We start from the raw sequence: 72,089 nt of genomic DNA, 5'->3' as shown, positions 1-72,089 counted from the left end.
CAGTTATTTCACTAAGATTGACCTTAGATCAGGCTATCATCAGCTCAGAGTCAAAGAAAGTGATATCTCAAAAATATCTTTTCGAACTCAGAATGGTAACGTTGAATTTTTAGTCATGTCCTTTAATCTTACCAATGCCCCAGCAAGCTTCATGAACTTGATGAACCATGTGTTCAAGAAGTACATAGACATATTCGTCATAGTCTTCGTAGCGAACACGATCATGTAGACCATCTCAGAATAATATTAAAGACTCATAGAAACTATCAATTATTTGCCAAATTTGTAAGTGAAAATTTTAGCTAAGGTCAATAGCATTTCTTGGCCATAGAATTTTTGGTGATGGCATTAGAGTTTATCCCCAAAAGATCAAAGCAATGAGAAACTTGCCCAGGCCCATATCTCAATTAGATATTAGTAGTTTCTTGGGTTTGGCTGGCTATTACCGACGATTTGTTAAGGGATTTGTGTCTATTACATATCCTATGTCCAGAATGACTCAAAAGAAAGTCAAGTTTCAGTGGTCAGATTCTTATAAGAAAATTTTTCAGGAGTTCAAGATTGGACTCACCACAGCTCAAGTTTTTACCCTACTAGATAGTTTTGATGGTTTTGTTATGTACAATTACTCTTCTACAGTCTAATTGGATTGTGTTTTGATGAAAAGAGGTAAGGTCATAGCCTATTCCTCTAGACAGCTTAAGCCCCATGAGAAGAAATATTCTACTCATGATCTTGAGTTAGCAGTAGTAGTTTTGGCCTTAAAGATTTGGAGGCATTACTTATATGGTGTGCACATTGATGTGGTCACTAATCATAAGAGCCTGCAGTATGTGTTCTCTCAAAAAAGACCTTAACCCCCATCAGAGAAGGTGGTGGGATTTGTTGAAAGACTATGACATGAGTGTTCTGTATTATTCGGGCAAGGCAAATATAGTGGGTGACGCTTTCAGTAGAATGTCTATGGGGTAATGTTGGTCATGTTGAGAATAGTAAGAAGAAGTTAGCCCAGGAAGTTCATCAACTAGCCCGACTAGGTGTTTGCTTAGTCAATCAGTAGAAGGTAGTGTGTGGGTGCAGAATAGCTCAGAATCATCCCTAGTTTCTGAAGTGATGGAAAAGTAGGATAAGGATCCCATTATAGTCCAGTTGAAGGAATCGGTGAGAAATCAGAAGGTAGAGGTTTTCTCCCATAGGGGAGATGGTGTTTTGCATTGTCAGGGTTGTCTGTGTGTTCTAGGTATAGATGGATTGAGGCAGAAAATTCTTACAGAGGCTCATGGTGTGCGTTATTCTATTCATCCAGGGGTCAAAAAAATGTACCTCGATTTGCAGGAGATCTATTGGAGGAGTGGGATAAAAAAGACATTGCAGAGTTTGTGTCTAAGTGCTCAATATATCAGCAGGCTAAGACTAAGCATCAGAAGACTAGTGGGTCCATACAGGAGTTCAGTATTCCAACTTTGAAATGGGAAGAAGTGAACATGGACTTTGTGATGGGCTTGCCTCGTACTCGTCGTCAGCATAATTCAATTTGGGTCATTGTTGATAGAATGACTAAATAAGCTCATTTCCTTCCAGTTCGTAACTCCTATTCAGTCAAAGATAATGCCAAACTCTATAACTGGGAGTTAGTCAGATTGCACAGTGTTTCGTTATCCATTATCTCAAATAGAGGTACCTAGTTCACCTCTTATTTTTGGAAAGCATTGCAAAAGGGTCTTAGTACCCGAGTTCATCGTAGTACAACCTTTTATACTAAGATAGATGGTCAAGTAGAAAGGACCATTCAGACCGTAGAAGATATCCTGTGAGAATGTGTGATAGACTTTAAAGGGAGTTGGGATGACCACTTGCCTTTGATTGAGTTCGTATATAACAATAATTATCACTCCAATATTAAGATAACTTTGTTTGAGGCACTTTATGGGAGGAGGTGTAGATATCCCATTAGTTTGTTTGAAGTGGGTGAGTTCGCATTAGTAGGGCCTGACTTGGTGTTTAATACCTTAGAAAAGGTCCAGTTGATTAGTGAAAGGCTTATGACAGCTCAGAGCCGATAGAAATCATAATTTGATGTGCGTAGAAAGGAACTCGAGTTCGAGATTGGTGACTATGTGTACTTGAATATCTCTCCTATGAAAGGGGTGAAGCATTTTTGCAATAAAGGGAAACGTAGTCCCCAATATGTCAATCCTTACCGAATTCTCATCATTTCAGAAAGGTAGCTTACGAGCTTGAGTTACCTTCAGATTTATCTTTAGTTTATCCAGTGTTTCATGTCTCCTTGATAAAGAATGAATAGGTGAACCATTAGTCGTAGTCCCTATTGAGAGCATAGATATTAAGAAAAATCTCTCTCATGAAGAAATCCTAGTCAAAATCCTTGACTATCAGATTTATAGACAAAGGAACAAAGAAGTTCTATTATGCAAATTTCTTTGGCGGAATCAGTCTGTTGAGGGAGCTACTTAGGAAGCATAAGCAGACATACAAACGAAGTATCCTCATCTATTTTCCACTAATCCAGACTCAACTCAAGGTAATAGTTTCTTTAAGCTTAATCAGTTTCATGTTCAAATTTCAGTTTCAAATGTGGTATCAGTTCCCATTGCATATTCAGTTATACATTCATGAATCATGTTCAGCTATATCCATGCATTATATATGCATGTTCAGTATGATAATTCAGAATACCAATAATAGTAGTCATATAGTCATGTTCCAGATGTTTATGCCTAGTAAGTAAGCCAGTGTTTCAATATTCTCAGTCTCAGCAGTTTTATTCGAGGATGAATGTTCCCAAGTGGGAGATAATGTAAGAACCCGCAAAATCCTAACCTTAATTCAGTCCTTTAGGATTGTCAAGGGGTCCCACATTTAGAATATTATAGCTAAGTACTCAGACTTAGTGTCATTATAGTGTACGAAGGCTGGAAATCTTATTTCGTGACCTTTACATCCATTAAATGTTGATGTTTAGGTTGATTCTTGATCAAGAATGTCCGTAGCTGTTTCCAGACAAGTTTTCAAATTTTTTGAACTTCGTTTGAATCTCTGTTGGGATCTCAGAACAGTGGATCAACGTGATCTTGGTACACCACGTCGACTATGGCATTGATTACTATTTTCCCCAGCTACCAGCGTCCAATTCCAATGAACCGATGCAAATATGGTGTGATGCGTTGGCTATTTCATTGATGGTATCGATGCACCGTGTCGACCTGTGCATCAATAGCCCAGTTTTTAGTAATTAAAAGACCACATTTTTTGGGGTATTTGGGTCTTTTTCCCATGTCCTTCAGCCCCCAAAATATAAAATTAAGCCCTTTGGAGAGCAAATATACTCATTCATTCTCCAATTAGCTCAAGATCAAAACCGTAGGTGCTTAAATTTAAAATCAATAACTCAAGATTCAACCATAAACTATCAGGAATTCTTCAACACAGGTATTTGAAATGTTCATCCAAGGGTTCATTTTACCGTTGGAGTCCAAGAATCTCTTTTAAACTTTAAGTAATTTATATTATGATTACCATGGTTGGAATTAAAGTGTATCCATGGTTGGTATTTGGATTAAGCTCCTAATTCTTGATTATATATAAGTAACTGATATTAAGTTGATCATTATGTGTGTAGATTCATGTGAATCCATGACAAACCCTTCACTTGTGAAAGTAGAGATGAACTATGATGCTCACTTGTTGTCCAATACTATGTGCATATTCTATGCTCACCAAGTGCCTGATAAATTGTCCATGTGAACTATTAAGAGAATGAAATCATGTTAACTTATGTGCAAGTTATACATGCAAGTATTCGTCAAAATGCCCCAATGTATGAATGATGATCAAGTTGATAGTTTACATATTTCATGTTATGACATGTCTCTTAATTTATGCTATCGAGTCCTGGGGTACTTGTACCCAACAATTGAGATGATTACCTAGAGCCATGGTCAGTCTTAGAATAGTATCAGTCACAACACGATCAGTAGTACTCTCATTCAGTTACAGAACTCAGGAAACACTAAGTAGAATCTATATTAGTCCAATCTAATTTAGTATCCAGTTCAGACCTCAGTAAACTCAGTCAGCTAACAAAATTTAATAGTATTCTGTCAGTTAACAGAACTCGGTTCAGTTCAGCTAAACAGTAATTTTAGTAACCATTCAGTCCAACCTAGTACATATTAGAAATCAATTCAGTGTTTATTCATTTGGGAGTAGAATTCAGCACCGAGTTAACCCACGGGTGGTGGCATTCCTGTCAATAGAGGGTTTGACCCTTAGCTGCAACCCTTGAGTTACAGAACTACGTAGCCAGCGTAGGTTGAGGTATATTCCTTCCAGACATTATGAGGGTTGATAATCCTCGTCCGAGTTATCCAGCGTAGCTAGCATGCCATGCTCTTACCGCGGTGGCTAAGTGGCATGGCATGCCACTATCGCAGACCCTCACTTCCTCGGGTTCCTAAATGGCCCCTAACCCCTTCCAAAAATTTTAAAAATTTCCCACAACACCCTTTTAACATCCTTTATCAAGATTCAAGTAAAAAATTAACATTTCCCATACAAAAGCATCAATAATAAATTTGTGGCAAATTTTTAAGTTTTTATATTATCCCCTTTTTGGATCATTTGTTCTCAGATTAGAAGTTAGGCCATTTTTAGAAGGATAAAAGAAAGAATACAGTAGAATCTAAGGACAAATTTAAAATGCAAACAGACAAAAATAGAACTCATATCTTAAGAACTACGATCCAATTTTGGATTCAACAACGAGTATTTAGTTTTTATATCTTCTTTGAATTTCCATGTAGCCTTTTCTACATTTTGATTTCTCTAAAGAACCTTCACTAAGGCTATATCCTTAGTTCTCAATCTATAGACTTTCCTATCTTATATCTCAACCAAAACTTCCTTAAAGGATAAAAAATCCTTGACGCCAACATCCTCAATAGTAACTATCAAAAAAGGGTCACCTACACACTTCTTAAGCATGGATATATGAAAAACGGGATAAATCAAAGGAAAACTCGCTGGTAAGTCTATTTCGTATACCATATTCCAAATTTTTCTTGAAATATGATACATACCTATATAGCGGGGATCGATCTTACCTTTCTTTCCAAATCACATGATTTCTTTAATAGGAGAAAACTTTAGGAATACCCTATCGCCAACATCAAATTCCAACTCCCTCTACCTCACATCCAGATAGGAATTTTGGCCACTTTGAGCCTCCTTGAGTCTTTCTCGAATCACCTTAACCTTTTCCATTATTTGGTGAACCAAGTCAGGTCCAAATAATGTAGTCTCACCTACCTCAAACCATCTAATAGGAGACCTTCACCTTCTACCTTAAAGGTCCTCAAAGAGGCCCATTTGAATGCTTGAATGATAACTATTGTTAAAAGTAAACTAAATGAATGGTAGATGGTAAAACCAACTTTATTTAAAATCAATTACGGAGGCCCTTAACATATCCTCCAAATTTTGAATAGTATGCTTCGCTTGTCCATCTGTTTTAGGGTGGAAAGCAGTGTTATGGTTTATATTGGTACCCAAACCTTTCTAAAAAAACACTAATAATGGGTAGAGAACTGCATACCTCGGTCTAAAATAATAGACACTAGCGCCATGTGAAACTTAACTATTTCCTGAATGAATAATTTTTCATTATCCTCTCCTAAGTAATTAATTATCACATGCAAGAAGTGAGCAGACTTGGTCATTCGATCTACGATAACCCAAATAGAATCGAATTAGTTTTGCGACCGTGAAAGTCCTATTACAAAATCTACAGTGATTATCTCTGACATACACATGAGTAATTTTATCTCTTGCGAAATACCACTTGTCCTTATATGCTCCACCTTGACCTGTTGATAGACCATACACTTGGCAATAAAATTTTTCACATCCTTTTTCATATTATTCCATCAATAAATATCCATCAAGTAATAAAACAATTTATTTGAACCTGGTGAACTGTATATCTGGACTTGTGAACTTCAGCCAGGATCCTTTAACGTAACCCATCTATGTCAAGAACAGACAACCAACCTTGATATCTTAAGATATCATCTCCCCACCTCATCTTTAATATGTATAATTGTGGGATCCGTAAACTACTTCTCTATGACCTAAGTCGTAGGAGACTATTTAACCACCTCATGAATGATTGCCCCTCCATCCTTGAAGTCTAAAAGAAAAATTCCCAAACTAGATATATGGTAAATATCTTTCACCAATCATCTTTTCTCCTCATCGATGTGGTACAAACTCCCCATGGATAACTTGATAAGAGAATTAGCAACAATATTAACATTACGTGAATGATAGTGGAAACTCATGTCATAATCCTTAAGCAATTCAAGCCACCACCTCTACCTAAGATTCAATTCTTTCTACATAAACATATACTTCAAACTCTTATTATTTTAATAGATGTCCATGTGTACCCCATATAAATAGTGACGCCAAATCTTGAAAGCAAAAAACCATACAGCCACTGACTCTAGATCGTGAATTGGGTAATTCCTCTCACGAACCTTAAGCTTCCTGGAAGCATTGTCTATAACCTAACCATTCTACATCCAAAAAAAAAAAAACAAGTCCGATACGGGATGCATCACAATACACAATAAACTCCTCAGTACCCTCGAGTAGGGTCAAAACATGAGCAGAAGTCAAGTTATCCTACAATTTCTCAAAACTACCTTTGCAAGCATTGGACCACAAAAACATTACCTTTTTCTAGGTTAACTTAGTGGAGCAACAAAAGATGAGAAGTTATCCCCTCCTACAGTACTTGGCCAAACCCAAGAATCTCCTAATGTCAATTAGAGTCGTGGATCTGGGCCACCTCTTAACTGCCTCAATCATTTTAGGATCCATCTTGATCCCATCACTAGAAACCACATGCCCAAGAAAAGTCACTGCACTTAGCCAAAATTTATACTTAGAAAATTTTACATACAATTTCTAGTCCTTTAAGTTCTACAACAGGATTCAGAGGAGATTGCCATGATTTCCCTAACTTTTGGAGTGCACCAAGATGTCATCAATGTTGACTATACCAAATAAATGCAAAAACTACCTGAACACTCTATTCATAAGATCCATGAAAGTAGTTAGAGTATTAGTCATCCAAAATGACATAACCAAAATCTCATAATGGCCATACTGGGTCCAGAAGGCGTACTTGGGAATATCAACCTCCCTATTCTACTGGTGGTATCCCGTACAAACATCAATTTTTGAGAAACACTTAGCACTCTGGAGTTGATTAAAAAGGTCATCAATCCTAGGAAGAGGGTACTTATTTTTCACTATAACCTTATTCAACTGACGATAGTCTAAAAATATCGAAAGAGATCCATCATTCTTTTGCATAAAAATAATAGGATCACTCCACCGAGAAACACTAGGTTAGATGAAACCCTTATCAAGAAGGTTCTTTATTTCTTTTCGTTTTGTTGGAGCCATTTTATACAGAGGAATGGAGATAGAACGGGTATTCGATGGGAGATCAATCCCAGAATCTATTTCCCTAACAAGAGGAATTCCAAGAAGATCATTGGGAAAAACTTCAGAAAATTCATTAACCACAGGGACAACTTGCAAAGAAGGACTTTCAGAGTAATAATCCTTAATCCAAATTAGATGATATAGACACCCCTTGAAAATTATTTTTTAAGCTCTAAGTTACAGAATAAACTTTCCACTTGGCACTAGGGAACTTCCCTCTGATACAATTATAGGTTCACTAGGACACTTCATAGTGACCTTTGGATTTTATAATCAAAAAGTGCAAAAAATGAATGAAGCCAATCCATCCCTACGATTATATCAAAATCCACCATATCAAGTTCTATAAAATCCACTAATGTCTTTCTATGAAAGATGGACACCAAACCACCCTGATAGACTTTCATAGCCACAATAGACTAACCCACCAAATTAGAGACAGAAAAAGAGTTGGAAATATTTTCAAGACCAAAACAAAAGTGTACAACCACATAAAAGGTCATATAAGATAAGGTGGAACTGAGATCAAGCAAATAATAAACATTATAACAGAAAAGTTGTAACATATGAATGAAACATCTGGGGATGCCTCAAATTCCTAATGAGTAGCAAGAGCATATACGCAATTCAATCAATTACTAATCCTTGATGTGGCGCCATTAGGTGAAAGAGCTAAAAAAGTGACGACCAAAATCATATTAGCGCCTATGGAAACCCTAGATAAAGGACAACACACTACATATGACCCGACTGATCAAAGAACTAATATCTCTCCTTCTTACAATAATCATGGTGAAGCTTTCCATAACCACAACAAGGTGGGTAGGGTGGGAACGACTGAGCTCTACTATCTTGAGAATGAGCACCTTGAGCTCGAGGACCGATGTTGGACTAAAAAATCCAGTCACCTGAGGGTTTGGGATAAGGAGCACTAGCTGAAAAATAAGAATTTCCCCAATTTTTCTTCTTAATCCATTGCCTACTATGCTTTCACTATTCTGTTGATTTGTCCCCTACTTTGCATACTTACACTTCTTGCTATAAATTTTCCTTATTTTTACCTGCTTCTTCTTCTCATCTTCTATTTGTTGCATATATAACACAAACCTTGATTTATCCATGTCATTATTAAACATAGAGGCCAAACATTCTAACACCAAATCATAGGGAAGACCCAAAGTAAACTTCTTCATCCTGGACCTCAAATTAGACACCAACTCTAGAGTATAAAAAGATAGCTGGGTGAACTTTAATGCATACTCCTTAACACTTATCTTACACTACTTCATACTAACAAACCCTTTACCCTTAGTTTCTCTCAACTCTTGAGAAAAGAAATAATTAAGAAAATTACTCGAGAACTCTTTCCACATAGCCTCCTCAATAATATCACACCTTAACTCCTTCCACTCCTCATACCACTGGTAAGCTACTTCCTTTAATTGGTAAGATAAAAAATCTACACCCTCTAAATCAGTAGCATGCATAACTCTAAAGATTTTATCCATCTCATCAATAAATTCCTAAGGATCCTCCTCAAACTTAGATCCTGTAAAGGTTGGGGGATTTAACCTCATGAATTGACTAACCCGAGTAACCTTCGATGAATTAGAAATAGAACTCACATGATTAATCCAACAAGATTATGATTCCATAAGCTAAGCAAACATAAGAATGGACTGACAAAATTCAACATTTGAAATATCTCCCTAAGGGGATTGAGTAGAAGTAGCACCAGCTCGCGTGGTTTGAGGAGGACTAGTGGGAATCGCGGGATAACAGGTGGAGTGATGCTGTCAGGAATAGGGGCCATAGATAGAGTCTAAATTTCATGAGTAGGGTGAGTTTATCCTAAATTTGCCCCATTTGGGACAAAGGCTCCGACTGAGTTCCTACAACCATCAGATCTTTAGGGATGCATGATCTGAAATGTGGCTAAATCAAGAGTTAGAGAAAACTTAAAAAACCTAGACCTTCTAGCACGAAATAGAATACAAAAAAGAAAAATATTCGAAAATTCCTCATAGCCTCCCCCTTATAATTTTGGAGCACAACACACCTATAAAAGGGTCTCTACTTAACATGGCTTTTTGGATACCCCGTGACCCTGAATCATGCCCTCATACCAATCTTGTCACGACCTGAGCCAGGCCCTGTCCCTGATGAGTATTCTAAGAAAACCAAGGCCGAAGATGACCCCTAACCTCACCTCAATAGCACATCAATAAAAATAAAAAGGTAAACTCAACAATATCAATAAGATGAAAAGATAAATCAAGAAGAAAGTCTGAAAGACAAAACAAACAACCATGACATACCAATATTGTCTAGAAAAGCCTCTAATCCAATAATATAAACTAAGTTGGGACATGCCCCTGACTATGACAAAAGAAGTCCATAAGTACGGGAAACATAAAAGAATCAAATAAAATGACTAGGCCTTTTGAAGGTTGGAGGCTCACCACTTCACAGTTGATCAACAGGGATACCAGTCCACCTAACGCGGGACAGGATCACTAAAAAAGCCCTCAGATCCTAAATTATTAAATGATGTAGCATCCAAAAATGGCCAGTACAACGAGTACTGGGATGCAACCTAAGAAAAGGGATGAAACATATCTTATTTCCCAAATAAGTCAGAAATTTAATACACAATAATTATACATATATAAAAATATAGAGGTATGGAAAAGATGCATGAACATAATTGTTTAATGATTTAGTCTAGAACTGTGTAATTTGCATTGACCTAAAGGCATCCACTGGCTATATAGTTCTGGATCCCTCTGTTGAAAGGGACCCAGTCCATGTTAGCCACATGTCCGAAGAAATAGGCTAAATCCACTAATATTCAATTAGTATTCCAATCTATACTATGAAAATCTGACATAATTGTTATAGACCTCCAATGTCAACAAACGTGGATTTTAGTTCTAGTCCTCCTGGGACATACTTTCTAGGTTAAATATATAATTCTCTTTAAGACAAAACTATGACAATTAGCACATAAACCAATCATTAACCATGTATTCTTTTATTTAGTCTCTTCCAACATGGTATCCTCGTAGCAATATGCCTGCAAGCTATTCCATTTATGCCAAACCAATCGATTTAACCAAATTGACTCCAATTACCGATTTTAAAGTCTACACCATAGCCACCAAGGGTATCCAAAACCTTTTTATCCTTTTATCCATTAGTGCAATGCATTATTTTCAAATGGTGAGTTTAACTCTATAGAATGCATATCCAAAGATCAAATCACGAAGTGGGTTAGGGTTTATATATTTATCAAATCAATATGAAACCAAGTATCAAATTCCACCATTATAATAAACCACAATTTCCAATCATAATTCACCATTTAAACCATGAAGAAAAGCCATAAAAATAAGGGTAAAACTATCCAATTATAAAACAACAAAACCCTCAACTTTAGTTTAATCGAACATTTAAGAAAACTTAAATATTAAGTAGATTGATGCAATTATATGATAATTAAAATATAGAGTGTCCAACATTCCTGTAAATTAGAAAATATCAAGGTGGAACTAAAGTTCAGAGCCTGAAGAATGAAAATCCATGAGAACACCTTGAATTTCTTGATTTGGAAGTTGGAGAGGAGAGCACAATGTATAATTCAATGAATTAGGTATTTTCTAGGGTTCGGGGGGATGTTTAAGATATTTATAAAGTGAAAAGGATAAAAAAGCCCCCACCCAAAGCTTAAAAATAACAAATTGCACTAAAATTACATAGTAGTGTGGCATGCCACTATCGCAGAGCATAGCCAGCATGCCATGCTCTTCGCGGAGACTGAGTGGCATGGCACGCGACTACCGTAGACTCTCACTACCTTGGGGTCCCAAAATGGCCCCGAACCCCTTCCAAAAATTCTAAAACCTTTCTAAAAACACCCTTTTAATAGCCCTTATCAAGACTCAAGTCAAAAATTAGCATTTCATATGTGGAGGGGTCAAAAATAAATTAGTTACAAGTTTTTGATGTATTACATTATCCCCCCATTGGATCATTCATTCCCGAATTAGAAGTTACGATATTTTTAGAAGATAATAGAAAGAACACAGTAGAATCTAAAGACAAATTTGAAATGTGACAAGATGGAAATGAAACTCAAACCTTAACCACTTTCTTCCAACGTTAGAAACAAAAATAGGTATTTGGTTTTTATATCTTTTTCAGATTACCATGTAACCTCTTCTATCTTATGATTTCTCCAAAGAACCTTCACCGAGGCTATATCCTTAGTTCTCAATCTACAAACTTGCCTATCTTATATCTCAATCAAAACTTCTTAAAGGACAATGAATCCATAACACCAACATCCTCAACAGGCACTATCAATGAAGGGTCACCCATACACTTCTTAATTATGGACATATGGAAAATGGGATAATCAAGGCCAAAGTCATGGGTAAGTATAGCGTAAGCAACATTTCTAATTTTCCTTGAAATCTTATACGGACCAATGTAGCGGGGACTGAGCTTCCGTGTTATTCCAAATCTCATGATTTCTTTCATAGGTGAAACCTATAGGAATACCCAATCGCCAACTTAAAATTCCAAACTCCCTCTACCTCACATCTATATAAGACTTTTGGTGACTTTGACTGGTCTTAATTTTTTCTCGGATCACCTTTACCTTTTTTATTACTTGGTGAACCAAGTTAGGGATAAAAAATCTAGTCTTACCCGCCTCAAACCATCCAATAGGAGACCAACACTTTCTACTATAAAGAGCCTCAAAGGGGGCCATTTGGATGCTGGAATGATAACTATTGTTATAAGCAAACTGAATGATCAGTATATGGTAAACCCAACTTTCTTTAAAATTAATTATGCAGACCCTTAGCATATCTTTCAAAGTCTGAATGGTATGTTTTACTTGTCCGTCCGTTTGAAGATGGAGAGTTGTGTTAAGGTTCACATGGGTATAAAAATAATTCTGAAAAGAATACCAGAAATGGGAAGAGAACTGTGTACCTCGATTTGAAATAATAGATAGTGGTGGCCCATGCAACTTAAATATTTCTTAAATGAACAATTTTGCATATTACCCTCCTATGTAATTAGTCCTTACAGGCCAAAAGTGAGAAGACTTGGTCATTCTATCTATGATGATCAAAATATAATATAACTAGCTTAGGATAGTAGAAGACCTATTACGAAATCTATGTTAATCATCTCCCACTTCCACATGAGTAATTCTATCTCTTGAGAAGTATTACTGGCCTTAGATGCTCTACTTTGACCTACTGACAGACCATACACTTGGAAAAAAAATTTCCACATTCATTTTCATATTATTCCACCAATAATTTCCTTCAAGTCAGGATACAATTTTAATGAACCCGTATAAACTGTGTATTTGGACTTATGAGCATTAGACAGGATCCTTTCTCACGACCTATCTACTTCAGGAAAATACAACCTACCTTGATATCCTAAGATGATGTCTTCTCCAATCTCAAAAGCCATCATCTTTTGTTGAACCATATTATCTTTAATCTTCATGAGTATGGGATCTAGAAACTACTTATTTATGACCTTATTCTTAAGGATGATTTAACCACTTCTTAAAAGACTACCACTTATCCTGGAAGTCCAAAAGGCAAACCCCAAATCAGCCAGCCGGCAAATATCCTTCACTAATCCTCTTTTCTCTCATTGATATGGTAAAAAACCCTCATGGAAAACCTACTAAGAGAATCAGCAACAACATTAACATTACTTAAATGGTAGTGAAAACTTATGTCGTAAACCTTTGGCAATTTGAGCCACCATCTCTGACTAAAATTCAATTCTTTCTACATAAACATATACTTCAAACTCTTATGATTTAAATAGATGTCCACATGCACCCCATATAAATAGTGAATCCAAATCTTAAAAGAAAAAACCACAGCCGCTAACTATAGATCATGAGTTGGGTATTTCCTTTCATGAACCTTACGCTTCCTGGAAGGATAGGCTATAACATTACCATGCTGCATAAAAACACAACCTATTTCCACATGGGATGCATCACAATACACAACAAACTCCTTAGTACCCTCAAGTAGGGTTAAAATTGTAGATGAAGTTAAGTTATCCTTCAATTTCTCAAAACTACCTTTGCAAGCATTAGACCATAAAACATGGCTTTTTTCTGGGTTAACTTCAGTAACAATAGATGTGAAATTCTCCACAAACCTCCTACAGTGCCCGACCAAACGCAAGAAGCTCATAATGTCTCTTGGAGTCATGGGTCTAAGTAATCTCTTAACCGGCTCAATCTTTTATGGATCTATCTTGATCTCTTAACTAGAAACCATATGCCTGAGAAAAGTCATTGTACTTAGACAAAATTCACATTTCAATTATTTTGCATATAATTTATGGGCTTTTGAGGTCAGTAACACAATTCAGAGGTGATTGACATGATTTCCCTCACTTTTGGAGTGCACCGAGATTTCATCAATGTAGACTATAACAAATAAATTCAAAAAATGCTTGAACACTCGATTCATAAGATCCATGTAAGCTGTTGGAGCATTATACAACCAAAATGACATAACAAAAAACTCGTAATAGCCTTACGAAGTTCAGAAAGCAGTCTTGGAAATATCAACCTTCCTAATTTTCAACTAGTGATAGCTGGAACAGATATTAATTTTTGATAAACACTTAGCACCCTGGAGTTGATCAAAGAGGTCATCAATCTAAGGGAAAGGGTACTTATTTTTAGTGTAACCTTATTTAACTGGCGATAGTCTGAACACATTTGAAAAGATCCATATTTCTTTCGCATGAAAAACATTGAGCACTCCACGAAGATTTACCACAATGGATGAAACCCTTAACAAAAAGTGCTTTAGTTGTTTCTTTAGTACTTTTAGTTATGTTTGATCCATTCTATAAGGAGGAATGGAGATAGGATGGGTATCCGATAGGAGATCAATCCCAAATTTTATTTCCCTATAAGAAGGAATTCCAAGAAGATCATTAGGGAAAATTTCAGGAAATTCATTAACCACAGGGCCAGATTTCAAAGAAGGACTTTTAGAGTCAGAATCCTTGACACAAACTAGATGATATAGACACCCCTTAGACATCAATTTCTAAGCTGTAAGGTACGAAAAAAAACTTCCCCCTTGGCACTAGGTAACTTTCCTCTATTTAATTACTAGTTTATTAGGAAACTTAAAAGTGACCTATCAGATTCTACAATCCAAAGAAGCATAAAATTATTGAAATCAATCCATCCCCAAGATTATATCAAAATACATAATATCAAATCCACCAATGCCTCTCAATGAAAGATGGACGCCACACAACCCCTATAGACTTTTCCAACAACAATAGACTTACCCACCAAAGTAGAGACAGAAAAGGAGTTAGAAATATTTCCAGGACCAAAATCAAAGTGTACAGCCACATAAGAGATCACATAAGATATGGTGAAACCGGGTTCAAGAAAATTATAAACATCACGAGAGAAGAGCTATAACAATATCTAGGGATACCTCAAATTCCTGAAGAGTAGCAAACGCATAGAGACAATTCTAGCCATTAAAAGTCCCTGGCATGGCAATTTTAGGTACAAGAGCCAATAAAGTGGCGATCGAGATCTTATTAGCCCCGGTGGCAACCCTAGCTGTAGGACAATCTCACTGCATATTACCCAGCTAACCATAATTAAAAAATCAATTTTTCCCCTCTTAATAATAACCATGGTTAAGCTTCCCATAACCACAAAAAGGTGAAAAGGGTGGGGTCGAGTGAGATCCACTAGACTGAGATTGAGCACCTTGAGCCGGATGACTAATGTCGAACTGAAAAAGTTGATAAACTGAGGGTTTGGGATAAGGAGAACTAGTCGATGAATATGAATTTCCCCAGTTCTTCTTCTTTGTCCATTTCCTACTATGCTTTCCAAATATTCTAACACCAAACCATGGGACAGATCAAAAGTAAACTTCTTTATACTGGACCTCATATCACATACCAACTCCAAAACTGTAATACCCCAAAAATTCAAATCATTGTTAGAACCATATTTCAAGATCATGTGAAGTACATTAGAAATGTTTTTTCATTTTATGTGTGAGTTTGATGTATATTAAGGCCTCAAATAACTCTCGGCTATTAGACGGATTAAAATATTCCTTACCGATTGAGTTTTCTGGAAGGATAATGCTCTAGTCAACTTTAAGCGTCTATATATTTTTCTATACTCAGAATTTTCTAGCTCAAGACCTACCAAATGATAGGAAATTGGAATTATCTTTCCAACGATACAAATTTTGCCTTAATCCGATACTTAGGTTAAAAGTTATGGCACTTTTAGTTAAAAATAGTAGCCCAACGCAATAAGGCCGCATCAGGGTGATAGCAAAAATCTCGTTTGTCCTTTTCTAGTCGACCACCGCGATAATGCCGCAACGCACTAAGGGAAAAGTCGTGTTTAGTGAGGCACCGTGATGGCATCGCGTCATGGTAAGGTTCTCATTCGGGATTATCCTTTTTCTAGTGGCGCAATGTGATAGTACCACATCACACTGTTAGACAAAATAGGGATTTTCTTTTTCCACTGGCCCGATACGATAAGCACCACATCGCGCTGGAGCTAAAAATTGTGATTTGTCAGTTTCATGATTTGAAATTCCATGGACTACTTGGTCTTTTCCCATGGCCTTAAATCCATCCAAAACATGTAATTACAAGCCTAAAGGGGCATTATGTTCCCCATTACTCATAATTACTCACCAAGAAATTAATTATCTTTCAAGAACCAACCCTAACCTTCAAGATTAAATATCAATTCTCAAGAAAAAAACCCTAAGAACCCTCATGAATTCATCAAATCAGGTATGTTAAGTGTTCATTCATAGGTCCCTTTCACCCATGGAGTCCAAGGGTTCAATTTTAAATTCAAAGTTGTGATCTTTACAAGTAAATTATGATTTTTAATTTTGATTTTAACCATGAATTCCCATGAATTAAAATTCTACACCATGTTTACATGAAATTGTTGTTGTTATTAAATCCCACACGTTTGAATAAAGTTATTTGCTGATTTAAATCATAATTAGTGATGTTGGTGTTGAATTCATGCTATTTCTGAAAGCTTTAAAATATTCCCTTGCTTAGCATAAACTATTAATATCAAGTGTTTGATGAAATGCCTACAAGAATGAATTTTGAATAAATGCGTTCATGTTATGTCCCCAAAGTTTTAGTACTATTTTGCAATTATTGTCATCGAATCCTGGGGGTTGTGAATACCCAATAACATAGTTGTTTACTTAGTCTCAATATATTTAGAATAGTTTTAGACTTGTTATGAGCAGTATCAGTTCAGTCAGTTATCATGATTATTTAAACTAAGAACAATTTAGTATTCTGAGCCAATTTAGTTAGGAGTAGGATTTAGCATCAAACGAGTGCAGGGATGGCGGCTTCCTCATCAAATAGGCAGAGTCATTAGTAGCAGTCCCTGTACTCCAGAATTACGTAGCCAGCGTAGAGAAGTCATCTGTTAGTGCAAGCTTAACTACTTCCCAGGGGTCACCCATCGGTTTAGGCTTGACACCCTTAGTCCTTCGGGACAGTACTTCAGTGGATCCACACAACCAGTGTTAGTACCTATGGAATGGTACTGACACCCTTCAAACTGGAATCACAGGTTTTACCCCAAATTGCTCATTGGGGTATGTCGGTTAGATGATAGCTCCCACAGTCTCAGTTCAGTAGTCAGAATACTTTAGTTAAGGATTGTATTGACCATAGCATACAGATATCAGTTATTTACTTATCTCAGTATTTACATATTTTATGCATTCTATTCAGTACTTCATGCTATTCATTCAATGATTTATTATTCCAGTACATAAAACCAAGCATATCAGCCTACCTCATTTAGCATACCAGTACATTCAAGCTATTGATTGTATACTCATTTCTTGAGCTATTATGTATCATATCATAGGTTCGAATGCTCAGTTCCCAGATCACGCATAAACATTCAAGATTATCAGTCGTAGTAGTGGTGCATCCTCATATTTCAAGGACATAGTCTATTAAACTCAGTTATTTCATTAGATCAGTATTTTCCATTCAGACGAAATTAGTTGGGGATTTATCCCATTAACTCTATAGTCAGTCAGTAGTGGCTTTTTAGACTAGTACAGACAGTTAGTCAATTTTGTTATAATTTTATTAGTTTTAGAAAGTTGTTTCCAATATTTGTTTCCTGATTCAAGATCCAGTATTGTTTTCAGTTGCTAAAACCTTATGTCTTAGCAGTTGTTCTTCCTCATTTATTATTATATTATTCAGTGCTCACAGCAGGTACCAGCTCATGGTTTAGCTTGTGGTATCTTGAGATCTTAAGCACCATATGGCGTCCAGGGTATACTCTCAGTGCGTTACAAGAGAATAATGGGATAGTTGGGTGAACTTCAACATGTACTCCTTAACACTCATCTTACCCTGCTTTAGAATAACAAAATCTTTAGCCTTAGCTTTCCTTAACTTCTAAGGAAAGAACTGATCAAAGAAATCACCCTAGAACTCTTCCCACACAGTAAACTAAACATTATCACACCTTAACTGCATCCACACCTTATATCACGGCAAGATACTTTCATTAACTGGTAAGATTCTAACTCCAAACCCTCTAAATTAGTAGTATGAATACTCAAAAGATTTTATCTATCTCATCAATAAATTTCTAAGGATACTTCTCAACCTTACAGCCTGTAAAGGTTAAGGGATTGAATGTCATAAATTAACTAACTCGGGTAACCTCAGATGAACTGGAAACAAAACCCACATGATCAGTTTGATGAGACTCCAATTGCACAAGCAAAGCAAATATATGGATGGAGTAACAGAATTCAACATTTGAAATATCTCCTTGAGAGGACTGAGTAGTGGTAGCACCAGCTTGAATGGTTCGAGGAAGACTAGTGAATTCGGTAAAACAACATGTAGAGCAGTGTAGCTAGGATTTAGGGGCCCTAGAACGAGTCTACATTCAATGAATGGGGTGAATTTCTTCTTCATTTGCCCTAATATGCACGGAGATTCCAACTGAGTTCCTACAACCATCAGATCTTTGGGGGGGCATGATCTAAAATGTGGGTAAATTAGGAGTTAGTGCAAACTCAAAGAAACTAGACCCTCTAGTATGAAATATAACTTTAGAAAGAAATATTTGAAAATGTCTCATAGCACCACCCTTATAAGTGTGGCATGCAACACACCCAATAAAGGGGATCTACTTGACATGGTTTGTGGATACCGAGCGACTCTGAACCGTACTTAGATACCAAGCTTCTGCACCACCCGAACCAAGGCCTAACCATGATGGGCATCCCATTCAAATCAAGGCGGAAGATGACCCCTAAGATCACTAAATAGGACATCAATAAAAAAAATGAACTTAACCACGTCAATAAGACAAAAAGATAAGTCAAGAAGGAAGTATGAAAGTCAACACAAATAACCATGAAATCCCACTACTGTCCACAAAAGCCTCTAATCCAAGAATATAAACTAAGTTGAGACATGCCCCCAGCTATGACAAAAGAATTCCATAATTACTGAAAATATAAAAGAATCTAAGAAAATGATCAGGTCTATGAATGATGGAGGCTCACCACTTCACAGCTTATCAATAGGGTTACCTTTCCACCTAAGGCTGCATAGGATCACTAGAAAAGCCCTCAGACCCTACATTATAAAATGATGTAGCATTCAGGAATGGTCAGTGCCACGAGTACTAGTATGAAACCCAAGAAAAGAGATAAAATATATGCATTTGCAAAAACCAGTCCAAAATTTAAGGAACAACAATTATACGTATATTTAAAATATCAGGGTAAAGACAAGAGACATGAACATGATTGTTTGAAGATTTTGTCCTGATCTATGTAGGTCGTACTGGCCTAAGGCACCCACGGGCTATATGGATCTGGCTCCCCCGCTAGAAGGGCCCCATCCCATGTTAGCTGGATATATCGAAGAAATAGGATAAAACCACCAATAGTCAATTAGCCTTCAAAATTATACTATGAAAATCTGACAAAGTGGTTACATACCCCAATATCGTAAAATGTAGTATTCAGTATTGGTCCCCCTAGGACTACACTTTCTCGGTGACTAAACAATTCCCTTTAAGACCAAATTAAAACAATTGCATACAAAACAACCATTAACTATAAAGTCTTTTCTTTAGGCATTTCCCACATGATATTGTCATACTAATATTCTTGCAAGCTATTCCATTAATGCCAACCCAATCTGTTTAACCAAATTGACTCCAATTATCAATTTAAAAATCCATACCATAGCCACCAAAAGTATTCAAAACCTTTTTATTCATTTATCCTTTAATGAAATGCAATGTTTTCCAAAGGTAAGTTTAACTCTATAAAATCCATGTTCAAAAATTGAATCAAGAAGTGGGTTGGGGTTCATATCATTATGTTTCCAAAATCAACAATCAATGTGAAACTAAGTACTAAATTCAACCATTATATTAAACCACAATTTTCATAAAAAAATTCACCATTTAAACCATAAAGAAAAACCATAAGGGTACAACTATGCAATTCTAAAACAATCAAAAACCCTCAACCCTAGTTTAATCAAATATTCAAGAACCCTTAAATATCAAGTGTCTTGATGCAATTATGTAATAATTAAGATATAGAGTGTAACGCCCTGAATCTAGTACCCGAATGTTACACGGTGCTCATGACCCTGAAGGACCACAAGCTAACCCATGACTGATATCTATACCTGAACACTACATAATATACTGTATAATGTGGAAATAAAGGATGAAAGTCATAAGGTTAAAAACTGTAACATAACTGATAAAAAATAACATTTGGATGGGGTATGAAATACCCAAAACAATTGAAATAAACTGTCTGAACATGGTAGTCTGAAAAGCCTCAACTGTCTGAATAAGGAGTTGATGGGAAATGTTCCTAACTAACTCTATCAACTGAAATCTTACTAAATTAATGAAATAACTAATAATATCATCCTCGAACGATGAGGACTTACTGCTAAATTTGGTGGCCACTGATGCTCTGGAACTCCTGCTTCTGAAACTATGGTATAAAACACTATAGCGTAAATATGTCAGTACGATTGAATGTACTGGAATGCATACGAGGTAGGCTAAATACAAAGGTTATATATGCATGAACTAAACTAACTGACTATATAACACGAACATGAGAATGCATGTATGAATACATAATAACTGTAATTGAGTTTGTGTAACATGATTGCTGAGCCTGAGTACTGATAGCATGAGATACTGATAACTATATAACTGAACTAACTAATACTAAGCGACTATATCTGACAGTCTAGGTTCTGATAGAACTCGTTGATTCCCGTATTGTTCTGAGTTGACTGTATCTGACAATCCTGAATACTGTAGAACTATCTGAGTTCTATTAAAACTGAGACTAAGACTGTCTGAAGTAGTCATCTAACCAATATGCCCCAAATAACTTATTATAGCTGATTTGGGGTCCAATCTATAACCCCAATTAGAAGGGTGTAAATACTGCGCCACTAGTAAAGACAAGATATGGATGACCCTCATCTAACAGTGACCTCTAAAGAGAATGGTGGGACCCTCATCTGATAGTGTTTATCTACCTCATCAACCCTGATCTGATAGTGTTGATGTCTCAACCTATGTTGGCTACATAGTTATGGAACGCAAGGATGATTTCTTAGAATCACACCCTCATCTAATAGTATGTGTTCCCATCCTTGGGTTCACTCAGTGCTAATTCCTACTCCCATCTGAATAGACACTATACATGATTAACTAAACTGGACTACACTGAATTCATGGAGTTCCGTTAACTGACGGAATACTATTAGGATTACTGAATTACTGAGCTTTCTTGAGTCATATGACTGACTGAGTTCTATGGATCATGGCTTGACTGAGTATATTGTGAAACATGTGGCTGACTCTATGCACACAACTATATTTTTTGGGTACAAGTATCCCTAGGACTCAATAGAAGGAAACTGACAAAGCACGACTTTCTTAAATGCAGGACCAACATCAACAATACATAATCCATTGGCTAAGGCATTTCATCAAGCACTTGACATACATAACTTGTACATGAATGGGAATTTCATATTATCATACTAGTATAGCAATTTTCCTTCACATAGGCATTTAATCAAACATATGGGGAGCATGTTTTGGATATATAAGTATCAACACATCTAATAATCATGGATACATAAATCAACTTGTAAATTGAATGGTTTATCATGAATATCGTGTAAATCATCACATCTTATAATCAATTCTTGTAATAAATAGTTTATAACATGGAATAAAACCATCCAATAACATGAACATCAATTTTCAATTCAATCAAATCATGAACATTCATAAATATACAAATCTTGGATTTTGAAAAGAGATTCTTGAGCTTCATGAGTGAAAGAGACCCATAAATCAACACATGATATACCTTAGAATGTAACACCATAATGATCCTTGCCCTTGAAATTTTAAGATTAGGGTTTCTTGGTTTTGAGAGCATATGAAGAAATTGGGGAAAATAAAGTGAATAATGATAGCCTTAGGTCATGTAGGGTTAAATTTCGTGTTTAAGGCTGAACTAAAATCATGGGGAAAGATCCATTTAACCCGGGACGTATCTTTTAAATTTTTTGAAAAAATTTCAACCTGGACGCCTAGCGCGACGCGGTGCTATCGTGCTATGTCACTAGAATTTGACAACTGGGAAATTGGACGACAGCACAATGTGGGGTCATCACGGAGCATCACTGGATTTTGACAATTGGGATTCAGGAGCTCTCCGCGATGCGGTGAAATTGCGAAGTCTTACTGGAAATTGAAAAATGTCATTTTAGCTTATGGCGCGAAGCGCCACTGAATGAGATGACGGTGTTTTATTACTGAAACTTTAAATCGCCATAACTTCTTACCCGGTTATCTGATTTAGGTGAATTTGGTATCGATGGAGAGCTTATTCAACTTTTCATACAAAAAAAAGTGAAAATCTTAAAAATTCCACATATATAAAAGTGAATTAATCTTTAAAGTATGTATTTGACATCTTCGGTATGGATTTAAGTTAGGTAGAAGTACGGGGTATTACATGGAGTGTCCAATATGCATTAAAATTTGAAGAAATCGAGGTACAATTGAACTTTAGATCTCGGAGAATGAAAATCCTTGAGAAAACCTCGAGTTACTTGATTTGGAAGTTGTAGAAGAGAGAGCAATGAATAATTTGATGAATTGGGGATTTTCTGGGGTTGGGGGGACGTTTAAGATGTTTTTAAAGTGAAAAAGTTCAAAAACCCTCCACCCCAAGCTTAAAAATAATGAATTGCACGAAAATTATATAGCAGCGTGGAAACGTCGATATTGCGGAGTGTAGCCAATGCGCCACTATCGCGAACCCTCACTACCTTGGGATCCCGAAATGGCCCTGAACCCCTTTCAAAAATTCTAAAACTTTCTCAAAACATCCGTTGAATATCCCTTATCAAGATTCAAAAAAAAATTTAATGTTTCACACGCGAAAGGATAAAAAGTAAATTAGTCACAAATTTTTTGCACCTTACAACATATCATATAGCTTAATCTATTTCAAAAATGCCTACCCATGGGTGCTTGGATAGCTGAAAGAGTCTAACAATCAGCGGAAAAACAATGCACCATAAACTGAAAGAAAAAGGAAAAAAAAACATATATTTGATTTTTAGAATCATAGATAGATACATCATAACATCAAGAAGAGAACTACATCAAATTCACAACTATGGAAGAGAATCACCGACAATATCAAAGAATAATTTATCAGTAGAGAGCTATTAAAAACCAATCAAGAAATTTGCTACATTATAATCTTATATAAATAAAGTAGAGAATAAGAAAATTCAGAGCCACAAAATAATAAAGTGCTCAAGAGAAAAGCAAACTGGTAGAAAATCGTGTTGAAAGGAGTAGCTTTTTTTTTTTTTGGGTGGGGCAGCGGGGTTGGAGACTTGGAGACTTGGAGTTGATAATTGGTGTTTTATGCATAATTTACAATATAGAAGTAGGATATTTACCGATTATGTTTATAAGGGTATTAGGACTTTTAGTAGAAATAGGGCATTAGGTTTATAACCAATATTTAAAGTTATTTGATTTGAACTCTAAATTTCTGAAAAAGGCAAAAGGACGATTTTATTTAAAACGGAAATTTTTAATAAACAACAAAATGTCCAAACAACATTTATAAGATACTTCACACTTTTAATAATATATTAGTTTAGTGTACACATGTGTATAACATCAATTATATAACACGATTAAAAAATAATTTGTTTAACAGTAGCTATGTATGTTGCACTAAATGCAATACCTCAATTTGTTTATATAACAAAACTAAATATGGTTATATTAATGCAATGATTGAATTCAATATCTTTTAAACATGCAAATATGAGAAATTCAGCTGAAATAATAATATGATATTTGTAATATCTAAGATACAAATTTGATAGGAAAACTGCATTGAGGGCCCTTCAAATTTTGGCATGATTTAGTCGAACAGTTAAACATGATAAAGTGTTATTTTGGTTTTTGTTTTTGTTTCCTTTAGGTGATTTCAATAGTGTCCACGTCATAATGGTGCTCATGCAAGTAATACCGGGACCTTTGATGGGCCCCTTTACAAAGAAGACCATCTCCATGACGCGGGGCATTCTAGTGACATCCATATCCCACTAAATACGGGGAATGGTGTCTTCCATGTCATAAGTGTGATGTTACACATGCTTCAAATGAAAGGTCTCTTTAGGGGTTATGCTTATGAGGACCCAAATTTCACTTGAAAAATTTTGTGGGAGTGTGTGCCCCTTTCGACATTTCTCACATCTCACAAGAATCCATATGGTTACGCCCCTTTCTATTCTCTCTAATGGGTGAGGAGGTATTTTGTTTAAGCTCTCTTCCCACCGTGTTAATCACATCATGTGTTGAGCTCATCGAGGCTTTCTTATATTGTTACTTCCCACCGTCAAAGATGTTGGAAATGCAGGACAAAATCATTAATTTTTGTCAACTCAATAGGGAGCCTCTATATGAAGTTTGGGAGAGGTTTAATGAAAAGATTGTGAAATGTCCAAAATATGAGGTACCGACAATATGATCTTACAAATATTCTATAGGGCATTGGACTAACTCAATAAGACCGTGGTAGACAATGCGGCCGGTGGATCACTTGTGAGGTTGTCATACAGAGTGGCTTCAACTTTTCTTGAGTAAATCACAAAGAAAAATAGGGGGTGGCACACCTGGGACAATGTGGTATCTCCAAGTTCCCCTACCACCTCTTATGCTAATAAGGAGAAAAGAAAGAAAGAAGATGAGAGGGATGAAAACATGACAAAAATAATGGCATAATTAGAACTCCTTACAAAGCATGTGATGGGTGCACCCCATAAAATGGTAAATACCATGGCACCCATTGGATATGATGAAGAAGAAGCGAAGAAGATCGATAAAAAAAGTATATATTTTTCAAACTACTAGGGGGAAAGGTTCAGGCCCAACCTATTAAAGGTAATGTAGAAACCAAGGTTGTACAAATTGTAATTGAGAAAGGGAATGACGTGATAGAGATAGAGATTATGATTGAAGGGATAAGGAAATGGAGTTTGATAGATATGTACTCCCCTATGACTAAATAAGAAGATGAGAGTGGAAGGGACAGACAAGATGGTACGAGAATTAAAAGGGTACTTCTTTTGAATTAACCAAATAGCTTTATCAAACTCCACATCAATCAAGCAATTGGAGACTTAAATTTACCAAATCTCAACTTTACTTAATGATAGGACCAAGGGTGGCCTCACTAGTTATATAGTGGGAAATATGAAAAATGATGCTCAAGTATTAGAAATTGTCACCTGGAGTGGTACAGAACTTGGTGCACATGAGATTGAGGGAAAATAAAAGTCTTATTATGATCTAGTGAATACAAAGAAGAAACATGTGAGTGAGTCAGATAATAAGGCTCCAAACTCTCAAGAAGGGGATGATGAAGATCCCATAATGAATGAAGAGATAGTTGATGAGGAGGGAACTCCTAAGGTAGTTGAGGGTGCTGAAATGCAATATGAACTATTTTCCCAAATAAAACTACCTTCTCCTTTCCCTTAAAGACTTAAGAAAAAAAAGGAAAATGTTAAATTTAAGAAGTTTCTCGCCAAGTTTAGCAATCTTTCAATTAATATCCCATTGCTAGAAGCCATAAACGAAATTCTGGGATATGCTAAGCTAATGAATACATTGATGTCCAAGAAATATATTGTTGATGGTTAAACCATTATAGTTACCTATAAGTGTTGTACTATCATTACTAGTGCTATAGTAGAAGAGAAGGAGGATCCCGGAGACTTTACAATCTTTTCACCATAAGGACACACAAATTTAAGAAAGCTTTGTGTGACCTTGGTGCAAGTATCAATATCATGCCATATGAAATATATTGAAGACATGATTTAGGAACTCCTACTCCAATAACAATGAGCTATTGATGGCAGACCGATCTATCAAAAATTAGTTTGAGTTTTGTTTGATGTTTTGGTGAAGTTGGATCGCTTCATTCTTTTGGCGGACTTATTTGTGCTTGATTGTGAAATCCACCACAAGATACCTATGATCCTTAGGAGATATTTCCTTGTAACTAAAAATGCAATTACTGATAAGGCGCAAGGAGAAATGAAACTTTGGCTCTAAAATAATGAAGTGTTCTTTCAAGTATGTAAGACCAAGAAATAACCTATGGAACTATAAGTAGTGTCCTTCATTGATGTAGTGGACATGGAGGTACATGATGGGTCCCTGTAGGATCCAAATTGAAAGTTGAAGAACACTGTGTCGTGATGATAAATTAGGTGCTAGGTGGACGGCAACCCACCAATGCCATGAAAGTGGCCCGTATCTTTTGAATTTTGATTTTTGGAATAGGTTTCATTTTGGTTTGTGATTAATCTATGAGATTGCGGTACTATGAGGAATTTTGAATGAGGTTGAGAAAGGGGAAGTGTAGTGCATTTGAGTATTATACTGAATAGGGGAAAATAGAGAACTGAAAAAGGTCTTAGTTAACGCAATTGCGGTATGCATGCAATCGCGACATGACTGGTTAAATGGATAGTTGCCCCTCATTTCCCCCCATACTCCTTTTAAATTTTCTCTCAAATTGCACCCGATTGTGATTGTGTGTTGGGCATCCAAAGGTGTTTAAGTATCCACTCTACATCTGTAATCCAATATATGCTTCAAATTATCTCTTTGATGCTCTTATGTAGGCCTTACGACTCATGTTGTAGGGATAGAATAAACCTATATTTTGCATGCTAGATCTTTGGTTTAAATGTTCTTGTTGGTGTGCTTAGTTATTGTAATTGGTGTGTATACTAATGGAGAAGTCTTGAGTACCCTAATTTTGTTCAAATTTTGTAGAAATGGTGTGCGCATAGCAAGTGCTTAATTAATTGCCCAAACGAATTCATATTAGATTTTCCATGTTCTAAGGGCATTATTGCCTACCTAGAGACAATGTTCGCTTTTAATGCTAATTTTTGATGTGGAACACAAATTGGCATTAAAATTGTAATTTATAGTGATGATAAGCCCTACTCAAGCATATGCTCCACGCTGCCTAGAAAGGAATTTATTATAGAGACTATTATCGCCCATAGAGTAACATGATCCAAACGGTGGTATATTCATTAGAATTTGGCCAATAGAAAGGATTCACAGAAAAGGAAAATCACAGAAGGAGAGGCTAAAAAATTTTGGTGGCGTATGCATCCAAAGAAATATTCAATTGTCATGCATTTGGGAAAAAAATCCAGCCTAAATTTCTGTGTGGGCGCTATTAATTATTTCATAATACCATAGGCAAGCCTTGTTATAACTCCTTGATGAAACATATGTTCCTATAGCCACGAGTGTTGAAAATCTGGATGTAATGATAGAGAATGTTTTGGGAAGTCACCTCATATCATTTAGTGATGAAGAGTTGCCTTTTGAAGGTGTATTACACAGCAAGGCCTTTCATATTACTATTAACTATCATGACTATCCGATTAATCGGGTATTGATTGATGACAAATTTGGTTTGAACATTTGTCCTCTTTCTATATTGACTCAATTGGAATATGACTTAGGAAAGGTTCGCCAAAGCATGTTAATATTCAAGCTTTTGATAAAGGCCAAAAAGATACTGTAGGTGAAGTTGACCTGTACATCCATATAGGACCAGCTAAATTCAAGATGAAATTTCATGTTATGGATATCAATCCCAATTTCAATCTACTTCTTAGGAGGCCATGGATTCTTGGTGTAAAATAAGTTTCATTTCCTCTTCATCAATTGTTAAAGTTTATCTTGGAAGACCAAGAGATGGTCATCCAAGGAGAAGGAAGCCATTTGAGTCACCCAAATGGTTACGTATTGTGATTGAAGATGTTCTAAGGGTTAGCAATTTTATATGGTAGAAATTGTTAATGCCATAGAGAAAGATCCAACTCCCCAAATTCCAATTCCCTATATTTATAAGATGGTGGTAACTTTGATGTTAATAAGTGGGTTCGAGCCTAGCTGAGGCATGGGAAAGAATTTGGAAGGAATTAGTGAGATGATTATGATCCTTAAAAAACATTTAGGTATGGGTTAGGGTACATGCCAAAAATGGAAGTTTATAATGAAGAAAAGATAGAGATGGGTTTTCCTAAACCAATGCCACTCCAGCACTAGTCGTTTCCTGTATGCTGGGTGCTGACAGATCATGGTTTGGGGATGGGATAGGAAATTTATTTGAAGGATACAGTGAAATACTATAATATTTCCTAGACATTGGTGGGGTGGTAAGGTCATGCCTGAGGATACTTTGGAAAATTGGAACTCCACTTCCCTCATGACTCGTTACCCGTTGTGGTAGATGAAAGGGCAATTACTAGTGGTTTTAAAAATCGGTGATTATCCAAAGTTTTTATGTATCAATTTTCTTTTTATATTTTACTGTTATAAAAAAGTCATGGACCATACTTGTGCGAGTCGTAATCCATTGTTTGTAAATATTTCTCAAATTTCAATGAAAAGGCCTTCATTTATCTAAGAATTTATTTTGAAGTATGATTATACTTCTTTTACTATTTATAGTTATCTTGTTATTATCTAACTTGGTTTGCTTGTATATTTCTGTAACAATAATTTAAAACCTATCAATGGCATGTCATTTAAAGTGTTAAGTAAACTAGACAAGGTGAATAAGGATTTATGGGAAGACTATGATAAAAAGCAATTAACAGGAGACATGGAATAATTTGAAAATTAGGAGAAACCCAAATTGGAGAAAACTGAAGTAGTCAACCTAGGAGACCATGATGAAGTCAAGAGACTAGAGTTATTGTTTACTTAATAGAGGCACAAAAAAAAGAACTCATCCACTTTCTATGGCAATACATTGATATATTTGCTTGGTCCTACAACTATATACCGGGTTTAAGACTAACATCGTGTTGCATAAGTTACCAATCAATCTAGAGTTTGATCCTATAAAGAAAAATATGTTGAAATTCAAGAAAGACTTAAGTTTGAAGGTTAAGGAAGAAGTAACAAAGAAAATTCAATCAAAGTTTATAGAGGTCACAAAATATCCAACATGGCTAGCCAATATTGTTCTGATGCCAAAAAAGGACGACAAGATTAGAATCTACGCATACTTTAAAGATTTGAATAAATCCAGTCCCAAGGATAATTTCCCGCTACCCAACATCCACATCCTTATTGAACTATGCAAAGCATAAGATGTGGTCCTTCATAGATTGTTTTGCTAGGAATCATCAAATATTAATGGATAAATAAGAGACATAAAAATGGCTTTCATTACTCTCTGGGTGTTTATCATTATAGGGTAATTTCGTTTGGTCTCAAGAATGTTGGTTAGACATACATGAGGGATATGACGATGGTCTTCCATAATATGATTCATAAAGAAGTTAAGGTGTAAGTGTATGATGTAATCATTAAATCTCGTAAGAGTTCAGATCATCTGACACATCTGGAAAAGTTATTCAATTGATTGAGCAAGTACAACTTTAAGTTGAACCCCGATAAGTATGATTTTGGTATGCTATTCAAAAGATTACTAGGGTTCATTGTCAGTAGAAAGGGAATCAAGCTTGAACCATACAAAGTCAAGACTATTTAAAATTTATCATCGTTAAGGACCAAGAAAGAAGTTGTGTTTCCTGGGTTGTTTTAATTACATTAGTTGGTTCATTTCCCAGTCGGAACTCATATGCGAGCTAATTATCAAGATTGAAGAAAGATGTATTGAATGAGTAGATGGAACAACACCAGAAGGCTTTCATTTCAATCAAGGATTATCTATTCGCTTCACCTTTTTTGGTTCCCATGAGGGAAGAAAGTTAGTTACTAATTTACTTTCCAGTCCCAAAAAATGCTTTTGGATGTGTCCGTAGGCAATATGATGAAACCAACAAAAGAATGAAGGATATCTACTAATTGAGTAAAAAGTTTACTTCATACGAGGCATAACACTCTAGTTGAAAGGACGTGTTCCTCTTTAACTTAGGTTGCACAAAAGTTGAGGCATTATTTATCCTCATATACAACATATATTATTTCCAGAATGGATTTATTGATGTATATATTTCAAAAAACCATGTCTTGGGAAAGTTAGCTATGTACCAAATATTTTTGAGTGAGTTCGACATCGTGTATGTGACTACAAAAACAATTAAGGGGCAAGCCGTGGTGGATCATTTAGCTGAGAATCTAGTTGATAATGAATGTGAGCCAATTAAAGCCTACTTTCAAGATAAAAAGGTTTAATTCATTCTATAAGATATTGCAGATGCATACCCTGGATGGCGATTGTTTTTTGATGGAGCGGTCAACTTCAAGGGCTCAGGAATTAGAGTAGTTTTGGTGTCAGAAATAGGCCAACATTATCCAATAATCGCAAAATTATGCTTCTCATGCACCAATAATATGGCTGAATACGAAGCTTGTATCCTAGGTCTCAAGTTAACACATGATACAATGGTTCGAGAATTATTAGTCACTGGAGACTCAAATTTACTAATTCAACAAGTACAGGTAGAATGGGCCGTGAAGAACTCCAAGACCCATTACATAGAATTGGTATAGGATTTGTGTGGAAGATTTAAGGAAGTTTATTTTAGACATATCCCGAGGATACAAAATAAGATTGTTGATGCTTTGGCTACTATATCCCCCAGGATTCAACATCCAGATCAGAGTTACATCGATTTCTTTGAAATAAGCTTGAAAGAACAACCTGCACATTGTGCATATATCAAAGAAGAAACGGATGGAAAGGAATGGTACTTTGACATAAAGAGGTATTTAGAATATTAAGCATATCTTGAGGAGGCCTATGACAATGAGAAAAAGACAATTCAACGTGTTGTAAAGAATTATTTTCTAGGTGGGGAAATTCCTTTTAGTAGAAGCCCATACTTAGAATTTCTAAGATGTGTTGATGAAACAGGAGCTATGATGCTGATAGAACAAGTACATATGAGTCTGTGAGCCCTATATGAATAGGTTTGACCTTTCAAAAAGATTCAGAGAATTGGTTACTTCTGGATGACTATGGAAAATAATTGTAGCAAGTACATGCAGAAGTATCCAAAATGTCAAATACACAGAGATTTGATTCGGATGTCCCAACATGATCTTTATGCAATGAGTTCACCTTGGTCTTTCATAGATTAGGGTATGGATGTTATCGGACCAATAGAACCACCAATATCAAATGGACATACATATATTTTGGTTGCTATTTATTACTTCACCATGTGGGCAGAAAATGGTTTATATAGTGCCGTGACCAAGAAGTTAGTCGCAGACTTTGTCAAGAACAACTTGATTTTTAGATTTAGAGTGCAGAAATCAATTCTTATCGATAATGGGTATAACTTGAACAATCATTTGATGAATGTGATTTGTGAACAGTTCAAGATAGCTCATCGTAACATAATACATACCGCCCACAAATGAATGGATTCGAGGAAGCAACCAACAAAAATATCAAGAAGAATGGTTGAAAATGACCGATCATGGAATGAGATATTTTCTTACGCCCTGCTAGTGTACTGCATAATTGTTTGAACCTCAACTAGGGAGACTCCTTATCTACTGGTTTATGGAATTAAATCCATGATACCTACCAAGATTGAAATACCTTACTTAAGTCTTATTCAAGAAGTTTTATTAAGCAACGAAGAACAGGTTTATGCTTGCTGTGAACAACTCATGTTAATTAATGAAAATAGAATGGTTGCTGTATGCCATGGCTAGTTGTACCAACAGAAAGTGATCCGCGCCTTCAACAAGAAAGTAAGAGTTCAAACATTTGAAGTTGTACAATTGGTTCTCAAATGCAAAATCCCTCATCAAGGATAGTACAAAGCCAAGTTTATGCCGAATTGTCTAGGGCCATATATAATTCAAAAAGTACTATCCGGAGGAGCTCTAATCCTATCTACGATGGATGGTCAAGAGAGGACCAAACCAATCAATTTTGATGTGGTAAAAAGATACTATGTTTGAAGGATGTTTTTCTCTTTTGTTTCCTTTAATTGTGTGTAATCACATTTTTATGAAGGTAATTGTTTTTATGATTAGTGACTGCCTAGAATCCTTTCCCTTTTATGTACGAAGTATATTTGACCAGAATTCCCAAGAAAGGGATATGTAGGTGGCCTATGTCAGCTTGGGTCAAACCCTTAGGATAATGTCACGACCAAACCAGGCCTGGCCTTAATGGGTATATAAAGTACATCGAGGACCAGAGATCACTCCCTTTACCACGAGAAACAAAACACAATAGAGCTAGAAATGGATCAATTCTGAACATATAACAGGATAAGATGAGTTCCGAACATATAACAAGATAGGCAACTCAAAAGGAATTTAAGAATTTCAACAACATCTGAATCCACAGTAATCCATAAAGAATCTAAAAAAGCCAAAAATAATATAAGATGGGGCTTGCCCCAAATGATAGCCATAAGAACCCAATAGACGTAGTATAAGACATAAATAAAATAAGAGTTCAAAGTGATAGCCCTTCTGGAGAATGAAAGCTCACTACTTTACAAATGACTGGTGACAACCCAAAAATCTTATCATTGCACAAGAAAAGTAGAAGTGTCTCCAGTACCTGCATCGCATGGGGAAATAACATTCGAAGATGGTTAGCGGGGTGAGTGCTAGAACTTAACATAGGGAAGAGATAAAATAATGCCTTGTAAAAAGTACAGAAAAACCCATATGTATACATTGTACATATATACATATATACCATTATGGGATAGGGAAAAATTTATAGCTTGAACGTAAAACATTAGCCTTGATTGTGTAGCTTTAACTGTCTTAAAAAGGCAGCCACAGGCTATATGGGCTCAACTCCCCCTGCTAAAAGGGCCTTAGTGTGTGTTAGCCACATGAACCAGTATATAATCATATGTGAATATGCTCCAAGGGTGACTTGAATGCTTGGTCATAAAGTAAAGGTGACTTAAAAACCCAATAATTTAGACCCCCGCGCCGCCAAATGCGATTTCAAGTATTGGTCCATCGGAACCTCTACTCTCATGGCCTTGCTACACAACCCTCTTAAAGACCAATTAAAACATTTACACATTCCCCTTCATTAAACCATGATACATATCTAGCATACACTATCGATATCGTCATACCAGCTACACTTGCAAGGTATTATAATCATGCCATTTCGATTCCCTAAAATTGGGGGAAAATGAAACCCTTTGTTCATAAAATGAAATTTGGTTATTTAGACTTTTATTATATGCAATAGTTCTAAAGGTATTTTTCAATGCATATATTCTCATGTTCAAAAGCAAGTTTCATAAGATAGGGTTGAGATATTCACCAATTCAATTATCAAATCTACATAATTGGGGAAATCCATGATCCCTGAGTTTCTTCACCATCCCAATGTACACCACATGTTTAAAACCATCATTAAAGCATGAAAAGTTACATATAAACCATGGGAACATCATTTAAGAAAACAATCATTCAAAACTCTTAAGCCACATTCTAAAGCCAACATTCAAAACAACTTGAATGATAATTTAAAACACATTCTTTAACAAACTAAGCTTTGGGGAAGAGTAACAATCCTGAGATATCAAGAATTACGGAGAGAAATAAACCCTTTGATGCTCTAATTTCCAAATTCATAGAAACCCTAGGTGTTCTTGACTTAGGGATTTGAGAGAGCTTGGGATAGTGTATTTGATGGTAAGTATTGAGAATAGGGTCCACAAAATGTTTTATGGATGTAGGTATTAAGTGGGGAAAGATGAAAAAGTCTAAAGTGCCTTTAAATAAAAGTTAAAAAATATTGCCAGTCATCACGGGTAACCTTATGAGTTGTCACCACAAACGTAGTGTAGCCAGGATCTCAGGGCACCCACACTGGTTTGACTTCAAGTCATACCCCACAAATTTTACTTATAACGACTCATTAGGTACAATTGTAGGCACACCAGAAACAAGGGACCACTAAACTGGTTTGGCTACAGAAGGGAAAATACAACTCGTAAAGAGTCTATATGACTTGTTATGTCCTAGTCGTACTTCTGTCAGAGACTTTGGGTAGAACATTGGAAACCCTATGATTTGTGGTCCTATGACCCGTAAGGACACCTTACAACTCATAAGGTGTTGTAGGTTGGGCAGCAAGCTCAGAGATCAAGAATTTTTCAAGGACCAAATTCTGGGGTGTTTCATTCTCCCTTTCAGGATCATTTGTTCCCGAATGATAAGTCAAGGAATTCAATAGCATGATTTAACATAGAAACTCAACCACAATTTCCTTTCATTAAGACAAGAAAACAATGATATTACAAAGTAAACATAGCTTAAGAACGATTATCCAAAGTTGGAAACAAGAATGGATATTTAGACTTTAGGTCTCTTCAACTTTCCAAGTAACTTCTTCAACCTTATTATTTCTCCATAGAACCTTCACTGAAGCCACATCCTTAGTCCTTAAATGATGAACTTGCCTATCCAAAATCTCTATCGAGACTTCTTTATAAGACAAGGAATCTAAAACACTAACACTCTCTAAAGAAAGAACCAAGGAAGGATCACCCATACACTTTCTCAATATTGAAACATGGAACACCGGATGAATAGAACCCAAACTTGAAGGAAACACTAACTCATAAGCCATACTGTCCACTCTTCTCAAAATCAAGTATCGGCTAACATAACGAGGATTGAGCTACCCCTTCTTTCAAAACCTCATCACCCTTTTCATGGGATATACCTTTAAGATCACCCAATCGCCAGTATCAAACTCTAATTTCTTATACCTCATATCTGCATAGGACTTTTGGTGTCTCCAAGTAGTTTTAGGTCTATCCCGAATCACCTTCATCTTTTACATGGTTTGGTGAACCAAGTCCGACAGAAAAACCTAATGTCACCAACTTTGAACCACCCAATGGGAGAAAAACTTCTCCTACCATACAGAGCCTCAAACGGAGCCATCCCAACACTCGAGTGATAACTATTATTGTAATTAAACTTGATTAGAGGAAAATGATCCACCTAACTACCACCAAAGTCAATCATACATGCCCTTAGCATAACTTCCAAAGTCTAAATATCCCTCTTCTCTTTTACATTTATCTGAGGGTGGAAACCGGATTTAAGGTTCACCTTAGTCCCCAAATTTCTATGAAAATAATGCCAAAAGTAAGAAGAGAACTATGTACCTCGATCAAATATGATAGAAAAAGGAACACCATAAAACTTCACAATCTCCTAGATAAAAAGCTTTGCATAATTCTTTGTAGAATAATTAGTCCTCACTGGAACGAAGTCAGAGGACTAAGTCATCCTATCAATGATGACCCTAATCAAATCAAATTGATTTTAAGCTTGTAGAAGATCAGTTACAAAGTACATGTTAATTACTTTGCACTTCCACACGGGAAACTTCTTCTTTTGAGACAAACCACCAGCTTCAAGTGATCAGCCGTCACCTGCTGACAAACCATACACTTGGCTGCAAAATTAGCCACATACCTCTTCATGTTATTCCACTAATATATCTCTTTAAAATCATGGAACATCTTTATGGAACTAGGATGAACTGAGTACCTCGACTTATGAGCCTCAGCCAAAATCCTCTCTCATAGCCCATCAATATCGGGAACACACAATCTACCTTGGTACCTCAAGATACCATCATCACCAATCTAAAAAACTAGGACTTTATGCTGACCCACATCATTATTAATCTGCATCAAGATAGGATCCAAAACCTACTTCTCCTTTACCTCAGCACCGAGAGATGGCTTTACCACCCATTGTAAAATCATACCTCCATCCTTATAGTCTAAAAGATGAACTCCAAGATTAGTCAAATGGTGAATATCCTTCACCAACTCTCGCATCTTCTCCTCCAGATGAGATAAGCTCCCCATGACAACCTGCTAAGAGCATTAACAACCATATTAGCTTTACCTAGGGGATAGTGATGACTTATGTCTTAATCCTTCAGTAAATCAAGCCATCTTCTTTTCTTGAGATTTAAATCATTCTAGGTGAAAATGTACTGCAAGATAATATGGTCTGAATATATGTCAACATGAATTCCATACAAGTAATGGTGCCAAATCTTTAAAGAACGAACCATAGCAAAGAAATCTAAATCATGAGTTGGATTAATCTTCTCATGCACCTTTAAATGCCTAGAAGCATACTCTACAACCTTATTATGTTAAACAAACACACAACCAGTCCCACATGGGATGCATCACAATAAACAACACATTCATCTGTACCCTTAGGTAGGGTCAAAACTAGAGCAGAAATCAGCTTATCCTTCAACTTCTCAAAGATAACCTCACCAGAATCAGACCACAAAAACTTTACCTTTTTTTGAGATAACTTAGTTAATGAAGCATCAATCGATGAGAAACTCTACATAAACTTCCTATAATAGCCAGCTACACCCAAAAAGCATTGAATATCAATTTGAGTCATGGGTCTAGGCCATTTCTTAACCATATTAACATTTTTTGGTTCTACTATGATCCCTCACTAGAAATAACATGACCAAGAAAGGTCATAATATTTAACCAGAACTCATACTTTGAGAAATTTGCATACAAATACTGACCCGTAAGAGTCTGAAACACTATACGGAGGTAATTGTCATGATCCTCCTCACTTTTGGAGGATACCAAGATGTCATTAATACACAATGACAAATAAGTCTAGAAACTAATAGAATACCTGATTCATAAGATCCATGAATGCCACCGGAGTATTAGTTATCCAAAACTCATGACCAAGAACTCAAAGTGTCCATACCAGGTCCAAAAACCAGTTTTAGGGACATCCACCTCCCTAATCTTCAAATGAAGATCAATCTTTGAAAAGTACTTTGCACCCTGAAGTTGGTCGAACAGGTCATCAATCCTTAGAAGAGGATTCTTTTTCTTCACAGTTACCTTATTCAACTGTCAATAGTCTATACATATTCCAAAGGAACCATTCGTCTTACATATTAACAGAACAAGATCATCCCTTTGAGAAACACTAGGATAAATAAACCCTTACATAGAAGATCATTTAGTTGCTCCTTAAGTTCATTCAACTCAGTTGGAGCCATTCTATAGAGAGGGTATATATAAGATGAGTATCTGGGAAAAGATCAATCACAATGTCTATTTTCCTACTAGGAGGAATACTAGGAAGATCATCAGGAAAAATTTTAGAAAACTCATTGACAATAGGGACAGATTACAAAGATGGCTCTGTAAATTGGTATCCTGATTTTGAATTAGTTGATATAGACAACCCTTAAAAATTAATTTTTGATCTCTAAGATAAGAAATGAACCCCCTCTTAGGTTCAAAAGAACTACCTTCCCACTCAATCACTTGTTCATTCAATAATTGGAAACTGACCCTTTGAGTTCTATAATCAAGAGACACATAGCATGAGTGGAATCAATCCATCCCCAATATCATATTAAAATCTAACATATCTAGCTCTATCAGATCCACCAATATCTTCCTACCATAAATAGATAACACACAACCCATATAAACTTTTATAGGAATAATAGAGTCACTCACTAGGGTAGACATAGAAATGAGATCCGAAATATACTCAGCACCGAAACCAAAATGAATAGCCACATAAGGGGTCACATAAAAAAGAGTCGACCCCTGATTAAGTAAGAAATACACATCACGAGAGAAGAGTTGTAATGTACCAATGACAACATCATGAGAAGCCTTAAATTAATGATGGATGGAAACAATATAGGGAAAATTTTAGCCAGTGCCAGTACCCGAGGTAGCACCCACCTGTGCTGGAGCTGAAAACGTAGCAATCAAAATTTTATTAGCTCTAGAAGCAACCCTTGAAGGATAATATCCTACTATATTTGACCAAGTTAACTATTGAAGATCAAACGTACACATAACTAAACATGATCATACAAGTAGTATAGTGACTTAGACAGTCAGATATCATTCACACAAGGACTAACCAACTAGAAATTCAACCAACTTTTAGTTTTAGACATGGAGGTATTAAGTATTGTAAAGTATTAAGATGATTGTGAAATTAAGAATAAAAATGTAAATTAATACTAACAATTTGTGACAATTGCACAACAAGCAACGGTTGTAAGCAGTAATGATGAGAATTCCAGGGTTGAGGCACTTTTTACAATCTTACAAATATCTATTCTTATTAAAGTCTAAGTGGGTATCGGGTTGTTGATTCACAAGATTTATAGTACGATCTTGGTCTCCAAACCTCAAATCTTTTATCTCTTGAATATTGTAACTACAGCTCCCATAGAGATACAACAATTCATCTAAATTCATAAAGTTATCTTCTTGCAATTGAATTAAGCTAGGCTTCTAGGTATATCCCTATCCTAGAAACCAATTCAAACCTCTTATTTTATTAAAAGATAAGAACCTTTCTCCTTAATTTCTTCATTCTATCCTACGATTCCTCTCTCGAATTTACATTGAAATATAGATTTATTCTAATGGTGGCCACTCATCAAAATAGTAAGCTCAAGAAATTAAGAACAACCCAGATGATAATCCAAAAAGAAACTACAATAAAGAATATCAAAGAGTAATCATGTTCTTGGCCTCAATCCTAGAACAAGGGTGTGTAGCTACTCATGTTTGAATTCAACATCCAAAATAAGCAATTAATCATACCGAAAATTAATCTTGAAGTGAAGAAGTTCAAAAGAATGTATAAGAACACTAAAAGAGAGATTTTTATGCTTTTTAGCCATTACTATGCTTGCAAAAGTGGTTGAAATAGTGTTCACGTGTTCCTTAAATACTAGGACAAAATTTGCTGGGGTGGAATGGATCATGCATTGCATGATGTACTTCATAGAACTGGAGCGTGCATCACATGATGCATTCTGTAGAAGCAGAGCATGCATCACATGCTATAGTCCATAGTAGTGGAGCATTCATTGCATGGTATTCATACGAACTTACTGGAATTAAGCTTCTGAAATTTCTCAAAGGCGCAGAACCCCTAAAATGGAGCATACGGCGTATGCAAATCACATGCTCCCACTAGAAATTGTCTTCAAAAATTATGTTAAGTCATGGGGCCCCTGAAATAAGGCATGTGACGCATGCTAATTGCATGCCCCCACTGGAAAGTGTCTCCACATATTTTTTCTAAGAAAAAAACTCCATTCCTTTTAGCTCATTGCTCTACTACCTAATTAACTTTCCAAACATGATTTTTGACTTCTTCTAGTTTCCACAATACTCATATAAACCACTCTCATCATCCATCGTCACATACTTCTCTTTGAGAATCCAATTTAGATGAAACATATCAATAATACATCCTACATTACTAATCATGTCTATTATGCAATTAATACTTAAATACAATTAGAATAACATATTTTAGCTCTCCGAACAGTCCAAATATGTGTGAATAACAGTGATTGGGCATATAAATATGCCCAAGATCCCCACCCCACACTTAAAACCTTGTTCGTCCTCGAACAATCACAAACACACTATCTAATTAAGCTTCTCATCACTACCTAAAAGTTATACTTGTATTGGGCTCTTACGATTCATCATATTGACTTTTCATCTCAAAACATGTCAAGAATACTTTTATGCACATACATAATTAGTTTCAAACCTCATTATCTCAATAGTGAGACCCGATTCATCGGCAAACTTAATCAAATCACTCAATCAGATAGCACAATAAGTAATCCAAACTTTCATCCACATGCACCTTTATAACAAGAAAATTTCCCCATACCACTCATAATTTTTTAATATTTCTCATGAAGGAAGTATCAACATCCAATCACTCTCCCTCAACAAAGAATTTCTACATGATAGACAATGAACCATAGGTTTGCCCTTAGTGTACTACTCCACTAATAGTCGGATGTTGAAATATTGGATCAATTAGGTCTTTCATGGTTCCAACGTAAGCTAAGGGACGGGGAATAACTATTTAGGAAATAGTGACTAATTTTCCCTAAGAACCTTAATACATCTAAATACACAATAAAAATCAAAATTTATCAACCCAATTTCCACTTTATTACTTCCCCAAATCATTCGTTTCAACCAAACTCTCATTATGCCATTAACATAAACTATGGTAGCATTACATATTTCTTTTTCATCACGATTCACTTTTCAGCTCTTCTTCATACCCATTTACTGTTCTGCACCCCTTTAATATCCACCCTCCACCTAAGCTATTCCCCTTGGTTGAGGTGCACAATGTCCGAGGCATACCAGGGCCAAAACAGGTTCATTGTAATAAAAGTGGGCTATAAAAACTGAAATTTCTTTAAAATTTTCTATAAATCCTAACTATCACAATTAAATACACAAATAACTATTTCTTTAGGGCTTCACTTTCACCTTTCTCCTACTTCAATTTCATACTCCCTACTCATTTAATCATCTATACTAAAGCACTTAGGAGTTATGGATCGAATCAAGGTCTATCAAAGAAAAGATTCACTTACATATAAGGCTACCAAATAAATCAAGCTACAGGATCAACGGGGCTAACTAGAGATATGCATAAGGGTAGGTAAATAAAGTCTTTACAATTAGGTCAACAAAAAAATGCCTAAATCACTTCCTACATCTAACACTCTTTATTTCGCTTTGTAAACACACCAAGCAAGTTCTAGACATTCCTATACATGTAGGATATAAACAAGTACTCACTCTCACAATGCATGCAAGGAGTCAAATCAAATCCTTACGGTTCTCATTCTTGTTCTTTGTTAAATTCAACATTAAGCCAATCAAATCTCATTACACCTATTGAGATTTAACATCAAAAAATAACTCATTTTTTTCCTTTTGTTTCAAGACAACTTTTTTTATGGTCACTAAAAAAAATCTAGCCCAACATAAAGCATTTCTCAAATGTCGTAATCAGGTTCTTATCAATTCTCAGCTTCTAAAGACTAACTCCCCTTAAGATGGTCGTCATCCATCTATTATAGGGAAGAGCAACTAACTATGAATAAATTGCCAAGGAGGGAAAAAATAAATACGTTAAACTAAAATTTCAAAAGAGAGCAAAAATATATACTTTAACTAAAATAATAAGAAATTGCCAAAGAGGTCAAAAATCAATACTTTAAACTAAAACAATACGTGAAAAATGCCTTGAGGGCAATTTGTATCAATTCTTTCAACTTACTAACTAATACAGACATATCATTCCGAATAGCTAGAAAATCATCCAAATAAAACAAAACAAAAACATGGAATAAAGATAAAATTATCCAAAAACATAAAATAAAGAAAAGTAGAACAAATGAGAATTGAGAATTCCATTACCCGAAACATAAAGAAAGCACTATCCCAGTGCTTACAATAAAATCATAGTATGAAATGGGGACTGCCTCTTTAATCACATTCCATCATCATCATCTCCCGAGTCTAGATCATCACTGTAATACTCCGTACTTTTTCCTAGATTGAAATCATCTCAAGAATATTAGAAACTTACTTTGAAAGATGAATCCACCTTTGTACATGTTGTATTTTTAAGATTTTCATTTTTTGTCATGTCGGAAATTCAATTATCTTTTCAACAATACCAATTTCATCAAAATCTGACATCGAAGGAGAAAGTTATGGCCAAAATACAGAAGGCAGTAAAACAACCCAGGTGCGATGGCCCGTCGGACTAGCAATAGACCGTTGCTTAGGCCATTGCAAGGGAAATAGGGAGGTCACCTTCTGGATAAGGTGTGATGGGCAGGTTGACGGACCATCGACCTTGCGAAGGACTATCGCCCAGGTCGTCGCTACTTAGACAGTAAGTCCTTTTCTTGGTCCACGTATGACAATCGAAATAATGGACCATCACATGAGCTATTAAAGGTCCTAATTCAAAAATTTAAAGCCATTTTAAGGGTCTTTTTGGTCTTTCACCACCCATTTATATACCCAATTATATCCGACCAAGCTCAAAAATTTATTATTTTTTCACAACAACAAAACTAGGGTTTTCTCTCTAACATTAATCTCCAAGAACAAAATCCAAATCTTCTTTGAGAACTAAGAGATTCAAATTCTTCAAGTTTAAGAATTTCAAGAAAAACTCAACCCAGGTATGCATAGTGTTCATTCATGGACTCCTTTCATCCCTGAAGCCCAAGAATCTCTTTTCAAAGTTTAAGTTTATGGATTTTCTTTATGAATTTCATGATTGGGATACTCTTGTTCATGTTGATAGTGAGCAATTGCATTCTATTCCATGTTGGGGGATAAATTTTATGTGGATTTGATTTGTATAGATGTAGGTTCATGTAAACCTATGATTAAACCCTTAAATGATGAATTTAGAATTTAATCATGATGTTTAATTGTTGTATAATGTTGTTTACGCATACTATGCCTACCATGTGTTTGATTAAATGCCTATATGAAGGAAAATGCCCAACTAGCATGATATCATGAAATTTTCATATATGTTCAAGTTTATGCAGATCACATGTTTGATGAAATGCTTCAGTATATGTATTATGGATTATGATGTTAGTCATGTATTCAAGGAATTCATGGTTTGTCAGTTTCTTTCCATTGAGTCCTGGGGGTACTTGTACCTGAAATATTAGCTGTGTGCCTTTAGCCATGTCATGTTTTCACGATACTCTCAGTCAAGCAATGATCCTTAGACTTCGAACAGTCTTATGACTCAGGAAATCTCCATGATCTTATGAACTCAGTCAGTTGTCAGATATCAATAGTATTCCATCATTCAATAGAATTTAGTAACTCAGTCCATGTTTAGTTTTGTAAATTATGTTGTGTCTATTCAGATAGGAGTACAAATTAGCACCGAGTGAACCCAAGGATTGAAACTCACCTGTTATATGAGGGTGTGATTCTTAGAAGTAATCTTGGTGTTCCAGAACTATGTAGCCAGCATAGTTTAAGACATCATAGCCTGCTATATAAGGGTAGATGAGGTAGTTTAACCTTTGATATGAGGGTTCCCACCGTTCTTACTAGAGTTACCTGTTATATTAGGGTTACTCATACGTTGTCCTTACCAGTGGCGCGATATTGACACCATCCAATCACGGTGCAGATTGGACCCCAATTCAGCTATAATGTGTTATTTGGGGCATGTCAGTTAGATGAGTATCTCCCATAGTATCAATATCAATATCAATCAAGAACTTAGATAGTTCTTTAGATTTTAGGACTGTCAGATATAGTCAATTCAAATACAGTACAGAACTCAGCTAGTTCCATTGGATTTAGGACTTTTAGATATAGTACTCATTTTATCAGTTATATCAGTTATCAATATGTCATGTTATCAGTATTTAGATTCAGTAATCATGTTATCACGGTATCAGTATCAATTTTTATGTCTCATATATATACTATCACACTCATGATCGTCAGTCTATGATTATATTTGTTCATACATCTGAACCCCATGCATTCAGCTTATCTCACATGCATACCAGTACATTCAAAGTACTGACACATTTGTGCTATAGTGTCTTATACCATAGGTTTAGAGACAAGAGTTCCAAAGCATCAGTAAATTCCAGTCTTAGTAGTCAGAGTTAGAAGTGAGTCCTCATCTTTTGAGGACATGGTCATCATTGTATTATCTCATTAATTAATTTATTAGTTGGAGCTAGTTGGGGACATATCCCATCAACTCCTTATTTAGACAGTCCTGTTTGGAGGCTTTTTAGATTATAGTATGTTCAGATAGCTTATTTTAGTTTTCTTTTGGGTATTTTATACCCCATCCATATGTTATGATTTATTAGATTTTATGTTACAGTTTTGAACCTTACACCCTTTCATTTCATGTTTCCACATTGTACAGTATGTATGCAATATAAAGTATTTATGCAGTATACAGGTATAAATATTAATCATGGGTTAGCTTGTGGTACTTTGGGGTCATGAGAACTATGTAACATTTTGAGTACCAGAATTGAGGTACTACAAACTTGGTATCATATCCTAAGGTTCAATAGAGTCCTAGGAAGTCTGAAAGCTGTATCTAGTAGAGTCTTGTGCATGGGTGTGTTGTATGCCACATTTATGTCCAGGAGGCTATAAGATGTTTTAGGAACAGTTTTCCTTCTTTCAGTGTTTATGTCGTGCCAGTGAGCATGATCTCAATCTAATCTCTTAGTCTAATCCATTTTTTCTCCTTATTTTAGAATATGCCTCCCAAGAAAAGAACTCAACCTATCTAACAAGATCCCTTGGATGAATATATTTCTTATGCAGAGTTCACAGCTGCATTCACTACTCTTGGTCAGTCAGTTGCCGTTCAGAATAAATGATCAGATGTCATTTTTGGCCAACCTAGAGGCCAATTCAGCTACAGCTAAGATTCAGGACTTCACCTGAATAAATCATCCATCCTTTTTTGTCTCTAAGATAGAAGAGGACCCTCGGGAATTCCTAGATCAAGTGGAAAAGGTTACAAACATAATGGGGGTTATATCTAGTAAGAGTGTGGAGCTAGCTACATATCAGTTGTAGGATGGATCTAGCATTCCTTGATAGATTCTTTCCCCTAGAGCTTAAAGAAGCTAAGATGCTAGAATTTATCAACCTTAGGTAGGGAAATATGACAATGAAAGAGTATTCTCTTAAGTTTATTCAATTAGCCATATATGCCCCTTATATGGCTATAGATAGCAGGACGAGGATGAGTAAGTTTGTTTTAAGGATGAATGATAGTGTGGTTAATGAATGCAGATCCACCATGTTAAATAGTGACTTTACTTTAGCCAAACCAGGCTCATGACTCATGCCTAGAAAATAGAGGAGCAAAAAGTTTGGATGAGGGAGCGGCAGAATAAGAAAGCAATGTCAGGTAGTTTCAACTTTGCTCAGCCTAAGTCAAAAAGAGGAAACCATTCTTAGTTTAGTCCTAAGTCATCAGTTCCAGCTCTCTCTTCAGTCAGTGCTCCAATTTCTAAGTTCAGAGAGGGTAGCAAAGATAGAACGCCAAGGTCTAAGTCCTAGGGCAGTATTAGTAGTGCCCACATCTATCTTCTTTGCCATACTTATGGAAACCACCATTAGGGTATTTGTAGAGCTGGTAGTGGTATTTGCTTCGGATGTGGCAAGCCAGGCCACAGAGTTAGAGACTGTCCTCAGCCAGGTCCTCAGGGTCAACAGAATCACTCCTCAGCTCAGTTCGGTCGCCTAAATCAGTAGGGTGCAACCTCCAGTACTACTAGTGGGTAATGTCCAAATATTCTCTATGCTCTTTAGTCCCGATAAGATCAGAACAATTCTCTTGATGTGGTTAACGGTACATTACAAATCTTTCATGTGCATGTTTACGCTTTGCTAGATCCAGGAGCTTCTTTGTATTTTGTTACTCCTTATATAGCAGTCGATTTTGGAGTCAGTCTTAAAATTCTAGCAGAGACCTTTTTAGTTTCTACCCTTGTGGGTAAAACAATCATAGCTCAGCAGGTATACAGGAACTGTTCGATTATGATATCTCAGAAAGTAACTTCAGTAGACTTAGTCAAATTAGAGATAACTGATTTTGATGTCATTCTCAGCATAGATTTGCTTCATTCCTGCTATGCCACAGTCAACTGTAGAAATAGAGTAGTTCAGTTTCAGTTTTCAAATGAACCCATCCTAGAGTGGAAGGGTAGTGTATCTGCTTTTAGAGGTCAGCTTGTTTCCTACCTTTAGGCACGGAAAATGATATCTAAAAGATATGTCTATCATTTTTTTTAAGTTAAGATACTAGATTCGATACCCCTAATTTTGAATCAGTTCTAGATATAAATAAATATTCATATATTTTTCTTGAAGATCTTCTAGGAATTTCTCCCGAAAGGGAAATAGACTTTGGTATTGATCTTCTCTCAGATACTCAGCCTATCTCTATTCCATCATAGAGAATGGCACCAGTAGAACTCAGAGAACTAAAGGAACAGTTGAAAGATCTCTTAGATAATGGATTCATCATGCCTAGTGTGTCCCTGTGGGATACTCCAATATTATTCGTACTCAAGAAAGATGGTTCTCTCAGAATGTGTATAGACTACCATCAACTCAATAAAGTCACATTCAAGAACAAGTATCCTCTTCCCGAAATTGATGACTTGTTTGACCAACTTTAGGGTGCTAGCTATTTCTCCAATATAGACCTTAGATCCGGCTATCATCAGCTCAGGGTCAGAGGATGTGACATTCCAAATATAGCTTTCCATACTTAGTATGGTCACTTTGAATTCTTAGTTATGTCATTTGGCCTTACCAGTGCCCAGCCACTTTCATGGACTTACTGAAACGTATGTTCAAGCAGTACTTGGACATGATCATCATAGTCTTCATAGATGATATTCTGGTCTATTTCCACAGTGAGCGATATCATGCAGACTATCTCAAAATAGTACTTCAGACTCTCAAAGATCATCAGCTATTCGCCAAATTTAGTAAGTGCAAGTTTTTGATAATGTCAGTAGCATTCCTTGGTCATATCATTTTCGGTGATGGCATTAGAGTAGATTCTTAAAATACCAAAGCAGTAAAAAACTGGCCTCGCCCTGTCTCTCCATCATATATTAGGTATTTCTTGGGTTTGGCTAGCTATTACAAGCAGTTTGTTGAGGGATTTTCTTCTATTGCATCCCCTATGTCCAGATTGACTCAGAAAAAAGTCAAGTTCCAGTGGTCATATCCTGGCGAGAAGAGTTTTTAGGAGTTGAAAACATGACTCACCTCAGCTGCAGTTCTAGCATTACCAGATAGTTTAGATGGGTTCGTAGTGTATTGTGATGCATCCATAGTGGGTTTAGGTTATGTCCTCATGCAGCATGGTAAGTTCATAGCCTATATCTCCAGACAGATTAAGACCCACGAGAAGAATTACCTTACTCATGATCTTGATTTAGGAGCCGTAGTATTTGCCTTAACGATTTGGAGGCATTGCCTATACGGTTTTCATGTAGATGTGTTCATAGATCATAAGAGTCTTTAGTATGCCTTTTCTTAGAAAGATCTCAATCTTCATCATAAAAGGTGGTTAGAGCTCTTGGAAAATTATGACATGAGCGTCCTTTATCATTCAAGCAAGGACAATGTAATGGCTGATGCTCTTAGTAGAATATCTATGGATAGTGTTGCTCATGTCGAGGACAGTAAGAAGAAGTTAGCCTAGGAAGTCCATTAGCTTGCAATACTAGGCCTTCTCTTAGTCGATACAGAGAAGGGTGATATATGGGTTCAGAGTAGTTCAGAATCATCTCTAGTTTCTGAGATGAAAGAAAAGCAAGATAGAGATCCTACCCTTGTCAAGTTAAAAGAGACAGTCAAGGATCAGAAGGTAGAGGTTTTCTCCTAAGGGGGAGATGGTATTCTGTGTTGTCATGGTCGTTTGTGTATTCCAGCTGTAGATGACTTAAGGTAGCGAATTCTTGCAGAAACACATGGTGTGCACTACTCTATTCATCCAGGGTCCACAAAGATGAACAACGATTTATGGGAAATCTATTGGTGGAGTGGTATGAAGAGAGACATTGCAGAGTTTGTGGCTAAGTTCTCTACATGTCAGCAGGTTAAGATAGAGCATTAGAAGCCTAGGGGGTCCATGCAGGAGTTTAATATCCCTACTTGGAAGTGGAAAGAAGTGAATATAGACTTCGTGATGGGTTTTCCTCGAACTCATTGTCAACATGATTCAGTTTGTGTCATTGTAGATAGAATGACCAAATCAGCCCATTTCCTTCCAGTTCATACCTCTTATTTAGCCGAGGATTACTCCAAACTATACATTAGGGAGTTGGTCATATTGCACAGTGTTTCGCTATCTATTATCTCAGACAGAGGTACCCAGTTCACCTCTCATTTTTGGAAAGCATTTCAAATGGGTCTTGGTACCCAAGTTCATCTCAGTACAGCCTTCCATCCTCAGATAGATGGTTAAATAGAAAGGACCATTTAGAATCTAGAATATATGCTTAGGGTGTGTCCAATTGATTTCAAGGGTAGTTGGGATGACCACTTTCCTTAGATTGAGTTTTCATACAACAACAGCTATCATTCCAGTATTCACATGGCTCCATTCGAAGATCTCTATGGTAGGAGATGTAGCTATCTAATTGGTTGACTCAAATTTAGTGAGGCCTCAGTTATAGGGGTTGACTTGGTATTCGATGCCTTAGAGAAAGTCCAGCTGGTCAGAGAAAGACTCTGGGCTACTCAGAGCCGACAGAAGTCTTATGTTGATGTTTGTAGAAAAGATCTTGAGTTCGAGATTGGTGATTATTTCTATTTAAAGATCTATCCCATGAAGGGAGTGAAGAAGTTCGGCAAAAAGGGAAAGCTCAGTCCCTGATATGTCGGTCCATTTAAGATTCTCAGTCCCTTTGGCAAGGTAGCTTATGAACTCAAATTGCCTTTAGATCTAGCCTCAGTTCATCCAGTCTTCCATGTCTCTTTGCTCAAGAAATATATAGGTGACCGAGTATTTGTAGTCCCTATTCATAGCATCGATGTTCAGAACAGCCTCTCTTATGAAGAGATTCCAGTTGAAATCCTAGACTATCAGATTCATAGATTAAGGAACAAAGAAGTCCCTCTAGTTAAGGTTCTTTGGTGAAATCAGATCGTCGAGGGAGCTACTTGGGAAGTAGAAGCAGACATGCGTACCAAGTATCCTCAACTCTTCTCCTCCAACTCAGATTAAGCTTAAGGTAATAGTTCTCCTTAAACTTACTCAGTTTCATGTTCAGTGTTCATCACAAACTTCGCATCAAGTACCATTGCATATTCAGTTATGTATTCATGCATCGGTTTAGTTATATAATTATGCATCAGACATGCAATCTCATTGTGAGAAACTTAGTTCGTCAGAACACCCAGTCATGCATTCATGAATTAGTTACACATGCATCAGATATTCATGTTCAGTATGATATGTTCAGTTATCAGTAATGCCAGTCATGAGATCATGTTCTTGTTATTCATGTTCAGTATGTATGTCAGTAATTTTCTATCCTCACTCTTAGTCCCATTTGATGATGAATGTTCATAAGGGGAAGATATTAAAATACCCCGTAATTTTTTCTAGATTGAAATCGTCTCAAGAATGTTAGAAACTTGGTTTGAAAGATGAATCTACTTTTGTACATATGGTATTTTTAAGATTTTCACTTTTTGTCATGTGGGAAATTGAATTAGCTTTCCAACTTTACCAATTTCATCAAAATATGACATTGGAGTTGAAAGTTATGGCCAAAATACAGAAGGCAGTAAAATCGCCTGGGTACGATAGTGCAGGTTTATGGACCGTCGGAATAGCGACGGACCGTCGCTCAGGCTGTTGCACGGGAAACAGTGAGGCCACCTATTGGATATGGTACGATGGGCAGGTTGACGGACCGTCAAACTTGTGATGGACCATTGCCCAGGCCATCGTTACTTAGGCAGTAAGCCCTTTTCTTGGTCCATATACGACGGTCGAAATTACACACCATCGCCCTAGTGACGAACCATCACACGAGCCATTACAGGTCCCAATTCAGAAAATTAAAGCCATTTTAAAAAGGGCATTTTAGTATTTTACCACCTGTTTATATACCCAGTTATATCTGATCAAAGCTCAAAAATTCATTATTCTTTCACAATAACAAAACTAGCATTTTATCTCTAACATTAATCTCCAAGAACAAAATCTAGATATTCTTCAAAAACTAAGAGATTCAAATTTTTCAAGTTCAATAATTTCAAGAAAAACTCAACCCAGGTATGCATAGTGTTCATTCATGGACTCCTTTCATCCCTGAAGCCCAAGAATCTCTTTTCAAAGTTTAAGTTTATGGATTTTCCATATGAATTTCATGATTGGGATGCTCGTGTTCATGTTAATAATGAGTGATTGAATTATATTCCATGTTGGGGGATAAATTTTATGTGGATTTGATTAGTATAGATGTAGATTCATGTAAACCTATGATTAAACCCTTGAATGATGAATTTAGAATTTAATCATGATGTTTAATTGTTGTATAATGTTGTTTACACATACTATGCCTACCATGTATTTGATTAAATGCCTAGAAGAAGGAAAATGCCTAACTAACATGATATCATGAAATCCCCATGTATATACAAGTTTATGCAGATCACATGTTTGATGAAATGATTCAATAAATGTATTATGGATTATGATATTAGTCATGTATTCAAGAAAGTCATGCTTTGTCAGTTTCTTTTCATCAGGTCCTAGGGGTACTTGTACCTAAAATATTAGCTGTGTACCTATAGCCATGTAATGTTTTCATGATACTCTCAGTCAAGCAATGATCCTTAGACTTCAAACAGTCTTATGACTCAGGAAATCTCCATGATCTTATGAACTCAGTCAGTTGTCAGATATCAATAGTATTCCATCAGTGAACGGACTTCAGTAACTCATTCCATGTTCAGTTTAGTAAATCATGTCCAGTGTCTATTCAGATGGGAGTAGAAATTAGTACTGAGTGAACCCAAGGATGGGAACTCACCTGTTATATGAGGGTGTGATTCTTAGAAGCAATACTTATGTTCCAGAACTATATAGCTAACATAGGTTGAGACATCATAGCATGCTATATGAGGGTAGATGAGTTGGCTTAACCTATTATATGAGGGTTCCCACCATTCTCACTAGAGTTACCTATTATATTAGGGTTACTCACATGTTGTCCTTACCAGTGGCGCGGTATTGACACCTTTCTAATCAGGGCACAAATTGAACCCTAATTTAGCTATAATGCATTATTTGGGGCATTTCGATTAGATACTACCTCCCACAGTCTCAGTATCAGTATCAGTCAAGAACTTAGATAGTTCTTCAGATTTCAGGATTATCAGATACTATTAACTCTAATATAGTATGAAACTCAGCTAGTTCGATCAAATTTAGGACTGTCAGATACAGTCACTCATGTTATCAGTTATATCAGTTATCAGTATATCATGTTATTAGTATTCAGATTCAGTAATCATGTTATCACGGTATCACTGTCAATTTTTATGTCTCATGCATGTACTCTCACGCTTATGATAGTCAGTCAATTATTATATTTGTTCATGCATATGAACCCCATGCATTCATCTTACCTCACGTGTATACCAGTACATTTAAAGTACTGATGCATTTGCACTATGGTGTCTTTTCCTATAGGTTCAAAGACACGAGTTCCAGAGCATTAGTAGATTCCAGTCTCAGTAGTCAAAGTTAGAAGTGAGTCCTCATCTTTTGAGGACACGGTCATCATTTTATTATTTTGTTAATTAATTTATTAGTTTGAGTTAGTTGGGGACATGTCCCATCAAATCCTTATTCAGACAGTCATGTTTAGAGGCTTTTCAGACTACAGTATGTTTAGATAGCTTATTTCAGTTTTGTTTTGGGTATTTCATACCCCATCCATATGTTATGATTTATCAGATCTTATGTTACAGATTTGAAACTTTTGGCCTTTAAGTTTATGTTTCCGTATTATACAGTATGCATGCAGTATATAGGTACATATATTAGTCATGGGTTAGCTTGTGGTGCTTCGAGGTCATAAACAACGTGTAACATTTTGGGTACCAGATTTTGGGCATTACAATCACCAACATCCTATTTTTTTTTTCTAATTCATCATCTGAATATCACAGCCTCATCTCCTCATCTGTGGGAATGTCATCATCAATAGTCTCTACAAAATTAGGGCCTATCCGTAGCATGGTCCTCTCATGATGACCAAGCGGATAGTCTAACTCCATAGCTCTAATCTCTTCACTAGTGGTTGTACACCCACCAACCCACAACTGAAGCATCTATAGCCCATACATCCAAGTAGTGATCTCATATATCCGAGTATGATGATCGGGCATAGTCAATGTCAAATCATAGGCATAACTGCCCTTAGTGTGGGATATATCAATGGGCTTAGTGCTTACCGGAGGCCGATAGTCCATGGCCTCTTCTTTAACAGCATCACTGTGCCAAAATCTAGTCAATAGGCCCCCAAAACTATACCTGTGCTCTGGATTTATCCGTTCCTCCTTAATACCTTAGAAAATCACATTCCCAGCATTCATGTCAACATCATCCTACATCAAAGCATAGATCAAACAAACCCTATCACATGACACATTAGTCATGTGGGTATCCTGAAGTAGACATGCATAGATAATCATAGCCTATAGTCGGTCCTCCTTATTCATGTGATTGAATGGTAGTTTGGGGTGAATGCCACTTTCTCTTTTATGTGTCCATCTTGAAGTTGAGCGAGCACCACATAACAAATGGCAGAGATAAGCATATGGTGGTTTGATGTACATCTTCTTAAGGGGCTTAGTATCAACTTTTGGCATCCCGATGAGTACATTCAATGTATGAGCATTAAAAGTGATGACATATCCTCGTATCTCTACTTTGGAATCCCTATCATACAGGTCCTAATTTCAATAGAACTCTCTAACTAGGCTCAGGTTGCACTCATAAGGCTAGTGAAACCAAAACTGTATATGTAACTCTTCTATTCTGCGAACTATGCTAGGAAATTCCTTTAGTAAGTTCTTCTTGTTGATGAATTGATCTGTAATGTACTTCATATCATCATGTGCTGAATACCATTTGCATCTTAACTCTAATACCCTTATAATATCCTATATCTTTGATAGCTCACTTGGGATAAGCTGAGGGTGAGATGCACTAGCACTTTGTCTGTTTCTTTTTCTAGCTAGCTCAGAAGATCCCACCTTAGTTTTTCCCTTCTATTGACATTCGACATGGAACCTGTCTCATAAATCCATCACCCATATAAATAAAGCCATTATGTCAAGCTAGCAAACACGAAGTATGTCGTGGTTAGGCCACCTATCAATTAGTTGCTAGTACCTATTTGTGGATACAACTGACAAGGGTACTTAGCCTTCCCCCATGTAACAGTTAGTACAAATATAATTGCTCATAATTTCAAGCAAAGGAGAACCATTCATCTGTTGTCTCATTTATAACACATATAAAAATCTACCCTTCCTCAAACAGACTCTATGTAGACAGACTTTACATTGGTACACAATTGCACCATTTCTCATAAAATCAGACAACAGATACACATATCACGTCATGAGACATAGCTTTCTTTTAAACAATACTGCATACCATTGTTCCCCCTTCACCCACATAACATTAAATAATGTATAACAGATAGGGCAAAGGTATGTCAACACAATGACCCGCAAACTTCCTTAAGCTATACATGTGTACATAACAAAAATGATATCACATAACACAGCTCACCAACTAAACATGGTCAACGTACTCCAACCATATCGAATTAATGATTTATCATCATACTCACCCATACACTAGAGCAGCCATGCAAATTCAAGAATAATAAGGCAGTAACAACCAAGGATGAGCATAAATTTATGATTACCAGGGTTCAAAACATTCAATATCATATTCCCATGGAATAGATTTCACCAAATCTTTGAATATGGATATAATTTTATCAATTCGTGCAAACCATAGAAGTAAATAAAAGAAAAGTAGAGTACTTACCTCAATAATCTTGAAACAAAAGATGAAGGAAAGCCTCTTCAGTGCCTAAGGGACAAGAACTAAGTTGATTAAGAGGATTTACCTTTTGGGGATTCTTGGGGCGACGCAGCTAGGGTTAAGCAATGAAATGGATTTGAAAGAATGTAGGATGTTTAAAAGGGATTTAGAGGTGAATGAACCAAAATTCCACATTTTATACCTTGGGTGAAATGAGCGTGTGAGGCATGATTCATTGCACCAAAATAGTGTGTGCGATGCATACTTTATTCCCTCGAAGTTATGCATGCAACACATGCTATAATGCATAGAGATATTGTGTATGACACATGCTATTTTCATGATGCTACTAGATTTTACATTATTTCTTGCTCGAATTAAGTTTGAGCACAGTTTTGGGGCAACATTGCATCCCCTTTTCCTTTTTCACTTTTGTACCTTTCAGTAAATAGTATATTACTTACCTGAATGCTTCCCCTTCATTGTTTTACTTACCTCTCATTTATCTCCTCACTTCCATGTTTCTTACTCTTGCATGCTAACCAAAACAACAAGCTAACGTAAGAAAAAGTGGGTTGTCTCCCACTCAGCGTCTTACTTTTGGTTGTGGCACGACATATTTTTTTGTATTTTTGTTATATTTTTCTTTCCTACAACTAAAAAACAAATGAACTATGCTATTACATTACATTCTTGTATTGCCTCACACACAGCGCCTTATTTTACGTCGTGGTATAACTCAACTTTAAACTCACTTATCCGCAAAGGTGAAGGATACATTATGCTTATCTTCATGATTCTACTAATAATGCTTCACACATTGTCATTCACCAAAAACTTTTCAGTCTTCTCTTTATTCCATTGCTCAATAGCTCTATAACGCGTCATTTGCACTACCTTAAATGGTCCAGACCACTTTGATCGTAGCTTACTTGAAAATAATTTTAAGATTTAGTTGAACAACAAAACAAGTTGTCTGGATTCAAACACTCTATCCTGAATTTGCTTGTAATGCCACTTTTTAGTCTTCTCTTTGTACAACTTGGAATTTTCATAAGTGTGGAGATGAAACTCATCAAGTTTAGAAAGCTATAATAATCTCTTCTCTCCCACGACCTTCATGTCAAGATTTAGCTTTTTCACTACCCAATATGCTTGATGTTCCAACTCCATAGGAAAATAACAAGTTTTCCCATTAACAAAATGATCGGGGAAGGTCCCTATGGGCATCTTATATGATGTCCTATAATCCCATAATACATTATCAAGCTTTTCAGCCAATCCTTCTACTGTCCATTGACAGTCTTCTGCACTTGATTATGGATGGTATGTAGTGGCCACCTTATGCCTAACACTATATTTAGATAAAAGATTCTTAAACCAAGTGTTAATAAAATGCATACCTCCATCACTTATTATAGCTCTGGGAGTACCAAATTAGGAGGATATATTTTTTTCATGAACTTCAACACTACTCTTGCATCATTCGTTGGAAAGGGAGCTGCCTCCACCCACTTAGATAAATAGTCAACCGCTACTAAGATGTACAAGTTGTCATGATATGGTGGGAATGGTTCCATAAAATCAATCCCCCAAATATCAAATACTTAAACTTCAAGAATATTGTTCAGGGGCATCTCATGACACCTTGAAATTGAACCTAACCTTTGGAACTGATCACAACTTTTCACGAAAACCATTGAATCTCTAAACAAGGTATGCCAAAAGAAACTGGATTGCAAAACTTTCCTGGATGTTATTTCACCCCTATGATGGCAACCATAAAGAGATGAATAGTACTTTTATAGAACTTGTTTAAATTCAGCTTCCGGAACACATCTGCGTACAACTCGATTAGGACCCTGCTTGAACAAATATGGCTTATCCTAATTATAAGCACAAGAATCATGAAACAATTTCTTTCTTTGTTGAGTAGTAGCTTATAGAGGATAAACCCCACAGACTAACAAGTTTACAATATCTGCATACCACAGAATTTTAATCACCTCTATAGACAATAATTTTTCATCCGAAAACTCTTCTAGAATGCAAGAGGTGCCATTAATAATGTGGTCATGATTCTCTAGCCTTGATAAATGATCTGCAACCTGATTTTCTGCTCCTTTTCGATCACGAACCTCTGAGTCAAATTCTTGCAGTAATAAAATCCACCTGATCAATCGAAGATTTACATCTTTTTTATTAAAGAGATATTTGATGGACGTATGGTCTTTGTGAAAAATAACTTTGGTACCCACCAGGTATGCTCTAAATTTATCGAATGCATAAACCATCGCTAACATCTCTTTTTCAGTGACTATATAATTTATTTGGGAATCTTTCAAGACTTTACTAGAATAATAAATTGAGCAAAATACCTTGTCTTTTCTTTGCCCCCAAAATTCTCCCACTGCCACATCACTGGCATCACATATCAATTTAAATGGAAGCTCCCATTCTGGAGAAATCAATATAGGAGCTTCTGTTAGTTTCTTCTTTATCCTCTCAAAAGCTTCATGATAGTCCGCCCTAAAATAAATCTTGGCCTCTTTTTTTAACAATTTACACATTGGGGTTGCAATCTTCGAGAAGTCCTGAATAAAATGCCTATAAAAACCTACATGCCCCGAGAAACTTCACACTCCCTTGATTGTTATTGGATGTGGCAGCTTTTCTATCACTTAAATTTTGGCTCTATCTTCTTTAAGTCCTCTACATGAAACTTTATGGACAAGGACTGTTCCTTCCTTAACCAAAAAGTGGTAATTTTCCTAATTCATTACTAGATTTGTATTTTCACATCTAGCTAGGACTCGATCTAGATTTTGCAAGTATATATCAAAAGAATTACCATAAATAGAGAAGTCATCCATGAATACCTCAACAAATTCTTCAACCATGTCATAGAAAATTTCCATCATGCATCTCTGAAATGTTGCAGGTGCATTAAAGTGGCCAAAAGGCATGCGTCTGAATGCATAAGTTCCATATAGACAAGTAAAAGTCATCCTTTCTTGGTTCTCAGGCTCAATGGTGATTTGATTATAACTTGAGTAACCATCAAGAAAATAGTAGTACTCCTACCCGTCTAACCTATCAAACTTCTGATCAATGAATGGGATAGGATAGTGGTCCTTTTTTGTGGCTTCATTTATCATCTGGTAGTCAATACAGATTCTCTATCTAGTCACCATGTGAGTGGGAATTAGCTCATTTTTTTCATTGGTAACCATAATTATCCCACCTTTCTTTGGGACGCAATGTAATGGGCTTATCCAGGTGCTGTCTAAAATTGGATAAATAATCCCATTATTGAGCCACTTGATGACCTTTTTTCACACCACATCTTTCATCGTTAGATTCAACCTACGTTATTGTTGCACCCTTGGTTTGAAACCTTCTTCCATGTATATCTTATTTATGCAAAAAGCTAGATTTATCCCTGTAATGTCAGACATCTGCCACCCAATTGCCTTTTTTCTTTTTTTCAAGACTGTCATTGCTTTCTTTACCTGCATATCAAATAAACCTGCAGATAAAATAATAGACAATGTATCATTGTCACCAAGGTAAACATATTTCAAGTGAGGAGAAAGAACCTTAAGCTCCAATTTTGGAGCTTCATCAATTGAATCTTTGGGGGATGGGACAATTGGCCTATTTAAAGGCTCAAAAGGCAGCTTTCGCATTTCAATCACCGCCAAATTCATGACTTGAGCCAATTCCAGTGCCTCTACATTTTCATAAATATCATGACCCACCAAATCTCGCTCTAATGGATCATCTAACAAGAACAGCCTATTATCAGACTCAAGTTCTACAATGGATATAACATACAACTCCTCATATATAGCTAGAAATTTTAGCGCCTTGTACATATCAAAAACCTCCACTTGGTCATGTTCTCTCATTATCATCTTCCCTGCTGCTACATCAATTAATGGCTACCTTATCTTTAGTAAGGGGCATCCTAAAATAAATGGAATAACTGGATCAGCTTCAAAGTCAATAATCATAAAGTGCACTGAAAAGATTAATGATACTGTTTGCACCAAGATATCTTCAATAATTCCATCTGGCCTAGCAAGGGACCTATCTACGAACTGTAAAACAATAGTAGTGGGTTTGGGACTCCCAAGACCCATTTTTCTCTACCAAGATGTGGGCATAAGATTTTTACTAGCCCCCAAGTTGCACAATCCATGAACACTGATGATCTACCCAATAGTGATCTGTAAAGTAAAACTACCTAGATCCTTCAGCTTTGTGGGTCGTTAGTTTTGTATCTTTGTTGTGCACTCCTCGGTAAGTGCAACTATGGCATACTCTATCAATCGGTTCTTGTTCGTCACTATATCCTTAAGGTATTTTGCATATTTTGGAACACTCTGTAGAATATCAAAAAGAGAAAGATTTACTTGAACCTGCTTTAGAAGATCCAAAAATTTCTTATAACTGGCCTTCTCTGGATGTTTCTTTTGTCTTTGAGGGAATGGTAGAGGTAGAGTCTTCTTTTCAACATGAGTTTAATCACTTGCAACTTTTTCCTTAACCCTTTCTCCTCATGTGCGTTAAGATCATCATCATTGGCTGTGGGACTAACCTGAACAGGTACCACCTTCTTTGACTTCAGCTCACTCTTTGTTGTAACTCATTTACCTATTTTGGATTTGGCTCTGTATTGCTAGGTAATCTTCCTTGAGGTCTTGTATTTTGTTCTGTTATAATTTTTTGAGTTGCAACTCCAAATTCCTTGTTACCAACTGTTGACTCTTCAACTCTACTGCAAACTGCAACTATTGATTCTTCAATTCTGCTACAAACTGCACTTGATTAGCTAAAAGTTGCTTTATCATCTCCTCCATATTACTTATTTGAGTAGCAGCCTGATTATTCTGAACCTGCTGTTGATTCTGTTACACTGGCCCCTTATACTAATTATTGTTCTGTGCCTGATTTCCACCCTATGAGAAATTGGGATGGTTTCTCCAGTTGGGATTATATGTATTACCAAAATTTTGTTGTCCTTGATGATTTTCATTCCCTACATAATTAACAGAATCAAGACTAGCGATACAACCATCTATTACGTGCTCACTTCTTCCACAAACCTCACACCAAGAATTTACCTGTTAGACTGCATTAGCTGTAGCTACTGCTTATGGAACCCCTAACTTCATGCTATTAAGTTGGGTAAGCATATGATTTTGCATTATTGCAATTTGAGCCGATAATGTAGTGAACTGGTCTACCTCTAATACCCCTACAACCTTCTTTGGAGCACTCCTTGAGTCATCATGCCATTCAGTATTTCCTTGTGAGATCCTATTCAACAATGTGTACAAGTCATCATACGTCTTCTCTAGAGCTTGTTCACCTGCTGTTGAATCTAAGAGAATCTTGGTATTTAGATCTAGTCCCTTACTGAAACTATGAACAAGAACATCATTAGACTGATGATGGTGAGGGAAATTTATGAGCATACTTTTAAATATCTCCCAAGCTTGGTAGAGATTCTGTCCTTCATTCTATCTAAAACTTAGAATCTCGCTTCTCAAACATGCCATCTTCCAAGATGGAAAGAATCGAATAAGGAACTTTCGAGGTAGATCTTCCCAAAAAGTGATGGAGAGTGGTGGTTCAGCATGTAATCACCTGTTTTCTTACCCAATTAAAGAAAAATTGAAGAGTGTCAATCTGAAAAAATCAGTACTCACCCCTACAGGAATGTAATTATCTCTTATTTCCAGGAAGGTCTGTATGTGCTGCTGTGGGTCTTTATGTGAAAGGCTAGAAAATTACCCTGCTGAATTCAGTAATTGCACCATATTATGCTTCAATTCAAATTGACCACATTTCTTGGGCTTGAAAATAATGTTAGTAGCATGGTTCGTGAATAGGATTGCCACCTCATGAATAGGTCTAGCAGCTGGTTGAGCAGGAATAGCTAGGATAGTCGGAGCTGAGACATTTCCAGCATTTGGATCAACATTATCATTTGGATAAACTGGATGAGCCATTTGAACCAATTGAATGGGATATTAAGCTCTTTACCTTTATTGAAATATCAGTTCTGATTCTGCAAAAGGCTCTACCAGCTCTTTATCTCTCACCAGTCTTATAGTCAACTAATCCTGCAAAAATTCAGCCGCTAAGATGAAGTTGTTAACACTTAAACTTATTATCAAAAACCAAAAATTTAGCAAAGTACTAATTATACTAGTCCCCAGCAATGATTTCAAAAACTTTTTACGGCTGAAACGCACACGTAAATGCATGTGATCATACAAGTAATATAGTGACTTAGACAGTCAGATATCGTTCCCACAAGGACTAAGCAACTAGAAATTCAACCAACTTTTAGTTTTAGACAAGGAGGTATTAAGTGTTGTAAAGTATCAAGATGATTGTCAAATTACGAATAAAAATATAAATTAATAAATAAGAAATACCAATTTGCAACAATAGCAAAACAAGCAACGATTGTAAACAGTAATGATGAGAATTCAAGGATTGAGACACTTCTAACAATCTTACAAATCTCTATTCTTATCACAGTATAAGTGGTTATCAGGTTGCTGATTCACAAGATTTATAGTATGATCTTGGTCTCCTGACCTCAAATCTTCTATCTATTGAATATTGCAACTACAGCTCCCGGAGAGATACAATAATTCATCTACATTCATAAATTTATCTTCTTGCAATTCAATCAAGCTAGGCTTCTAGGTATATCCCTATCCTAGATGCTAATTCAACCTCTTATTTCATAATAAGATAAGAACCTTGCTCCCTAATTTCTTCATTCTATCCTATGATTCTCCTCCCGAATTCACATTGAAATATAAATTTTTTCTAAGGGTGGCCACTCATCAAAATAGTAATCTCAAGAAATTAAGAACAACCCAGATGATAATCCAAAAAGAAACTACAATAAAGAATATCGAAGAGTAATCATGTTCTTGGCCTCAACCCTAGAACAAGGGTGTTTAGCCACTCATGTTTGAATTCAACATCCAAAATAAGCAACTAATTATACCCAAAATTAATCTTGAAGTGAAGAAATTCAAAAAAATTTCTAAGAACCCTAAAAGAGAGATTTTTATGCTTTTCTGCTACTACTATGCTTGCAAAAATGCTTGAAATTATGTTCACATGTTCCATATATACCAGGAAAAAATTTACCTGGGTGGAATAGATCATACATCACATGATGTACTTCATAGCACTGGAGCATGTGTCGTATGATGCATTCCATAGCAGTGGAGCATGTGACACACATAAATGGAAGCTCCCACTAGAAATTATCTTCAAAAATCACTTTAAGTCATGGGGACCCTGAAATAGGGCATGCAATGCACGCTAATCGCATGCCCCACTTGAAAGTGTCTCCATATATTTTTTTGTAAGTCCAAAATTCCATTCCTTTCAGCTCGTTGCTCCGCTACCTAATCTAACTTTTCAAACATGCTTTTTAACTTCTTCTAGTGTCTACAATACTTCATATAAACCACTCTCATCATCCATCATCACATACTTCTCTTTGCGCATCCAATTTAGCCGAAACATATCAATAATCCATCCTACATTACTAATCATGTCCATTAGATACGAAATGCAATTAAGACTCAATTACAATTAGAATAACACATTTTAGCTCTCCAAAAAAGTCCAAATATGGGTGAATAGAGGTGATTGGACATATAAATATGCCTAAGATCATTGGCCACACTTAAAGTACTTATTCCCTCCCTTATCACATACTCCATGATGCATCTGCCCACAAAAATTACATAGAGAATAAGAAGGGGCCAACTGAGCCCCACTGGCCTAAGACTAGGAAACTTGTGCCCTAATTCCACTGTCTATTTAGAAACAACGATCACCCGATGACTTTGGATATGGAGTACTATTCATAGAATAAGAACCAAAATTTCCCCACTTCTTCTTAGACCACTTCCTTCCATCTCTTCTACTATTCTGCTGCCCTCTGCCCTGCTCAGAATACCTAAATTTCTTACTCTTCATTTCCCCTATTTTGGCTTCTCTTTTTTCCATCTATAACCTGTTGTTTATACACTACAAGCCTAGAGATATCCATGAAATTTTTCATAAAGGAGACCTTGCACTTCATCACCAAATAATTAGATAAGCCCAAGGCAAACTTCTTTATCTTATCCCTCACAGAAGACAGCAAGTTCGGGGAATAGTGAGACAACTGATAAAACTCCAAGGCATACTCTTTAACAGTAATTCTGCCTTACTTCAAATTCAAAAAAATCCTTAGCCTTTGATTCCCTTATCTCTTGAGGAAAGAAGCTATCAAGAAAAGCACCATAAAGGTCATCACACATAGCTGGCTTAAAATATTTACCCATCGACTACTCCGACTCTTCATACAACTAATACACCATATCCTTCAACTAGTATATGGCAAACTCCACACGGTAAGATTTAGAAGAATGCATCACTTAGAAAATCTTTTCCATTTCCTCTATGAAGACTTGAGGATCCTCTTGAACCATAGAATAACTAAAAGTCGATGGACTTAACATCATAAACTGACCAACCCTTGTAGCCTCAGAAGTAGGAGTGATAGGAGTAATACACTTAAACAGGCATGACCAAGAAGCCACCAACTGAGTTAGCCAATGAATTAAGTGGTAAAACTCAACATTTGATGCAGTAACCTAAGGTATTGGGGCAGTGATACCATCAACTTGAGGAGCTCAAGAAAGACTAGTAGGGACCGATGGAACTCTATAGGGGCAATAAGAAGTAGGGAACTTAACCGAGTCTGTACCCTATAAATAGGACGAGTTTCATCCAAGTTGCCTTCAGGTGTGATAGAGGAGTTTCTATAAGCATTAGATCTTTTGGGAGGCATGATCTAAAATGCAAATAAACAGAACTTGAGTTGATTTTAATATTCTAGACTCTACATCCAAAAAGTAGAACATAAGAAATGGGAAACGTTCCTAAATGCCTCATAGACTCTCATTTATAAGTGTGGTGCACTACATACTCATAAAATAGACTATACTCGACATGGTTTTATGGACACCCAATCTACCATGAACGAAGGTCTACTATATGAACTTATCATGACCCAAACTAGGGCTTAGTCATGAAGGGTATCTCAATTCTATCAACAATTAGACACCACCCCCTTACCTTAACAAATAGAATACAATATAGCTAGCAGTGGATAAATTTTTATCATATAACAAGATAAGCTGAGTTCCAAACATATAACAAGATAGGCAACTGAGAAAAGAAATTTCAAAATTTCAATAACATCCTAATCCAACAAAGCCTCTAAACAAACCAAAAACCAATATAAGCTGGTATATGGTAATAATAATATCCAAAAGAATCCAATGGATATAGTCTAAGACATATGTGATATAAGACTTTAAAATGATAGCCTTTCCAGAGAATGGAAACTCACCACTTCAAAGATGACTGCTGATAACCCTGGAATCCTATCACTGTGCAAAAAAAGTAGAAGTGTCTCCTATCCCTGCATCGCGTGGGGATACAAAACTCAGAGAAAGTTAGTAGGGTGAGCGCTAGCATTTAACTTAGGAAAGGAATAAAATAACTCCATGTCAAAACCATAGTAAAATCCATATGTACACATTATAAATATACATATATAGAGAGAGATATATAATATGCTAGTATAGGGAACAATGTATAACATGAGAATAAAATATTTGCTTGGATTGTGTATCTTTAACTATCGTAAAAAGGCCCCCATGGGCTATATAGGCTTAGATCCCCCTGCTAAAAGGGCCCTAGTACATGTTACCTGCATGATCTATATAATAATCATATTGCATATGCACCAAGGGTGACTCGAACACTCGGTCATATATCAAAGGTTACTCAAATACCTGGTCATAAAGCAAGGGTGACTCTAACACTTGTCCATTTAGACCCCCGCATTAGTAAATGCTATTTCCAGTATTGGTCAGCAGGACCTTCATTTTCACGGGCTAGCTACACAACCCCTTTTAAGACTAATTAAAATATTTACACATTCCCCTTCATTGAACTATGATACATATTAGACATACACTATTGGTATCATTATACCAACTATACTTTTAAGGTATTATAATCATGCTATTACAATTCCATCAACTTGGGCAAAATAATCCCGTTTGTTCACTATATCAAATTTGGTTCTTTAACCTTTAACGTTATGCAATATTTCCCAGGGTATTTTTAATACATATATTATCAGGTTCAAAGTAAGTTTCACAAGATAGGGTTGAAGTATTCACCAATTCAACTATAATCTATATAATTAGGGAAAATCCATGACCCCTAGTTTATTCACCTGCCTAGGCACCCCATACGTTCAACCATCATATAAGTAAGAAAAATTATATATAAACCATGGGAACATCATTTAAGAAAATAGTGATTCAAAAGACTAAACACACATTGCAAAGACAACATTCAAAACCACTTGAATAAAAATTTAAAACAAATTCTTTAAAAAAAACTTTAGTGAAGAGTAACATGTTTGAGATATGAATAATTATGGAGATAAATCAACCCTTTGACATTCTAATTGCCGATTCCTTAGGAACCCTAGGTGTTCTTGACTTATGGATTTGAGAAAGTTTGAGAGAGTGTATTTAATGGCTAACTATTAAAAATAGGGTCCCCAACATATTTTATGATCCTGGGTCTTTAGTATGGAAAGAAGGAAATATCCAAAGTACTCGTAAATAAAAGTTGGTCGCCAGTCATCACTGGTCACCTTACGACTTGTGCTAACTTTTTATGAGTTGTCACTACGACTCATAATGTAACTAGGATCTTAAGGTACCCACACAATTCTGACAATGAGTCCTACCCCATGATCCTAATTTGATATAGAGACTCATTAGGTCCAATTATAAGCACATCAGAAACAAAAGACCATTACACTGGTTTAGCTATGGAAGGGACCATACGACTTGTAGAGAGTCCATATGACTCATTATGTCCTAGTCATACTTAGACCAGAGACTTTGGGTAAGACACTAGTCATCCTATGATTTGGGATCCTATGACCCGTAATGAAACCTTATGACTCATAAGGTGTGTCGTAGGTTGGGTAGCAAGCTTTAAGGTCAAAAATCTTTTCAGGAATGAATCTAGGGTGTTATACAGAATTTACCCTTATATTTTATATATAACTGAGTTACCTGAATTCTCAAGAATGAGATACATAGTTGATGAGTGGTAAATTAACCACTCCCTTACATCCAAATTTGTGTACACTACTATGATTTAATGATTTGAATGACACAACTTGGTTATTTAATGCATTAATTACCATAATTTTTAGGTATACAAGCAATGATAAGAAAAAAAAGTGAAATAAGTTGAAAATAGATCAAAAAGGAAAGAGAAGTGCAAAATCTAGAAAAGTAGGAGGAGGACCTGACCCTCAATTACCGTGATAGAATTATGAGGGTCACAATTATGAAAAGTCAAGCTTGGTCAATTGTCGGCAATCGTGATGGTCTTATGGCGATCGTGGTAGCCACAATCACAGCATAGTGGGTTTATGCTGAAGGGTAATTTTATAATTTTCTATAGCCGACCCCAAATCCCGCATAAGGGGAAAAAATTTCTTATTTAGCATTCTTTACTTTGAAAATTGAATTTAAAATAGTTTGAAACCCTAACAAATTGGGGAAATTTTAGTGGCTAATTTCTCAAGAAGTTTTGGTTGTAATTGAAGTGGGATATTGGATTACTATTATTTTCAGTTTCTATGAAAGAACTTAATGAAAATTTTGGTACATCCATTTCCTTCAACTTCATGAGTAGCTAAATTTTTATCTTGGGATTATGAATAGAGTGCAAATATGTATAGGTTATGATTTATTAGTGTAGATTCTAGGTTACTGATGATGGGTTTCACAAATGCTTGCTTGATTGAGTTGGGATTATGGGTGAAAGCATCAAATTCCCAAAATGGATTTGTGGGTGAAAACCCTAAATTTCCAAAATATCACATTATTCTTGAAAGCGGGATATAAGTATACCTTTGGATCCTCTATCATCCATGAAAGAAGGATATGGGTGACAAAGAATTAGTGAGAAATATTTAGATATGGCTTATTCCCTTTTCATTATCTTAGAAATAAGGGTGGAATTAGAACTAGCTAGGTCTTTGTCATCTTCTTAAAAAAAGGGATTCCCAATTGAGGTATTGGGTGAATTTTGTAGCCACATCCATGAGGTATTTGAATGGGTCCATGGGTGATGATCTTGAGGTTTGATTGACAAATTAGCATCAAGAACCCCTAACCTATCCTAATCATATAGTCATTAACTATAATTTGCATTTGATTGTCATGAACTCGTGCATTCTTTGCCCCTAGGAAGACATAATAACAAGACTTGTGTCATGTTTAAAACTTAGCCACCTTTGTTTCCTTGCATTAGTAGTTTGATTAGATTTTTTGTAAAACAACCTTTCAAACCAAACCCTCCCCTATTTTAATTCTTGTATTTAATTTGATTTACATTACAGGTATATCTTTAGTAACAATTAACACCCATTGAATTAAAAGACTAATTACACTCCTCGAGGATTCGACCCCAAATCACGTTGGGTTAATATGCTAAAAAACAATTACCTTGCCCATAAATCATGAAGTGATTTGAGTGTATCAAAATAGCACTGTTGCCGATGAGTTAGACTTAGTTTTTACTTGTACGGTGTTGATTACAGCTTTAGGTATACCCGTGGTGGTTTTTATTTACTTTATTTATTGTTTTTATTTATTTTTGAGTGATTTTAATAGAGTCCATGACACAATGAGTGACCATGCAAGTAATGCCAGGACTTTTGATGGTCCCCTTGATGACGAGGAGCAACTCCATGATGTTGGATATGCGAGTGCTATTCGTATCCCACCTAATCAAGGAAATGGGATATTTCACATCACGAGTGTTTTGTTGCACATTCTTCAAATCAAATGTTTATTTAGGTGCCAAGCTCATGACAACCCCAACTTCCACTTGAAGAATTTTATGGAAGTTTGTGCCCCCTTCAACATTGCTCACATCTCACAAAAGTCCATATGATTGTGCCACTTTCTATTTTCTCTAACTAGTGAGGTGGTATTATGGATATAATCTCTTCCCGCTGAGTCAATCACATTTTGGGATGAACTTACTGTTGAATTCTTTGACCGATACTTCCCCCCATCCAAGATGTTTCAATTGCATAACAAAATTACTAATTTCATTAATTAAATAGAGAACCTCTATATGAAGCATGAGAGATATTTAATGGGAAACTTATGCAATGTCCCAACCACGAGGTTCTAGAGAAGAGGCTTTTCCAAATATTATACCAGGATTTGGATCAACTAAACAAAACCATGGTTGATAATGCGGCTGGGGGTTCATTTGTGAAGTTGTCTTTTAATGTGGCTACAAACTTGCTTTAAAAAGTCATAAAGAAAATTTGGGGATGGCATACCCGAGACACTAATATAGCTAAAAGGTCTTCTACCACCTTCTATGTTGATAAATAGCAAAGGAAGAGAGATAAAGAAAGTGAGGAAAACATGGAAAAATGATGGAATAATTGGAGTTGCTAATGAAACGTGTGATGGGTGCACACATAAAAATGGTAAATGTCATGGAATACAAGGTCTATGATGAAGAAGGGGACAAAAGGCTAGATGAAGAAATTAGGTATTTGGCTAATTTTCCAATGGGTTCCTGCTCGGTCTATCAAAGTCAATATGGGAAGTAAGGTTGGACTGATCTTGAAAGATAATGTGACTGGCGAGATAGGGATAGAGATCATGATTGGAGAGATAAGGAAAGGGAGTATGATTGATATATTCCTCCCCATGATCAAGTAAATAGCAAAGAGTTTAGTTTTATTATCCTAAAAAATTCAAGACTAAGGATGTCTTAGCAAGGATTTTGATGAGAGTGGAGGAAACAGACAAGATGGCCCAAGTTGAAAGTCAAATTTTTGCAAATCAACAAAACAGCGGTACACTCCACCTTAATAAAGCAATTGGAGACTCAAATCGGCCAAATCTCCACTCAACTTAATGCTACACAAAAATGAGGCCTTTTTAATGATACCATTTTTAACCCAAAAAATGATGCCCAAGTATTAGCGATCGTCATGGGGAGTATCAAAGATCTTGGTTGAATTTGAAAAGGAGTTTAATGCTAAACAAACAAATGTGAATAAGAAATATGTGGTTGATTCATATGAGGAGCATCCAAAGTCATAAGAAGGGGATAAAAAAGAACCAATGATAATGGATGAAGTGGTTGATGAAGAGGGAGATATGAAGGTGGCTGAGAATGATGAACCACAAAGTGATATAATGTTTACCATGAAGGTTCCTTCTCTCGAAGTCTTAAAAAGAATGACGACAATGCCAAATTCAAGATGTTCTTTGCAAAGCTTAGTAATCTATCAATTCATATCCCGTTGCTATAGGCCATTCAAGAAATTTTGAGATATGCTAAGCTTATAAAGAATTTGATGTTAAAGAAATGTCTTGTTGATGGTTAAACCATTTAAATGACTCATGGGTGTAGTACTATTATGACTAGCACTATAGTGGATAAGAAAGAAGATCCTGGAACCTTTACAATCCCTTGCACCATAGGAACACACAAGTTTTACAAAGCCTTGTGTGACCTTGGTGCAAGCATCAATCTTATGCCCTATGCAATCTATTAGAAACTCGGGTTGGGATCTCCTACTCCAATAATAATAAGGCTATTAATGGCAAATCGTTCTATCAAGAGAATTTTGTTTGATATTTTAGTGAAGGTGGATCATTTTATTCTTCTAGAGAACTTTGTTGTGTTTCATAGTAAAATTCACCAAGAGATACCTAATATCCTTGGTCTACCTTTCCTCGCAACCATAAGAGCTATTATTGATATGGAGTTATGAGAAATGAAAAATTGGGTCCAAGATGATGAAGTGTCCTTTCAAGTATGCAAGACCGAGAAACAACCCATGGAGCTACAAGTAGTATCCATCATTAATGATGAGGACACAAAGTTAAATGATGGGTCAATTGAGGATCCAACTTGAAAAGATGAAAAACATCATGTTGTAATGATAAATTAGTCGCTAGGTGGGAGGCAACCACTAATACCACAAAAGTGGCCCGTATTCTTTATTTTTGATTAAGTAGAGTAGGTTTTATTTTTGGTTTTGATTGATCCATCAAATTGTGGTACTATAAAGTGTTTTGAATGAGTTTGAGAAAGGGAAAGTGTGGTGCATTTGAGTGTTGACTGAATAGAGGACCAAATTTGGCCTCAGTTGCTACAATTGTGGCATACATGTCACCGCTATCACGGTAGCCATGTGACCTGAATCATGTAAATTAAATTGTAATTGCGGTCAAGTCAGTTTTAAAAAATAAATAGTCGGCCATTTTTCCCCACACTCCTTTCTAATTTTCTCTTTAATTACAAGTAATGTTGGCTGAGTTTTTGGGAGCCAAATTATGCATCAACATCCTGTTGCATCCCTCAATCCAGTATGTGATTCAAACTCCCTCTTTTATGCCTTTTTGTAGGTCTTAGAATCCATGTTTTAATGATGGCCTAAAGTGGTACTTTGAATTCTAAATATTTGTTTGAATGTGATTTCTTGGTGTGGTCAGCTATTGTAGTTGGTGTGTACACTGATGGGGAAGTCTTGATAACCAAACTTTTGTGCAAATTTGATTAAAATAGTTAGTACATACCAACTGCTTAATTATATACCCAAACAAGTTCAATGTTAGTTTTTCTATGTTCCGAGGGCATAATCAAGAACCTAGGAACTATGTTCTTTACACTTAATGTATATTTTTACTATGGAATATAATTTGGCATCGAAATTGGATAAATTAAGTGTTTGAATTTTCTATTCGAGATAGCCTCTATTACCGCAATTATGGTTATAATATCTCGATCACAATATCATAATCACAACTCAGTGGACCGCGATTACAGAATTTGAGGCTATTTTCAACTTAGACCAAAAATATGCTAGGTCTATTTCTTGCCCAGAACCCATTATGGTACCATCCCATGAGCTTAAATTTGTAACATAACATAGTTTTAACTTGTAGATATTAGCGATTAATGCTATTATGTGAATTTTAGGTTTTTAAGGATCAATATGGAAGAATATGATCAAACCTATTCATGGCCCCAGAATGCCATAATCAGTACTATGCTGACCTCTCCAAAAGCAAATCGCTCCCTAAGAGAGGCATTTATTCGAAAAGAGTGCCGAAGAAGATCTTGATATTTCATGCTCGGTTGGGAGACACTAGGTTTAGTTGTTTTGTCCTGGATCCTTATCGAGAAAATGAGCATTGGGTAAGGGAATTCTATGCTTGCCTTAATGTAGTATCTTTCTCCAAACCAGTTGTTTGAATTAGGGGAAGAATTTACACTTTCGGAAGAATCAAATTAATGATCTATATGGGTTTTTGGATAAGGAAATGATATAATTTGAGGCAAAGGGGCATGAATTGGGGATTTGGATGGCTAAAAAGTTTTGTCCTGACAAGAAGGTTCACTAGGCGGCCACTAAGAGGGGTCTATCAATGAATGATTTCATAGAAGAGGTAAGGATATGGATGAACAGTAGTTGTATTCGGGTTTCTTCATGCAAACATATAACTGTTGTTCTAGATATCATAGCTCGGATGGTTGCTTGTATACTAGACAATATTTCTTTAAATGTTGGTCAGCTTGTGATTTCAGACATGAAGCATTTCAAGATCCATGGCAGTATGCTCCTCTTATTCCCTTTTTTCATTACTAAGTTGTGCAAGAGAGTCAGGGTTAAGTAGTACCCTATAGACACTTGGGTTTTCCTAAACACCCCCATTTGTTCTCTTAAGATTTGAGGTGATGAAGCATCGGGCAAGAGCATAAAGAGGAAGATCAAATTGGACAAGTTAATATTTAAGGACATAAGCTTGTGCAGGTCATCAATAATAGGGCCTTTTAAGTAGATCTTATTGGAGATAAGGGCAATAAATAAGCTTGTAGTAGGTTTGTCTCAGGGGACGGGAGAGTCTTCCACTACCCGTCATTCTTTTGTGGCTCGGTTTGATTATGAGATGTATCTGGAAGATTAGAAGAAGTAGGAGGCCACTATTTCTAGGATTAAGAGGTTGTATTCATCTTTGGCACATTCTCATAGAGAGCTCAGGGACTCATATGAGAAGATAAAGAAGAGGAAGAAAAAGAGAAATTTTTTTTTTCACCAAGATGTGGAAAGGGGTGAAGGGCATTTAAATGTCCAGAAACCAAGAGATAGGCTTCCCTCTTCCAGAGTTTATAGTAATGATAATGCCCAAATTGAGTGGTACTGTTCTGATGATTCTAGAGGTGATGTGAAGTTCAAGAGCGACAATAAATCTTGCTGTGATAATAGGGAACACCCTTTTGCTCTCTTTATACTTTATTGATTATGCAGTGAGGTCACTGAAGTCATTTAGTTGGGGGTGTCTGTCTCCGTATTCATTCATTTGGCCTATATTATTTAGATATTTATGGATGTTTTGTAATTATTTGGATAATTTTCATTTAATTTTTGGGTTATAATATTTTGGAACTCTAATGGTGCCCATATTTAATGGATTAATTGCTTGTTTTATTTTAGTTTATTTATTTTAATCTTGTTTATGATAATATCGAATCAGCCTTTCCCTATTATAGATTGAGTGACAACATTCTAAAGAAAAATCTTCATGATTGAGTTTTGAGCTAAAGATTAAGGGGAAGTTTGAGTACCTATGGCATTAAATCTATAAATGCAAGGGAAATATAAGTACCTATGGCATTTTGATTTAGGATAGCACTTATATTGAAATCCATGGGTTCTGGTCCTTGCAAATTTCTCAAGTATTGTGTTTTTAATCATAATATGATTCACCATACAAGTCGTATAGTATGAGTACGGGTCAGGTGACCAAACTCATAAGTTATCCAGTGAGTGGTGGATGGGTTTCTATTGTTGCTACAACTTGGTGGGTATGGGTCATATGGTTTGGTGATGGTTCATTGGGTTTGTCTTTCACTTTATCTGAAACTTAGTAACTTGACTTGGCTATGAGTACGAGTGGCTCACTAAGAGCCGTGAGGATAGGGTATGAGTGATAAGGTGTAGTCGTATGTTATCTAGATCAATCCCTTTGGATTCTTTGTTGGATACGACTGGACCATACTAGTTGTACGATCTGGA

At 36.1% G+C, this 72,089-nt stretch overlaps 2 non-coding genes across 2 annotated transcripts; one reads left to right on the top strand and one right to left on the bottom strand.

Moving 5' to 3' along the window:
* Positions 1–59,275: 59,275 nt before the first annotated feature.
* On the top strand, positions 59,276–59,382 carry LOC124899074. The gene has a single exon (XR_007056213.1). It is a non-coding gene; the product is annotated as a small nucleolar RNA R71 (small nucleolar RNA).
* A 7,679-nt stretch (positions 59,383–67,061) lies between these two features.
* Positions 67,062–67,166, bottom strand: LOC124899102. The gene has a single exon (XR_007056239.1). It is a non-coding gene; the product is annotated as a small nucleolar RNA R71 (small nucleolar RNA).
* Positions 67,167–72,089: the final 4,923 nt, after the last annotated feature.

The sequence above is a fragment of the Capsicum annuum genome, chromosome 5 (assembly GCF_002878395.1).
Source record: "Capsicum annuum cultivar UCD-10X-F1 chromosome 5, UCD10Xv1.1, whole genome shotgun sequence".
Lineage (NCBI taxonomy): Eukaryota > Viridiplantae > Streptophyta > Magnoliopsida > Solanales > Solanaceae > Capsicum > Capsicum annuum.
This window is presented reverse-complemented; position numbering and strand designations above follow the sequence as displayed.